Below are 71,668 nucleotides of genomic sequence, written 5' to 3'. Positions count from 1 at the left end.
TAAAGGGTACAAACAGGAATATGGGGTGGACTACACAGAAATTTTTACTCCAGTTGCAAGGGATGACAACATCAGAATGGCGATTGCATTGGAGGCGCAGAATTCTTGGCCTATCTTCCAGTTGGATGTCAAATTGGCATTCTTGCATGGATACATGGAGGAAGAGGTATTTATTAAACAACCCCCTGGTTATATTAAGATTGGAAATGAGCATTAAGTTTATTGATTGAAAAAGGCTTTTTATGGACTAAAACAAGCTCCACGAGCTTGGTATATCGAATTGAGGCTTATTTTTTGAAAGTGGGTTTTAAAAATGTCCATATGAGCATGCACTTTTTGTGAAAAATGGGCATGAAGGAAAAATGCTTATTGTGTGCTTATATGTTAACGATCTTATATTCACGGGGAATCGTAGTGTCATGTTAGCTTATTTCAAGAAGTTTATGATGACTGAATTTGAGATGTCTGATCTTGGTACGATGCATTAGTTTCTTGGTTTAAAAATGGTGCAATCTGATGATGGGATATTTGTTTCTCAAAAGAAGTATGTCCAAGAAATATTAAACAGATTTAAAATGGAGAATTGCAATCCAACCAGCATTCCAGTTGAGTTTGGCTTAAAATTAAATAAAGCTGAGAGAGGAAAGAACGTGGATAGCATGCCTTACAAGCAAATTGTGGGTAGTTTAATGTATCTAACTCCCACGAGGCCCGACATTATGTATACAATAAGTCTTGTATGTAGATATATGGTGTAACGACCCGTTTGGTCGTTATAGTCCTTCCGACATTTTTTGCCCTTTTCCGAGCATTGATTAGCTCACTTTTGACCCGAGGGGACCGTTGATACGCTTCCCGAGGTGTCTAGATCGGATTTGGGCAACGTTTTGTGAAATATGGGCTTAAAGTGAAAAATAGTTGACCTAAAGTTGACTTTTGGGTCAACGGACCTTTTTCGGAAATTCGTCGATTTCGAGAGGTGCGGATGGTAGTTTATGACTAGTGTGTATATCTGGTTTGGTTCCCAATGCACTCGGATGCATTTTGGGACTTGGGTTGGGAAAATGGAAATGAGGTATCAGGGGTTGACTCGGTCAACGAGACCTCAGTTGGGAATTTTGAGGCCACGAGTGCGTTTGTAGCGTATATTTGTGTGGGTCTGTGTATGTGGTTTGTGAGCAGATGGCCTCGGGGATTTCGATTGAGACTTAGAAAATTGGGGGATTTCTGGTACCTGGTGTCCGTATTGGCGGCACCAGTGTCATCCCAGCGGCGCTGTTGTTGCGGCAGGTTGATCGCTGGGGCTGCAGGTTAGGAATTGGCCCAGACCGCCATGGCGGTCTGTTGGGCACTGTAGCGGCACCGCCGTTGCGGCCCCGTTACCGTTGTGGCGGTAACAGGCCTATTATTTCATTAAATGTGTTTTAAATAAGCCCTTAGTCTATCATTTATTGTCATTTCGAAATTATAGCTTTGGGGACTGTTCTTGGAGATATTTGGAGAAAATTCTTAGAGGTAAATCCTTCTAATCCCTTTACTATTCCATTAATCCTTCATCACAGTTTCCCCCTTTCCTTTAATAATCCCTTAGTAATGGAAGATGAAAGTGGATTTTGGTGAACATTTCTCTAGGCTTATTAATGATGAAATTGATGGGGTTTATGCTAGATTTTGATGAATCTAAGTTTATTAATCATATATCTTCCATTATTATAGTTGAATTCTTGAAGGAAAGAGTTAGGGTTTATACCTAATTTTGGGGGTTTTGTTTGAAATCAGAAATTAGGCCTATCCTTGAGTTAAATCAGCAATTAGTGGTTAGGTTATGATCACCTAGTGCTTAATTCGATACTTTGCTTCTGAATTTCCCGTTTTGCCCTTGTGGGCCTCGTTTCCCTAATTTCTAGGGTTAGAATTGACCTAAATTGAATGATAGCGATATTAGTATCATTCTTCATGATTTCTAATCTAGATTTTGAATATGCTTAGACTACTTTGGTTCTGAGGCTCAGCGGAAAGGCAAGGCAAAAGAGTGAGTTGTTGATGTTTGCGGTTCGGCCATCCAGGTAGGTTATGGCTTACCCTTGGTGAGACTTCGTATAGCGAAGCACACATTTAGATTATGTTGTAGGAGACAGCATGTGAACCTTCGGGTATGAAGTTGGGTTGGATATTGCCTTAGGTTGGGCCCTGTTGTGTGTTGGGGCTAGCCACCCCGTTGTGTTGTGATTTGATTGTTCTATTTTGTTGGCTTGATGCCATGAGTTGTTGATAGATATTGGATTCTGTTTTATCATCTTGATTACGATGTTATTGGCGTACTCACTATTGGTACTTGTGATTCGGATATATTGTTGGCGTACCCACTATTAGTACTTGTGATATTGAGCATCATTATTGATGATGATATATGAATTGCACGCACTCTCATTCTTTATGATATACTGATGATACTTGATGAAACACTTTGATGATCTAGGTTCGATTTTACTTGAGTGACGTGAGAATTCGATATCCGATGATAGTATCGGAATCGTGGATTGAGTGAGTGCACGGACTCCGCGGCTCCCCCAAGGTGGTGCAGAACCCCCCGTGAGCAAAGAACTGGGGTCCCGTCTATCTGTTGGGCAAAGATCCGGGACGGGTGACACTTACACTTCGCGAGTCACCTTGGGTTGTGGTACCAAGATGTCGATATTTTCGTCCGTAGCACATATGTACACAACATTTGCATGGCATTGCATTGCATTGCATTGCATTATGGCTTGATTTGGAGATGATTTGATGTTGTACTTGTGATGTCAGATTCGGATTGATATATTGAGACTTGGCATACTTAGGATTAGATGTTCTACTTAGGTGACGATGTATACTTGGCTTCTATTATGTTTGACTTATACATTTTGGTTTATCTGCTTTATTATCTGAATTGTATTAGCTATGCTTAGTCGGCCGATGATGTCTACCAGTACCGTTGTATTGTACTGACCTGCACTTGCTGCTTTCCTTTATGAATGCAGAGTATCAGGTTGGTTCTGCTTCCATCTCTCGTGGCTGATCGTCTTCTTTAGCACTGTTTCGAGTCTCCAGTGTGAGCATGGCCGTTCGCTGCCTTGAAGACTTCTCTATCATTTTATGTCTTATTATTTCCATTCAGAGACATAGACATTTTATGTATTATTGCTCCAGACTTGTATTTATTCCTTTAGATGCTCTTGTATGACTTAGACTAGACCCTGGAGGTATTTTTGTTATTCCGCACTATTTTCTATTATATAATATCGTGAGACTTACGTATTTATTCGATTTCTGTTGCTCGATATAATTATTCATTTATTACTTATCATTGGGCTGAGGGTTTGCTTATCGAGGTGGGAAAGGTAAGAGCCCGCACGGCTTAGGAAAATTAGGTCGTGACATATGGAGAGCCCAACCGAGATGTGTTTGTTAGCTGTGAAAAGAATTCTTCGTTACTTACAAGGAACCAAGGATTTTGAAATTTTCTATGGGAAGGGAGAAAAGTCAGATTAATTGGCTTTACTGACAACGATTATGCAGGAGATCAGGATGATAGAAATAGCACTTCATGTTATGTCTTTCTGCTAGGCACAGGGGTTGTTTCGTGGTCATCCAAGAAGCAAATAATTGTCACATTATTAAGTACAAAAGCTGAATTTGTTGCTGCTACTAGGGGTGGTCATGGGTCGGTTTGGGTAGGTTTTTGGTTGGAACCAAAACCAAACCAATTTAGTCTTTAATAATTAAAACCAAACCAAACCAAACACAATACATATCCATCGGTTTGGTTGTTGTTAGTTCGGTTCAGTTTTTCAGAAACTTAATGGTATTTCTCTCCTCCATTTTTTTCCTACAACTAGATAAGACTTTTCCATCCCGTTTCAACTTATTATCAGTTATTACCCTTTTATTGCGTGAGCTATACTTTTCTTGGATTATGGAGAAAATGTCTTAAGATCTACAAGCTTTAATCAAGTGAATAAAGTTTATAAGAAATACAACTTTATTTAGGTAAATCTCATAGTTGTTTCTTTGAATAAATGGGTTTGAATTTATGAATTTCTTTTAAGAAATGGGTTTAAGCCTGTAAAGTTCATTAGCCTAATAGAGATAAAAAAAAATTGATGAAAAAATAAACAAAGTACTTATACTTATTTATCAAGATTAATATATTGTTATTTAATTTATGATTTTATACTCTACTACTATCGTCATATACTCTAGAAATTGCATGAACGTTTTTTACTAGACCAGGACATCTATAGTTAATTAATACAGGTATAAGATCCACCTCAATTAATTCTCTTTCGATTCTTCTTTCATTGGTCTATTTAATTTTAAATTTATTTATCTAAGATTTGGTATTTTAATAAAACAATAATATATATAGACAAAAAATCAGAAAAATGAAATATTCTAAATTATGTATCTAGTGATGACATACCATCATATATCTCACCTGAAGAAAAATCACAAAATGCTTTAAAACCAGTGTTCCTCATGTGGTCTACTATTTTTATCATCGATATCACTTACTAGTAATTGTAAAAATTGTGTATATTATTTGGTCGATTTGGTTCGATTTTTTCTTCGGTTTGTTTTTAATAAAATCAAACCAAATCAAATCAAATATTGTCGGTTTTTTAAAATTCAAATTCAAGCCAAATCAAAATCGAACAACTATTGGTTTGTTGTTTGGATCGATTTTTAACCAAACTGTGAACACCAGTAGCTGCTACAGCTTGTGCTTGTAAATTATTTAGCTTAGGAGAATCCTTGAAGAGCTGAAGTCGAAGATGACATCAAGAGCCGCTATAACATTTTGCGACAACAATTCTTCCATCAAGTTGTCAAAGAATCTTGTGAGCCATGGAAGAAGTAAGCACATTAATGTCAAGCATTATTTCTTGCGAGATCTCAACATTGAAGGAACAATAGAGCTACAGTACTACTGAAATGAAGATCAGTTGGCAGACATTTGTACCAAACATCTCAGATTTCTGCCTTTCCAAAATCTGAAGAGGTTGATGGGCATTGGCTCTATGGAAGAGTTCAAGTAGCTGAAGTTAAACTAAAGCTTAAAAGCTTTCAGTTTAAGGGAGTGTTAGGAATTAAGAGTCCTAATTTCCTGCTTTGTCGTAGTTTTTAAGAGTAGTTTATCATGAGTTTGTTATCTATCTTTTAGGAGTACTCTTTGTTAGTAGTTCCAGATATTTTGCTTGAATTGTTATGTCGTTTTGCATTTCAATCTGCAGTTGCAGAGTAGTAAAAAGTGCAGAAAAGTAGTTCCATTGAATTTCAACGCGTTGACTACATTCTCTACTTTTTCTTACTGCATATTTTCTCTGTTCTGCTTCTGTTTACATCTATATTCCTAAGATTCGATGCATAAACTTTTAATTACGAGTGAAAAAAATATAATTCTCATTCATCTCATTATACCCTTGATGGTAACGTTAAGACTGGCTACAAGTTCATGGACTTGATAAAAAATTTCTATACTCGCCTCATTACTCCATTTTTTGGTCCTATTCTGCATTACTATATTAATGATACTCCTTCTGTTTCATTTTATATGTTAGTATTTGCTTTTTACTAAGAATTTAAGAAGTAAAGAAATATTTTGACATATATCAAAAGTAACAAAGCTCATGCCCACATACTCTGACCAGGCTTCTAAAAACTTTGAGATCATCAAGTTTTGCAATTTCGAGCATGTCATACTAATTCGAAAATGTCTTATAGTTCAAAGTTGGAGAGGGATATGACTTTTAAAGCAAAATTGAAAGAATAAATGATTTTCACCCATTTACTTCTTCTAATGATGGAACATTTAAATTTTCAATGATTCGACCTCTCTATGAAATGACGTTCGAGTAATTTTTTTAATTTTCCTTGTAAATCACTTGATACTAGATATATGCGAAGTTAATCTTATTCTCCTCGACCAGTCAATTTAATCAGACTGAGCTAATAGTCATTTTCTTTCGTAAAAGAATACCTATATTTGAGTCAGTCAAGGGTAAAAGTTAACTAATCATTATTTTGAGTAATATATAAAGATCATTAAATTATGTATAACTTTAATAAATTAATTAAAGAGCATGTTGTTATGCGTAATTTTTCGTATTAACTTGCTAACTCGCCTAAAAATGCAACTTCAGAGGATAACAGTGCTCGTTAGCCGTGATTCTTTGAATGCATATTTCATTTGTCCTTGCAAACAGTATAAAATAAAACTTACTTTTGAAAATGAGGCAAAGAAAATGAGCTCCCGAGAAGAAAGTCCCATGATTGACAGGTTACATTAACACAAATCTGTATCATGTAAAATTCATTACAGGGGAAAAATGCCGCTTACTAGAAATTTCTCTATTTGCAGGCTCAAATCCGAAACTACTGATTAAACGTGAAAATATTTTATCTATTCCACCACACTTCTTAACGATTGCGTTATCTCTTCGATTTTTCTTATATTTTATTATCTTTCTTCCGATCTCTCTAATTCTTATATCCATCTTTCGTCCATCAACCAAAGCAAAGAAATATAGGCATATTAAAATCTAAAATGCTACTTAAGTTTTTGTCGTTGAGTTTATGTTTTATACACGAACAATGAAAAGAAATTTTACATGTCATGTAAAAGCTAATAACATGTACTTTGTTGGAATTAAGTTGGTGTGAATGAGAAATGGAGGAAAAAATTGAAAATTTGAGCAAAATTTTTTTGGATGAGAATTTAGTCCTTTATTGGTGGTGGAAAGGAAGATTGGTGTGCTTATATATAGAAGCACATCTTCTAACTCTTAAAGAGTTGAGAAGAGAGTCTTCCCTTGCACCATCATCGTCGCTCGGCTTCCAATTTGGTCAAATAATTTGATTGATTGACCTAATAATTTCTTCACTTGTGAATGGCTAAATATTTAATGAAAGCCAGTAAATTTGGAAAATGAATTTTTTGAATGAGTAAATCATGTGCATCTTGTTAAGTGTCCTTATTTACCAGCCTATGTAATCCTTAATTAGCAACCCTAAATCAGGAATCTCCCTAAAATAGGATTCCCTATAAATGGTTAACAGTCATTAGCTACCAATCAAGAGTTAATTAGGACTCTTTTCTTTGTATAAATTCCTTGTAAATCCTACAGTTTATCATTGAAAGTCATTACAATTCTTTAATCCTAATTGTTCTGGTCTCTGTCTCTTTATTCAACTTGGTATCAAGAGCCACGTTACTTTTTTCCGAGTCCTGTCGACTTAGGATTTTTCTTCTTCTTCTTCTTCTTCTTCTTCTTCTTCTTCTTCTTCTTCTTCTTCTTCTTCTTCTTCTTCTCTAGAAAATCTATTTGATTCATCTTTGGCTCAAATTCCTGATCCATATCTGTCACTCACCTAGTTATCTCCGAATTTATTTGTGACTCCCTTCAACGCCTTTTTTGTCCTTTTCTGAATCAGCCTCGGAATGGATTCATGAGGGTTAACAAAATTTGACGAACATAACTTTCCGATCTGGAAGTTCCATTTCAAAGCTTTCATTAGAGGCAAAGGCCTCCTTGGTATTCTGGATGGCTCAAAGGTTGTACCCACATAAGACAAAGAAAAAGAAGCTTGGGAGGCTGACAAGGAACAATCATCACATGGCTTATCAATTCCGTCTTTGTTGATATAGCTATGGAACTGACATCTTTTGAGAAAGCATTAGAAATGTGGAGTCATCTACCTACCTTCGGTAACCAACAACATTTGGCCAGGGAAGTCAAATTGGAACGACTACTAGCAAAATCGACACAAGGTAAGAAAAATGTTCGTTCTTTCTATTCTGGATTACTCACATTATGGGCAGAGCAAGATCAAGTTTTTGCTGCCTCTATTCCTGCGACTGGATTGAAAGATTTCATGGATATGATGAAGAAGACAAGGACTGTTCAATTTCTAATGAAACTCAGGTCTGAGTTTGAGCCTTTGCATGCCAGTATTCTTAACGGGGAAAAACTACCAGCTTTGGATGTGATAGTTTATGAAGTTCTTCATGAAGAAACTAGGTTGAGTTCTCAAGATTCTATGGAGAATTCCATTTTCATGGACACTGCCATGGCTGCAAATAGAAGTTCTTACTCCTCGGGCAACTCCAACAAGCCAGTTCAGTGCTATCATTGCAAGGAAACAGGGCATTCATCTCTCATTGAAAAAAATCGGAATTATTGCAAGTATTGTAAGAAGGATGGTCACATTATTCTGAAATGTCGTAAGAAATTTGGTCCAGGAAAACGATCAACTCCTCATAAAGTCTTTTAGACGATGGCAATGGATGTTGATACACAACGAACACCAGACACAAAGACGCATCAAGCACCTTCTTTGCTTGATCGCAACGATACTTATAAGATGATACAAGAATCATTGGCGACTGATCTTCCTAATGCAATCTCTACAACTCTAACTGCTACATACCATGGTAAGAATAAAACTTTGGATTCAATGGTATGGCATATTGATTCCGCTGCATCTAATGACATGGCAGGAAATCAAAAACTTTTTTCTGATTTATCTAAAACACGTTCTCCACATGAAATTGTTACATCAAATGGTCATATTTTATCTGCGTCAGGAATTGGCTCCATTAAACCATTTTCAGAAGTTCTTTGTGTACCGAAACTTACTACAAATATTTTATTTGTCAGACAGCTTGTAGAACAGAATTTTTTGGTTATTTCTTCTCCTAATGATTGTGTTATTCAGAACATATTGACAGGGGAAATGATAGCCGGGGGCATAAAGTTGGCAGGTTGTTTCTTCTTCAATCTTCGGACAACAAACTTCATCAATGTTTTCTTTCAACTTCAAATAAAGATATCAAGTTTTCAAATAAAATGTGGAACTTGTGGCATCTCCGTTTGGGTCATCCACATGCTTCTAGTTTAAAATTCATGTTGAAACCGTGTAATCTGTTAGGTAAGCGCTCACTGATTTTGCTCTCTAAATTACCTTGTGAGAGTTGTGCAAAATCAAAGAGTCATAAGCTTCCATTTCAATTAAGCAATACAACTTATTATACTCCTTTTGATTTAATTCATAGCGACTTTTTGGGGACCTTCTCCAATTATATCTCATTAGGGGTACAAGTATTTTATCTTATTCATTGATCATGCATCTCTCTATACATGGGTTTTCTTTTTGAAACAGAAATTTGAGGTACCAAACACTGTCAAAAAAATTTATAACCTTATAGAGACACAGTTTGAGAAAAAGATCAAGATTTTTTGTTCAGATTCGGGAGGGGAGTATGTCAGTACAAACCTCACTAATTTTTTCAAGAAAAAGGAATTATTCATCAGCGTTCTTGTCCCTATACACCTGAACAAAATGGTGTGGTGGAGCGTAAGAATAGACACGTTGTTGAAACTGCCTCAGCTCTCCTTGATACATCAAATGTTCCAAAAACATTTTGGGTTGAAGTAATACAAACATCTATTTATCTTATAAATAGACAATCATCTTCAGCCATGAAACAAAATTGCCCTTACTTTATTCTTTTCAAAACATTGCCCGATTATTCGTATCTTAAAGTATTTGGTTGTGTATGTTTTGTTCGTCTTCCAGATCATGAACATCATAAATTATCTTCAAAAGCTGTTAAACGTATTTTTTTGGGATACAATGATATTCAAAAGGGGTATTTGTGCTATGATTCAACACGTCGTTTATTGAGAATTTCTCAACATGTTATCTTCTTTTAGAATTCTTTTAGTAATGCTAACAAAGACTCACAATCTTCTACTTTATCCTTTTTAAAAAAGTTTTCTACTCATGATTCTACCTGCCATAGCAACGTTCCACTGGTCCATCGTCGAACTTGTCATCTGCCACAACAGGTACTACTTATGACTTTGATCCTTTTTTTTATAATGATACTACATTGGTAAACACTAATCCTTTACCTCACCAACCTAACACACAAACTATTTCATTAAGCCCTAATAATGAACCTTCTTCTCATCAAAATATCATTGACCTCGTTAGATGATCATCTCGTCATGCTCCTCCTCCAGATCGATATGGATACTCAACAGGTAAATATGGCCGATCTTTTGCCTTACTAACAACGTTGAATTCGATAGTTGTACCAAATTGTTACATGCAGACTAGTGGTCAGAAATGGTGGAAGGATGCAATGCATGAAGAATTGGTCGCCCTTGTGGAGAATGATACATGGGATATGGTGGATAGATCAACAGATGCAACAATTATTGAAAGTAGATGGGTGTACTCAATCAAAGTGAAAGCTGATGGATCCCTAGATCGATACAAGGGAAGATTAGTAGCTCAAGGATACAAGCAGGAAGTTTGCTCCAGTTGCTCCTCAAACATTTGCTCCAGTTGCTAAGATGATGACAGTACGTATATTGCTTGCTTTAGCGTCAATAAAAAGTTGAAAGTTACATCAATTGGATGTCAAGAATGCATTCTTGTATGGAGACTTGCTAGAAGTGGTCTACATGAATCCACCACCTAGTTACAAACATTCTATTCCGAATCAGGTGTGTCGTCTTAAGAAATCTCTCTATGGATTAAAGCAGGCTCCTCGCTCTTGGTTTGAAAATTTTCGAACTACAATCTTGGGTGCTGGTTTTACTCAGAGCAGCTCAGATTTTCCTCATTCCTACGTCGCTCTAGCTCAGGTATTACTATTCTCCTTCTTTAAGTAGATGACATGGTTATCACAGGAAACGATGACGTTGGAATCTCTTATTTGAAAAAACTGTTACACTCCTCATTCAAGATGATGGACTTAGGAAAGCTAAAATATTTTTTGGGTTAGGAGGTAAGTTATGAAAAAGAAGGCATGCGATTAAGTCAACAAAAATATGCCGAAAATCTGGTTCAGTTGGCCAATCTTATAGATCATAAGAAGGTTCATACTCCAATGGAAGCGGATACGAAATATAAAAAAGAGGAAGACGAGCTTTTTGGAGATCATACTTTGTATATACGTCTTGTTGGATCACTTATATATCTTACTATGAGTTGTCCTGATATCTCTTATGCAATAGAGGTGTTAAGTAAATTCGTTACCAAGCCTTACAAGATTCACTATTCAGCTTTGCTCAAGGTTATTAGATACATAAGCGGCACTGTGAATCAAAGTCTCTTATTTCCATCATCTTCATCGCTGGACATGGTGGGATACGCTGATGCGGATTGGGCAGGATTCCCTGATTAAAGAGAATCCACTACAGGCTGGTGCATGATGCTCGACTCGTGCATGATCTCTTAGAAATGCAAAAAACAAGCTCAAACATCGAAGTCATCCATAGAGGTTGAGTATAGAAGTATGTCTATTGCATGCTCTGAAATCATTTGGCTATGAAGGATATTATCAGAACTTGGCATCAAATGGAATGATCAACCACATTGTATGGAGACAACACAAGTGCAATCCGAATAGCAAGCAACCCCGTTCATCATGAAAATACCAAACACATAGATGTAGATTGTCACTACATCAGAGAACTGGTTGAAGATCGGAGCATTAACCCAAAGTATATATCTTCTAAAGATCAACTAGCTGATTTGTTTACTAAGGCCATGTCAAGAAGTCGGCACAATTATCATCTATCGAAACTCATGCTTTATGATATATTAGTTTGAGGGAGGGTGTTAAGTATCCTTATTTAACGGCCTATGTAATCCTTAATTAGCAACCCTGAATCAGGAATCTCCCTAAAATCAGGGATTCCTTATTAATGGTTAACGGTCATTAGCTAGCAATCAGGAGTTAATTAGGACTCCTTTCTTCGTATAAATTCCTTGTAAATCCTACCGTTTTATCATTGAAAGTCATTACAATTCTGTTTTACTCCTAATTGTTCTGGTCTCTATCTCTTTATTCAACTCATCTAACCAAAAATATATAAAATTGTGAGTTTACTCTCTCTCTCTATATATATATATATTCTAATGTTTCAAATTTAATATGACACAATATATATCAATGGATCAGATTTTAAGAGTAATCTCATTTCATCAGCTCCTAAAACTCTGGCCCTACAGGCTATACCAAGACCTTATTGATTGACTGCATTATTATTTTAATTTATAATACAATTATCTTGTGTGTGCTGTTTGTAACTACTAGAGTAGAACTTTGTTCTCCTCACATTGTCTTTTGATGGACAACTTTTTATTAGATGATTGTCTTTAGAAAAGAGTATTCATCACTATTTCTTTTATTATCCCCCATGTGAGGCATGACAAGGACCCAGATATTATAAAATAGGACCTAAACTTATTGTGTTTGTCTAATCATATTATGGTTTAAAATTTTTGCAACGGTGGACAAGAATGAAATGAAAGAACTGAGTTCTTTTTTCGTTAAATCAATTAAAATCAATAGGAAAATTAAAATAAGCAATGTTATGTCATGTAGGTTTGTCGTATAAGGCGCATTTCGTTCTTGAGATTTTTTAATTAGAAACTTTGTCTTTGTTGATATATTAGAGAAATCTACTTCGAACCTTTCAAAAAATCCAAACCAGAAATTATTTTAGTTAAAATAGGGGGAAAAAAAGAAACAGAACAATGACGGAGTAGAGCTTATCTGGTATTTTTGTAAGTGGCTAAGAGTTTAGAGATTCTCTTTCTATGCATTTTGGTAAAAAGTATCAAAGTAGAGTCATACAATCCGAAAAAAAAAAAAAACAATTTAAGTGAAGATTGTTTAGGCGGAATGATAAATATTTATTTACTCTTGATTAAGTTGCGTTTGAATCTTAGGAATGAAGCTCTCTTTATTAGGGACTGCACCAAGAATCCCTATAGAAAAGCTTTTTATTGTACGAATTCAAATTAATCGCATTCCTCGGGTCATTCTATCCTTGGTGCTAAAAGGGGGGAAAAATACAGAAGAGTGTGTATACATTGTTAGGTCAAGCTCGCACAATTTTCCTCAAATTTTCCATCGAAATAAGTTCTGCATGATCCTTCAACAAGCCCCACAACAATTGGCCCACCAAGTACAAGTCCCTCGAACTAAGTGGCACTTAGACCATCAGCATGATCCACAAGTCAATTTTCGAGATTCGATGTGCGTCACCCACATGACCGAGCAATTATAGACGCCAAAGCTCAGAGTTAGCTTCTTGTTGTGCGCCTGCATGATCTCCAAGCTACCTGTGGCAAGATAAAGGTAGTAAACTAAGTCCTGCAACATTACTACGTCGTCTCCATACTTGTTTCGTCGAACCATAGTCTCTGATATTAATTGTTGGTCTAAGACAGCCGAAAGATACTCTTAACATGGTTATGTGATATATAATATTGATTTTGGGCCAAACACACATGATTTTTCTCAAAAGTCTCACCCTATTAAGAGTATCGCTACACCTCATGTACAACTTCTTTTATTTTCAGCTAACAATACAGGATTTTGTTAGCATGTCCACCTTATTAATAAATTAATGAGCCAATGGCAAAGATAAATCAAACTTTCCCTTGAAGCAATATATAATTGGAAGACTCCCAAAGAAGAGTAGTTCTAATGTCCCTAGTAATAATTTGTTCTCATAAGAAGGAATTATTAATCATATGATTGCCTCCATTCTTTATCTTTATCTTTTTGTAGTGGAGCATGCGTTGGCGTTGCTAATTGAACTTTAGTATTGATGAAAGTGGTGTAGAGCTATCTACTTCTTCACATCAAACTGACTATGTGGGCTAAATGAACTTTAGTATTGATGTGTCATGACTAGTGGAAATTAATCTTTAGGAATTTTCCAAGCTAATTTTTGATTATTTATTTCAATTTATTAATATAATTTATTTTCACGAATACATCTCCAATATTTCAAAAGAAAAACACTTAGGGTAACAATTTTTTTTTTTTTAAAGTCTCAATATTCCTATGTTAAGTCGGTAAAAAAAAATGAAAATATTTTCTTTAAGAAAACAAGTTTCTTAAAAATGAAAAAAATAACTTACTTAGTGAAAGTAGGAAAACAAGTTTCACAGACGGCAGCCATCTCCACCCTTTATACCAAACACACACTTAGTTACTCTTTATTATATTGTAGATATTTAAATGTGCAAATAGGCACACTTCAATTTCGGAAAGGAAGTATTAAAGTTATTACGAACCGACATTTGTATGACTATAAATCATTTCGTTAAGGTAAAAGGGAATTTTAAAGTTAAATTATTTCTAATTATAAAAAAAATGATATTCTTTATGAAACAGACTAAAAAGAAATATGTGCCACATAAATTGGGACGAAAAGGGAATATCAAAAGGGAAAACTTTTAAGTTCAAAAAGGAAGCATTAACATTGTTCAAGAGATTCAAATTATTTTCGTATGACACCAATGGTTCCAAGTGTTCCAGATCCGATTCTGGAAAAGCCCCAACAAAACCAACACATAGCCGATGATTTCATGTCTAGTGGATCATTGACTTATACCAAGTCTAAGAGTGTTCAGGGTTGAACATTTAGGAGCTTCATGCCTAAGATCTTCGAGAATTGGAACAAGTTGAAGGGGTGGGATCAAGATTTGAAGTTTGATCCGTGAGGCCGCGGCCTCACAAGAAAAAAAGGGAAGAAATTGCATGAATTACCTTTCGAATGGGCTGGTATTTAATTTTTGTCTTTTAGCAATCGAACTTATGCCTAGTGTCAGTGTGACATAAGTTCTTTAAGGACAAAAGTCACGTGAGCCATAACTTGTAGAATATTATGATGCGAAAATATAAACTTATGTCCAGCGAAAAAGTTGTTAGTTACGAGGGGCAAAATTAAAGACCAGCACAAAATAGAGGTAAAAGTTACAAATGAAAACTTCATATTTTGGTGTCTCATAGTTGAGCCCGTTGCCTCAAGGCTTTCATTGCCCAGTAGAAATTTTAAGGCCATGGCCTCAACTTGCAGGTTATGCCCGGCTTCACAAGGCTGACGAGTATTTTAATTAACATAGGGTTGTCCTCTAGCACACTTTACAAGGAACTATAAATTAGATCGCTAGATCATTTTTGTAAGTTTTTGCATATTGAAAGATTAGAAAATTCCTTTAGAGAGATCATTGGACCTCTTGGTTAGCGTTAAAGTTTTGATTGCCTATTTTCAAGAATTTGAAGTCTTGAGGTGATATTGTTCTTGTTTCTTTATAGTTTGAGTGCAATGTTATCGTTCTTTGGAAGTAATCCATTTTGTTTGCCCATTGTTGTCAGAGACGTTCATCAAGGGTGAAAGAGATTAATTCCGTGATCATTCTCATTGATTGAGTTGGTAAATATACCATAGTTACAATGTCCTATTAGGATACAAACTATACTAACCTAAAATAGAAGATTTACAAAATATTCTTTTACTACATATTTACACTATTTATCACACCCCCGCAGTCGAAACGGGAGGTTTACGAACGCTGAGACTGTCCCGAAAATCCTCAAATAAGACCTGTGGCAGTCCTTTAGTGAAAATATCGGCGAGCTAATATCGGGACGGAACATGAAGGACACGGACGTAGCCGCGTGCCACCTTTTCACGAACAAAATGTATATCCATCTCAATGTGCTTGGTGCGCTGATGTTGGACTGGATTTCCTGACAGGTAAATGGCACTGACATTATCACAATAAACTAAAGTAGCCTTAGGGATCGGACAATGTAGTTCCAAGAGAAGATTACGTATCCAGCATGATTCAGAAACAACATTAGCGACCCCCCTATATTCTGCTTCCGCACTAGAGCGGGAAAGAGTAGGTTGGCGCTTAGATGACCAGGATATCAAATTATCTCCCAAAAACACGCAATAACCCGACGTCGAGCGTCTGGTGTCTGGACATCCCCCCCCCCCCCCCCCAATCAGCATCAGTGTATGAAACCAAATCAGTAACTGACGATGAGTAGAGATGCAAACCATGATCAAGTGTACCCTGAATATACCGAATAATTCGCTTAAGAGCAAGCATATGTGTATCTTGTGGAGCATGCATATGAAGACAAATCTGCTGGACAGCATAAGAAATATCCGGTCTGGTGAAGGTAAGATACTGAAGAGCACCTGCAAGGCTCCGGAAATGAGTGGGATCTTCACACAGATCGCCAGAAGAGGCACTGACCTTCGGTTTAGTGTCAACCGGAGTGGAAGAAGGCTTACACGAGGACATTCCTGCACGTTCAATAATGTCCGCCGCATAACTTCGTTGTGATAGAAACATACCCCTCTTGTGACGGGTCACCGCAATGCCAAGAAAATAGTTCAAAGGACCTAAGTCCTTCATCGCAAATTCTGAGCCAAGAAGGTCCATAATAGAACAGCGGAGAGCATCTGACGAAGCAGTAAGAATAATATCATCCACATATAGTAAAATGTAAGCCAAGTGGTGGCCTTTGCGATAGATGAACAATGAGTGGTCAGACCTGCTATTAGCAAAACCAATGGAAGAAACAAAGTCAGCAAATCTTTTATACCAAGCTCTCGGTGTCTGTTTAAGCCCATATAAGGACTTGCGCAACAAACACACATAATCGGGACGAGATGGGTCTCTAAAACCCATAGGCTGATGCATATAAACCGTCTCCTTGAGCTCGCCATGAAGAAATGCATTTTTGACATCCAACTGATGAATGGGCCAATGCTTAGATAGAGCTAGGCTTAAGACAATGCGGATCGTTGCTGGCTTTACGACCGGACTGAAAGTCTCACCACAATCAATGCCAACCTGCTGTGTTTTGCCATCACCTACAAGACGAGCTTTATGCCTCTCAAAATCACCATTAGACTTTTCTTTATGAGTGAAAATCCACATAGACCGAATAACATTCACATTAGGTGGACGGGGTACCAAATCCCACGTCTTATTTTTAATAAGAGCATCATATTCATCATCCATGGCCAATTTCCAATTCGGGTCACGTAGTGCATCCAACGGTTTACGAGGTATGGGGGACTTAGTAACCGTCGCATGTAGATTAAATGGGTGCTTGGGTTTGAAAATCCCGCGCTGACTACGAGTGACCATGTGAGTGCGGGTATTGGGCTGGACAGGTGTAGGAATGGTCGAATTTGGTGGGCTGGTGGCAAGCTGGTGGGGGAGAGGGGCGGACTGGTCCTGCGTGGAGGATGATGGAGCTTGCTGCCCAGGTTGGGAAGGGACGGCGTGGTGCTGTGTCGCGGGCAGCGACGGAGTGGGACAGGGCAGCGATGGAGGGCTGGCGGCTATATGATGGATCAAGTAAGGAGAGAGGCCATCATCAAAGAAGTCATAAGTGGTGGGAGCCGGAGTATGGAATTCGGAAAACGGAAATTGAGTCTCATCAAATAAAACGTGACGACAGATAATGATTTTATTTGAAGATAAATCAAAACATTTGTAGCCACGATGGTTTGGTGGATATCCCAAAAAAACACATGGAGTTGACCGAGGGTGCAACTTGTGAATAGTAGTAGACGGAAAAAGGGGATAACATAAACACCCACAGACTCGGAGATGAGAATAAGATGGTTTCCGTTGGTAAAGGACCTCTAAAGGTGATTTGTGACCCAATAGCTTACTTGGTAAAATATTAAGGAGATACGTCGCCATTTGCAATGCATGATGCCAAAAAGACGGAGGAATGGAAGCATGAGCAAGAAGAGTCCGGATGACATTATTTAGTGAACGAATTTTTCTTTCTGCTTTCCCATTTTGAGAGGATGTATGAGGACACGAAAGACGGAAAGACATCCCATTGGACGCACAAAACTTTCCGAATTGGCTATTAGTATATTCCCTCCCATTATCACATTGGACATTCTTGATAGGACGTTCAAATTGAGTAAGAATATGGGTCTTAAAATCCATGAATTTTGAGTAAACATCAGATTTTCTAGCCAAAGGGAAAGTCCACAAATAGTTGGTAAAATCATCCAAAAACAGAACATAATAACGATGGCCCATAGAACTCAAAATTGGAGAAGTCCATAAATCACTATGAATAATGTCAAATGGAAACAAATTTTCGGAAATAGAACTAGCAAATGGCAACTTAACATGTTTACCAAGAACGCAAGAATGACAAATACTAGATGAACTAGAACTATTACATTCAATGCTTTTATTACGCCTAAGAAAATCCAAAATAGAAGCTCCCGGGTGGCCCAAACGATCATGCCAACGGGTAGAAGACAAGGCAGCAAAAGTCGACGGTGAATTGGTGGAAAATTTGAAGGTGGACAATGGATAGAGAGCACCCTACTATTACATCTCATGAGAGTCATCCCCGTCTGGAAATCCTTCACAGAAAACCCATAAGGATCAAATTCAACACTCACATAGTTATCAGTAGTAAATTTACGAACCGATATCAAATTCTTTATGAGTTTTGGCGCATGAAGGACATTGTTTAACAATAAAGGAGGGTTCGGGAGAGGCAATTTAGCATGACCACAAGCTCGAATTAGAATTGAATTACCATTACCAACAACAATGCCAGTATTACGATTGCTCAAATTAAAATAAGACGAGAGAGTACCTTTTGTGGATGTCATATGGGACGTGGCGCCTGTATCCATATACCAATTCGAATCGGGTTGGTTCAACGTCATCGTGTGCATAGCCGATTCAATATCCGTCGGAGTCCATTGCGTCGGGGGGCCCGCGGCTGCATATGCCTGCTGCTGTGGTCGCGAGCCCAAAATGCCAGGCTGGGCCAGCGACCTCGGGCCAGACGAAGAAGATGGCGGCTGCCACTGCTGCTGTGGCCGAGCCCACTGCGTGGTAGGATACGGGCAAGGGGGAGCCCACTGAGGCATCCAACCCCACTGCCACGGTGAGGAGGGCTATTGCCACTGCTGCTGGTCACCTGAGGGGCGTCCTCCACGGCGTCGGCTGCCACTGCCGCCCGAACCACGGCCACCGCCGTTATTATTCCCGCCGCTAGAGCCGCGGTTTTTGTTGTTATTTTTGCCCTGATGATGGTGAGAACGACCAGAATTTTCCAGATGAGAAGAGTCATCAAAATCACGTTTGGAATTAGCCACCATAGCCGCGGGCGAGTCATCGTGCATTTCAGCTAACGCCTTTTCCTCAAGGCACAAACTTGACCGAGCTTCGGAGAATGGTGGAAGAGGCTTACTTTGCCGGATGTAGGTACCCAAATTATTGTATGCCTCTGGGAGTCCAGCCACCAGTTGGAGAACGAGACGGTTGTCGGTCACCGGAGCCCCCACACTCTTAAGTTGATCGGCCAAGGTCTTGAGACGTTGGCAATACGCCGAAGTGTTTGGAAAATCCCGCATCTTGACATGAGAGAAATCATGTTCCAAAGCAACGGCACGGGAGTTTTTGTTGTCTTGAAAAAGATTACGGAGGCGATCCCAGGCCTCCTTTGCCGATAGGTCTTCTTCGATGATTGTATGCAATAAGTCCGTGGAGATGGTTGCATATACCCATTGAAGTACCGTGGCATCCAAAGTGGACCATAACTCCTTTTCGTCGTCGGTGGTAGGAGCCTTCTCCTTTCCGGTTGGCAGAATGTGGGAAAGGACACAGTGAGACCGGGCATGAAGTTTGAATAATTCGGCCCAAGCCGAATAATGATCCGTTTCCATCTCAAGAATGATTGGGATGTGATTCTTGATGTTGGAGACAGCCAAAGCAGGATGGAACTTGGTGTCTGCCATTGATGGAAGGCAAGAAAAATGGACGGAAATCGAAGAAGAAGAAGACGAAGACGTCGGAAAAGTGGGTATAGGACGTCGGAGAATTAAGGCAGCGGAAGAGAAGGAAAAGAAACTCTAGTATCTGATGAAAGAGATTAATTCCGTGATCATTCTCATTGATTGAGTTGGTAAATATACCATAGTTACAATGTCCTATTAGGATACAAACTATACTAACCTAAAATAGAAGATTTACAAAATATTCTTTTACTACATATTTACACTATTTATCAAAGGGTTCTAATTTTTTCTTCTTGTTTGATTATTCAGACTATTCTTAATTATCTGATTATTCAGTCTATTCTCGATAATTTTACTCGAATTCTATCTTTAATTAATTTATTCTCATCTATGGTTATTTGGGGTGTGTTCGGTATTGAAGAATATGTTTTCCTGGAAAATGTGTTCTTGGAAAATAAGTGAATTTCTATTTATTTTCTCATGTTCGTTTGGGTAGCGGAAAATAAGTGAATTTCTTACTTATTTTCTCGTGTTTGTTTGGTTGGTAGAAAACATTTTCAGGAAAATACCTACTCAAGCCACCCCGCGTGGACCCATACCACACCCACCCCGCCTCCCCCAATTTTTTTTTTTTGAAGTTTTAAATTTTCTTTTCTTGTTTTTGTACAAAACCCCAACCCCCCCCCCCCCCCCCCCCCCCCCAAAAACAACTTTTTTAAAAAATTAATTCTTTTAGAGGTGGTCGTGGGGTGTCGGGAGGAGGGGTGGTCGTGGGGTGAAAAAAAACTTTTAAAACTTTTTTAAGAAAAAAGAAAAAATATTGGGGGGGTGGGGGGGTGGGTTGAGTTGGGGGGGGGGGGATGTGGTGGTGTAGAAACGAAAAAAAATATATTTAAAAAAAAAAAAAATTAGGGAGGGTGGTGTGGGATATGGGTGGGGGTAGGGTGTGGCGTGGGATGAGTGGTTGAGGGGAGAGGGGGAAGGGATGTGGTGGTGTAGAAACCCAAAAGAAAAAAATTAAAAAAAAAAAAATTGGGAGGGGGGTGGAAGGGGTCGGGGTGGGGGATGGGGTGCGGGGTGGGGGGAGTGGTGCATGGGTTGCGGGAGTGGTTGGAGGGTGGGGTGGTGCATGGTTGCGGAAGTGGTTGGGGTTTGGTAGTTAGGGGTGGGGTGCGGGTGGGTGGTGCAAAAAAACAAAAAAAAAATCAAATCTTTTTTTTCAAAACAAAATTAATTTTTTTTGGGAGGGGGGCAGGGGGTGGGGCGGGAGCAGGGGGTGGGGGTGGGGTGCTGGTCGTGGTTGGGGGTGGGTTGGGTGATTGATCGAATGCACTTGTAGACTTGTTTTCCCTACTTTTATTAACGAAGTCATTTTCCCCATTTTTGAGGAACTTATTTTCCTAAAGAAATATTTTTCAAAATTTTTTACCAAACGACCATGAGAAAATTAGAAAACATTTTTCCGAAAAATATTTCCTTCATACCGAACACACCCTTAATCTTTTGTTGCCGTTTGTATCTAGGATTTTATCTGTTTCAATTATTCCAAGACGAAAAAATGTTTCCTTCATACCGAACACACCCTTAATCTTTTGTTGCCGTTTGTATCTAGGATTTTATCTGTTTTGATTATTCCAAGAAGAAAAAATGTTTCCTTCATACCGAACACACCCTTAATCTTTTGTTGCCATTTGTATCTAGGATTTTATCTGTTTCGATTATTCCAAGACCTATCAGTTGAGATTTCCCACTTTGATAGCGAGAACAAAGCAGCTATATTTTTCAATTTGTCCAACACTTGTTGCAACTTCACTCAATTTTCATCCACTTTATGGTTGTTATCAAACACCTGCACCTTAAATTCTGATTCCAACTTTCCAATGTTATCTTCCAACACCTTGAATCTTGTTCCATCTTCAAAATAGCTAATGAGTGTGTATACCTTGGTACCAATTAGGGGTGTAAAAATAAAACCGACAAATCGCACCAAACTGAATCAAACCTGAGAAAAAATCCGATCAGTGAGTTGGTTTGGTTTGATTTGGTATTGAGAAAAAAAATCCGATCATAATAAATTTGGTTTGGTTTTATTTTTATTTTAAAAAAAAAAAAAAAAAAAACTAAACCAACCGATTATACATATACAATTTTTTAATTATTTTATACACATATTTTATGAATAGTTCAAGTTTGGATTACTTTTTAGCCTGTGTTACTTATATAGATCTCCAGCAAATTACAAAAAGTCAAATCAAAACTAAATTTACACCCCTACACTTGTTATAGTTTAGATGATTTAGAGTATTACTATATATGAATTCTAAGATGGATTCTTATTTTTGCTATATTTGTTTTATCTGAGACACTAGTTACAGTTCAAGTGTGACATTTATATTTTGATGTTGTTATACGTAGGGGTGTACAAAGTAAACCGACAAACCGCATCAAACCGATAAACCGAGTCAAACCGAGAAAAAAATCCGATTAATGGTTTGGTGTTGGAAAAAAAAAACCCGATCATAATTGGTTTGGTTTGGTTTTAACTAAAAAAAGTCAAACCGAACCAAACCAACCCGACATTACATGTATTCAATTTTTAAAACATTTTATACATAAAAATATTTATTTGTAAAGTAATTTATAAATATTTCTTAAATTTTTTCGTAATTTTTTATCTATTATCATATTATTCAAGCTTGAACTTAGAATTTTGAATGTCAATAAGTTTTATATCCTATGGATGTTAGTAACTCAAATAAAGTCCAAACCAAAACCAACTCAACACTAATCCTAACAAAAGAAATTCAATTTACCAGGCCACTAGGAATGACAATAATGTTGGATATCTATTCTTGAGCTTTGCATAATTGATTTATAGAGTAAAAATACATAACTTAAGTTTTTTTCTTTGTCATGTAAGTAATACTTATTTTAGCATGACTTAGTTTTATTAGATTATGGTCATTTTCTTTTATGGCTTGTTAATTAGCAATATTTATTTTAACCGATTATATTAGCTTTTGTTGAATATTTTAATACAATGTCATCACTCTTCTCACATTTTGTGTTATTTTCTTAAGAAACACCTTAATTATATAATTGTATCTTACTAGGACTAAAGAAATATTTGAAGTAAAAGTTATATGTTTTGTATCAAGACTATTCCAAAAAAAACCCTGAAAACCCGAGAAAACCAAACAACCCGAAAAACCCGAGAAAACCGAACAACCCAAGAAAACCCGAGATTGAAAAACCCGAATTTTATTGGTTTGATTTGGTGTATAAATTTTAAAACCCGACGCAATTGGTTTGGTTTGGTGTTTAAAAAATCCGAACCAACCCGATCCATGTACACCCCTAGTTATACGTGTGTGCATTTTGAATTTAAGGATTCTCAATTTTAAAAGAGGTAATTTACTTAATTGTGAATAAATCATTTGTATAAATTAAGTGAATTTTAACACATATAGGATCTATATCAAATTAAGCTGTTGGAACTTGAAATATGGGATCTATGTCAAATTAAGCTGATGTGGCTAATTGATGATGCTGTATTGCAATCCCTTTGTTCCAATTGCAAAATATCGAACAGAATGTAACTTAAAAAAAAGGATAGAGAGAAAAAGGGTAAGAAAAAAATATTTTTAGTCAAGCAAATGCAAAGATGCTTCGCATGAAAAGAAAAAAGAAAAAAAAAACGACAAACCCGAAAAATCCGAAAAAAGTTAAGATTGAAAAATCCGACTTTTATTAATTTGGTTTGGTTTATAGATTTTAAAACCCGACATCATTGGTTTGATTTGATATTTGTAAAATCTGAACCAATCCGGTCTATGTACACCCCTACTAGTACCAATTGTATCATGTATATCAAATGTTGAAGAAAATCGAAATAACCTGAATTCAGCCCACAACTGTTTTAACTCAACACGATCAATGAATAAATAAAGATGCTTAGATCTAATCGTGTCTCTTTCTTCATGGAACTTGAATTTTCACTCTATTTGAGCCAACTAATAGTTAGAGATCACAATGTGAAAAGAGAGAAAATTTTAGGGAAGAAGATACCGAAAATTCTGAAGCATTCCTCGCGCAAAGTGGATTTTTCAGCAATTTTAGATGCCGAAAAACGACTCTTGTCCATCGATCAAATATGACAATTTTAAATGTAAATAGCCCGATGCTTATTAATCGAATTTGAAAAACAAAGGCATCCGTCATTTTTCCTTATTCTTCTGCTCTGGACGACATCATCTTGCTTAGCCTTCTTTTTGGATTCAACTACAATGAGTGTATATTTATTCCTTCATCTTCAACAAACTACATAACCAACTTTTAAATGGAATTTATGCAGCAATTTACTCAAGAAGATCAAATTTCATTCATATGTATACTCTTGCCACCTCAAAATTCAAAATAAACAATTCGACCTTTTTCCCTATCAATAAATAAAAGCTTGTAACTACTGAATAGAAATTTTTGGGAACCACCTGATCAGGCTTACCGCTTAAATTAAAGTTGCAAACTCAGTGAAAGAGATAATTGTCCAATAGACAACAATTTGTCCTACAAAATTAATTTAAGATGCTGCAATATTATAACTGTTCCAAACCAAGATATCCCTACATATGGAATACTGCAACATATTATATTCGGCAAATTTTTTGTTATAGGTTTATCATAACTTTTATGTTTTTTTTTTCCTCTTGTGAAATAAAAATTTTGGATATAGAAAGAGCATCAATTCTTGAATTATAGCGTCAAATAATCAGACGCCAATTATAAATAAAGGAACTTAAGTTCTATGCACCGACAAAATATAAATTATTTGTACCATCAAGTTAAATTGCCTGACAATAACAAGTAATTATTCATATATCAAACTTGAGATGACAACCAGAAAAATAAATTAATAACCTATCATAGCCAATTAAATTAAGCTGATGATATGAAAATTCGTTATACTATTAATATATCTAACTAAAATCCTATAAAGGAGCTTCTCAACTCAAAAAAATCAACTAACTAGAGTCCCATTAAATATCCTGAAAGTCAATTAGAGTGGAGTGGTACATAGGATAACCAACGCCTTAACATGGCAAGACATTCCACAGGATTCCACTCGGGGGCAGTATGCCCTGCTCCCTGAATTCAAAAGGCATTAAATAGAATTATATATACTCGCACTTGATATTTATATTAAATTAGATAATTTTATTTGGCAGTTAAAAAAAGTGAAAATAGATGTAGCTTAACTATGGTTAACTGATAAACATGTGTATGAAGACGCATACATTTCATTCATTAGCTTAATATAAATATTGAATGCGAGCAAAGTATTAGCCAGGGGAAAGTAAAATGAAGTTAGTTTCTTGCCTTGACCGTCGCGAACGTCATTTGGTTGGAGTAACTTCTTGTATAGCTATGCAACAATAAAGCTTAACTAGTTAGTTCAATTTACCTAATTTGCATGATAATCCAAGGAATAATTGAAGAAATATTTAGGTTAGGAACTCACCCAGCAACTTGACCATCTATAATCCACGGCTTCCAATCATCACTAATTGAGTAGTTTAGTGATTTAATCCATGCTTGAGTTGAAATAAATGGTATAACCATGTCGTGATCACCACTACTCCAAACAAAAAGTTAATTAAAGAACAAAAAGAAAAATATTTATGCTCAATACATCTTAATGTTTTGAAAATTCACATCTAAAATATGGGGTTAATTTTATGGATGGTCACTCAACTTTTAATTTACTGCATCAAAGTCGTTTAAATATTTTTGTAACAAAGAAGTCACTCAACTTTATCTAAGTATCACAAAAGTCGCTAACCTGTTTTTATAACTAAAATGTAACTTGGCCCAAATATCACAAACAGTCATCTGGAGGAAAAAAAAATCAGACATTTTCAGTGATACTTAGGTTGTTAGGCAAAGTCGAATGACTTTTTGGTTATAAAATAATTGTTTAGTGACTTTTTATAATACTTAGATAAAATTGAGTAGCTTTTTCCAATTATAAAAGTATTTTAGTATTTAATACTTTAAAAAAGTTGAGTGACCTTTTCATTACAACATTATATAGTGACTTTATTGCTAAAGTAAAAATTGAGTTCCATTTGTGAAATTAACCCCTAAAATATGTCTACAGTATTATTACCTCAAAATAGAATAGTCTAATACCTGTAAATAAGAGACCTGAAGCCTTTACGGCTAAGATTTGCATGATATGGTATAGTATTGTTAACAATTATTGCAAAAGACAAGTTACTCCTGCATCGTTCCCATGCTCCAGTAGTTCCCTGAGTTTAATTTAATTTTGTATTTTAGTAATAACATTAACATCTAAGTTTCAATATTTTTTTAAAAATCTTTTATTCGTAAAAATTTGATACCTTTCTAACATGAAGAGCATCTCTGACATTCTTATCATTGGCCCAAATCACAGAGAGTTCGTGCCATTCTTCCTAAAAAAATTACGGAGGGAGCAAATTATTATAAGTTTGCCCTCATTTTCTTACCATAATAGAATAAAGGGGAAAAGTCTAAATTTGTTTCTGTATTCGAAACTGTTCAATTTTATCGATCGTTATGATATTGGCTTGTTCATATTTTTGCCATTAGCAAATTGTTTTGTATTTGTTCTTGCCATTAATGGAGTTTCGACGTGAAATAAGTGAATTTCATGTGTTCAAATTCTTCAGAAAAACGGTTCAAATTTACCCCTCAACATTGACGATATTTTCGAGGCATAATACATAAATAGGCCATCAAACTTGGCTTCAACTGGCAAGTATGCCCTCCAACTTTGAGTGAAATCAAGTAGACACCTCAACTTATATAAAGTTGAACACGTGAACCCAAATGCTGATGTGACACATAAATTTTGGAGCTGTCTAGATGATCATTTTGTAAGTTGGAGTGTTCAACTATCAAAGTAGAGACAAGTTGAGGTGTCTACTTGTACACACTCAAAGTTGGAGGATATACTTGTCAGCTGAGGTCAAGTTTAAGGGTCTGTTTATGTATTATGTCTGTTTTCAAATTACCAAGTTGGAGGTCCGTTAGGGTTCAAAGGGAAAAGTTTCCTAATGTTAGAGATAATACTAAACCACAAGTATGAGGACAAAGTTGTTCAATTTCAATTAGTGCAGGGGAAGATTTAATCCTTTTCGTTAGAATAATACCTTTTCAAAAGGAAAAAAATATAAACCGAAAATATAAAACTATAAAATTATAAAATAAAAATGAAATACTGATGGTAACTTACTCGACATTTTACTCCAGGGTATGCAGCAGGACTTTTGAGGTTTTGAACATTCTCACTCAATGATCTTCTTGAATCATATGATACAGGATCACAAGGGGACTCTAGGATATGATATTGATAAATATCCTTAATCAACTGCATTAATCAATGGCTCTTAATTATTAACTTGGCTGTAAAAATTTATTCCACGAAAACAATATTAAAATTACGTCGCTCAAATCCTCTCCATAAAATGTCAATGCATCTGTGTCGAATTTTTCAATAAATGCATTACTTTTAGAAAATTCAATACGCACCTAATAAAAAGTACGACTAACATAATTTCTCAAAGAAATAATTGTGAGCTTACCCAATCGAAAGTACGCATGTCCCTTGAACAAAGTGATTTGGTTGAACCATTATGTTTGTACTCTCCTCCACAGTTGGTCACTAGTGACTGTTTAAGAAATTAAGCACACTTAATTAATTATCGATGGTTTTCAATAAAGGAACGTTGTAATTTCACGGATGATCACTTAAGTTTTACAACTCCATGTTTTTGCACCAAACTAACAAAATTACTTTTTTATCAAAAAAGTCACCCACTTAGTCTAAGTAGCACAAAGGCATTAAACAACTTTTTGTAACAAAAAAGTTAGTCAGCTTTGCTTAAATATCTTTTTCGTTTCGTCTTAACGACTTTTTGTAATGCTTAGGCAAAGTTAAGTAAATTTTTAATTACAAAAATAGTTATTGACTCTCTGTGATACTCAAATAAAGTTAGATAATTCTTTGATTATAAAAAATAATTTAATATTTTTAATGCAATGAAACGAAATGAAAAGTAATCATTTGTGAAATTAACCAAAAAGAAATGTGAATGCTCGAAAGAAAAAGAAAGCTTTGTGAATAAGCCCATACCTTGTATAGTTCGTCAGGAATTAGGCCCATCCCATGAGCAAAAGGGATCTTATAATAATCTTGACCAGAAAATGTTACTGGATTGCCAAGAATGTATCCCTGCTAATACCATTTATTAGACAAATGCATAATTAACAGTAGGATTCCTTCGCTCTTAAAGTTCTTGGGTTTGAGTTTTGGGTATAGAGAAAATCTTATTATGAAGAGCTTCGCCCTTATATGGGCCTCGCGAATTCAAATTAGATGGGACCCCAATGTGAATTCCGACTACCGGGTGGGTATCCAAAACAATCATTCCATGAAAGTTGCAGCTATTTTTTTCTATGACAAGGGAACCCCTAGTCACTATCCTTCGGGTGTGCACAGGGTAAACCTCGCTCCAGTATAGCTATTGCAAGGTCACTAAATATTAAAACATTTATTAGTACAGATTGACTAGGGTTAATTTTATTTAAGGTCACACTGAACATTACTCACTATAACAGTAAAGGCCCAAAATTATTTTTTTGTCACATTATAATAACTGAAGTTTACTTACTATAACAATAAGGTCCCAAAAATATTTTTATTAACCTTGATGATTTTTTTTCCCGTTATAATGGATACATAATGTATTTTTTGACTTTACTGTCATATATATAGTATATTATAGTTTCATGACTTTACCCTAATAGTGATAAATTCCAATGACGATCCGTAAAATTAACTGTAATAACTCATTGAATATTATATTAGCAATATTCAACTCAATACGTTCACGAAAATCAAGAAAACATAAACTAAATAAATGTTTCAGTGAATCAATCATTAAATTAGCTTGGTTTAATCTCCATCAACATGTACATATTCTTCTAATTAAAGGTATAGAACATGTATGATTACCAACCTTAAGATTGATCCATGGCTTGATTCCCATATCATTACCTGGATTGCACAATTTGCGTACGGAAAAGTGGATAACTGTAGCTTTTGACAATTTTTGTATTAATTGTAATAAACTAGTTGTATTTATTACCATTTGATATCACTTGAGTAACTATAGGAACTGTAATTCCACTATACGAGTCTCCAGCAACATAGAAAGGATTATTGAGATATTCTTGATGCTCAACTAACCACTGTAAAATACTTTAATAAATTAGTAAACTCAAAAAAAAAAAAATAGATTTAGAATTCTATTATAGTGACAATCAAGCATCAAAATGAACTAGCCTGAAGGCATTAAAATAATATCATGAGTTGACTTACCTTACGAAGAAATTCATTAGCATGATCACCTGATTGTAAATCATCCGAGTGATTTGCCTTTTGTGTTGTTGCATACGAGTATCCACTCCCTACTGGCAAATCTACAAAAATCATGTTTGCCACCTATAATTTAATCATTAGCAGTTGCAGTATCACTATAAATAAAAAATAAATAAAAAATAATGACTAATAAATTTTGTAGCTAAACAACCTATTTAACGATGGATTATCAACAAAAAAAAACAAGTCTATTATCTACGAGCAATTTTTAGTAACAAATTAGCGACGTCGACCAAGTAGCTAATTTCAAATCTTTTTGTAGTGATTTTTAGTTAGCTATTATTATTATTTCATAATGGTTTCCTGTAAGTCTGTTATTATTAGGGTCATTAGCGGAAATGATCTTGTTTGAGACCAATATTTAAAATTTGTCCGGGATAGCCTAATGAGTTAACTTTTTTAATATATTACATTCAAACTTTTTTTTTGTTTCTCACCTTTGTGTATGCATACGGATTTAAAGATAACGTTGGCAAGCTCCCATTATACGCTCTAATGTCCAACTCCACAGGCCCTGCAAGGTTTAGCAAGTAATTGAAAAAATCCGTTTAAATTTATGTGATGCATTTTGACTCGGTATAGAGATCAAAGAAAGCAACTTTAGAAACTTATTGTGTGAGACGAGCCATAAATATTTGTGTAGCTATAAATTATCTCATTAAAGATAAAATGAGAAATTTAAAATCAAATTATTTTTAAATAATAAGATTATTTTTTTTGGAACGGACTAAAGAAAAAGTAAATAACATACATTATCTCACGATCCTAATTTCTTCTTTTTCTTTCACCTTTCCCGGTTCGGTAAATATTTACCCACACCGGGTGTTTATACCAAATCAATGCAATTTACAATGGTTAAGCAATTTAATGAAGTGAATATATACATTAATTCATCATGATTAAGTGATAGTTGTATATATTCCAAACTTAAGACACGCATCCATTGGTATGATATAAACAACCGGTGTAGATAAATTTTTACCTTCCCTGTTACCAATATAATAATAATACTAATAAAAAAAAATCACAACAACTTAGTAACATGGTGCATTTTTTTTTTTAAATGATATAAAGGGTAAAAGATGAATAATTTACCTAGTTCAAACAGAATGGCATTTAACGGAGAGCAACCGGGACCTCCCGTAAACCAATAAATAAGAGGATCGACTTTAGGATTAGATTGTGACTTTATAAAGTAGTAGAAGAGTTGCACCTCATCTTCACCTACTCCTATATACCTGATAATATAATTCGTAGTATTAATTTGGGAATCATCAACATAAACATAATGTATATCTCATTATCAAAGGTGACAAAAAGGAATAGGAACATAATAGAATGACAAAAAGGAATAGGAACATAATAGAATGACAAAAAGGAATAGGAACATAATCGACTCTCAATTTATTATCGGAAGAATTGGTGGTATCTCAAAAGGGAGTGTCCTCATCGATTGACACTACTGAGATTTTTCTCACCGACATTTAGTGGAAAATTTGTGCTACAAAGCATGACTTTTCCACTTCATTCCCAATGAACTAGCTCACTGGAAAATGCATGGTGGAAACAAGTTTCCATTGAAACGCTAGAACACTTTCTAATTTTTTTCGTGTGAAAACACTATTGTTTAGATTTTTCCCACTAATATTCAGTGAAAAATAGCCACTAAACATTTGTCAATAAAAAAAAAATAGATTTTCTAGTAGTATGAAGTGCTCCGTCTTTCACTTTATGAATAATTGTCTTTCTAGTGGACTAGTAAATAGGCAAAAAAGGGAAAATAGCTTTTTCAGTCCCTGTGTTATTGCATTACTCCTATTTTAGTCCCTATCATATTCGACTAAGCACATTTAACCTTCAATTAAACAATTTGTGTGTTTTTAGTCCTTTTGCTAGGGGAACCCAAACAAAATAATGGACGGTTATATATTAAGAAGGGAAATTCAGGCATTTAAATCAATACTCTGTAAGTTCTTTTCTGTATTGTATTATACAAAATGGGTTAGTAGTTACACGTATAAACAAACCGAAAAGCAACAGAAAACACTGAAGACTCCATTTTGCATGAAATCGAAGCATCTAGAGCTCATCTGACCTTATATTTGACCAATCCCACATGGTTTCAGAACAAAGATTCATGGCATATTTCATGATTGGGTGTATTTTGGTACGATTTCTTATAATTGTTAAGTTTCTCACTTTTCTCCAATTTTGATATAGGGATTTCTCTGATTTTAATATTTCTATCCCCTTTTTATCTTGTTAGCCTTTGATCCGAGCTCCAATTATATTTTTCTTGCATTTCTCTTTTGATACTACTTCCTTCATTCAATTAATAATTGTTCCTCTCTTAATTTTTCTCTAATCATTATTTTCATTTAGCAATTTTTAGTGAATGTAGATGTTGCAACTTACAGTTTCAGTGTACTCAAGATTGGAATGGAAATACTACAAATGGTTGGTTAAGGAGGCCTTGAACGAGAAAGAAGGTGTATGCAATATAATTGCGAAGTACATGGAAGACAAATACCAGGATGAGTTGCTAGTGAATGTCAGAAGAATTCTTGGTTTTTAATTGGAGAATTCTATAACAAAGGGAGAGCAATAATTTATTTGTAATGGCGGATAATCTAATAAGATGAGATAGAGTTTTCTTTTCTTTTCAATCTTCATTTTGTGGTTGCAAGTCACTTTGAAAAATACCAAATTACCCTTTGTAGAGTAGACAATCCATTATTTTGTTTGGGTTCCGTCTGCAAAAGGACTAAAAAACACACAAATTGCTTAATTGAAGCTTGCGAATCCAAACTCTACCTTGTGATTTTTTTTTTTTTCAATTTTTTACTGAGCGGAGGTTCGAACCCAAAACCTAGAGGTTCTAACTGAGGACAAAAATTAAAGACCATCCCAAAATAAGGACGTTCCTGCGAATTTTCCTTGCACATGAAATAGATGCAAGGCCTTACTCAAATCACCTTCCAAAATTTATTTTCATCTACAGTCAAACATCTTTATAATGGCAGCGTTTGTCCGAAAATTTCATGGATGCTATAGTGAGGTGCTATTATATGCGTATACTGACATTTGATGTTTAAATCTCATTTAGCCGTAATAAACAAAAGTATGCAAACAATTATTTTTCTGTACTTTTTATGTTATAAACGAAAACAAAATTCTTGTAATTTTTAAAATCCCAATTGATTTTCGTATTTCATTAATTAAAAATTAAAAAGACTAATAAATTCATAACTAGTCTTGTACCGCACCGATAAAGAATTAAAATCTAAGGAACATATGCATTTAAAATTAATTGAAAATTTATTTAAATATTTCAAGTTTGACGCAAGAATTCTACAACTGTAGGTTGCTTCATAAATTCCAGTCTTTTAGTGATATAACGGTTGAAATAATGAAGATTTTGTCCAAACTTTCATCAAAAGAGAATTCAATAACTTTCCCTTGAAGGTTGTCTAAGAGCTTGACAGTTGACTCTTCTATCTCACCCCAAGTAGCAGTAGGTTGAGGCTCTTCATTAGCACTTTTGTTGTCAATTAGTTAAATAACGTTTTCCTTTTAGATATTTGTACTTGAAATTTACTGTACGTGCATGACATTTATGATGATTACCATAAATATTTTAATATTTTTTTCTACATAGTATATTTCTTACAACATATTATTACACAATATTTGAGTATGACTATTATGGAGAAGTAATTTTACAAAGAATATACCGCTATAATGAATGCTACTGCAGTATTGCTATTATAGGTAGAATGTTGTTATAGAAAAGTAAAATACAACATGAAAAATTGGTTCCGGAGAAAATCAGGCCATTATAGTGAAATGTTGTTATAACGAATGATAATTATAGAGAGGTTTGACTGTACTTAATGTTTATTACTCCCTTTGTCTCAATTTATGTGACACCTTTCACTTTTTGAGAGTCAATTTGACTGATGTTTGAGTTAAATTGAATTAGATTAACTTAATGTTTTAAAATTAAATTTTAAATATTCAAAAATTATATGAAAAGTACTACAAGTTGCAGTTTATTGCATTTCAATATGATGAAAAATGCATTATAAAATGCCGGTCAAAGTTTACATAGTGTGAATCTCAAAAACTAAAAAAGTGTCACATAAATTAAGACAATGATAGTATTTTATTTGTCGTATCTTGAAATGATCAAAACTAGCCAATATTATTAATCTTTCAAACTATCTAATACAAGTTTATATTGAAAATACTCCATATGTTTCTAACACTAATAAAGTTTCATGATGTACTTTAGGGAAGAATATGTTGTAACGGAACCGGCAAAATTAGTGCATGTAAATAACATTTTGATACAACTTTAGGGTGTAAATTAAATGTTTTCCTATAATGAAACCAATAAATAAATGTGGAGCCCATGACTACAGAGATGGATTGAGAATTTAAATTTTGTGGGTTCAATTATTAAACAATTTAGTATTAAATCCGTTATGTTTAAGTTATTGGTTTATACCTGCTACTTATTGTAAATTTAGCAATTTTTACATAAAAATTTATATTTTGCACTGAAAATATTGAGTACGAATAAACTCAGTAACGTAATTTTGTGTCCACCCTGCCTATGAGTTGCCTAAGAGCCTGTTTGACCTAGCGGTTTTGAGGTCGAAGGTGCTTCTTTTTTTTTTTTTTTTTTTTAAGAAAAAGCACCTTTTTTGGATATTTGAGGTGTTTGGCAAATTAATAAAACTGTTTTTAAGCAGAAGCAGTTTTTCTGTGGTTGGGGAGAAGTAGAAAATTTCTGCTTCTTGGAAAAAACAGAAGCAGAAAATTATTTTTTAAGACAAAAATATTCCTACCATTAATACATATTTATCAGGTATACCCTCATTAATCCATTTATTTCTAATTAATAATTTTTTGTTTTATTCACCTATATAACGTTAGCTTTCACATTTTAAGTTTGAACTTCAGTACCCAAGTTCTTTTACTGTTTGTGTACTTTTTCAACCCAAAAAAAGGTAACAAATAATATCTACTTTTGAATAACTTTAAATGGATTGGATAATTTACTTGAGTAATCAAGTTCTCTACAGTTGGTATATAATTTTAAATGGATTATATAGTGAACTTAAGTATCCGAGTAAACGTTAATTAATGGTTGTTCTTTTTCGTAATTTAACACTCAAAAACACCTTTTTAAAAGGAATAGCCAAACACAATATGCTTATTAAAAGTAGTCAAAAGCACTTTTCAAATTAATTAACCAAACTGCTTCTCACCAAAAATGTTTTTTTTTTAAAAGTACTTTACAAAAAAAACTTCTCAAAATAAGCAGTTTTTAACCGCTAGGCCAAACCGGCTCTAATTAACATAATAGACACGTAAAGACAACATGAGAAAACTAAGTGACAGCTACTCCACTGGGGACGCAAACTTTGCAGCTAGAACGCATTATATTATTATAGACGTTTTGACTAAACTTTCAATTTTATCAAATATATATCATGTACTTATATGAAATATTTAAGATATTAAATTTAAATATCTGTTCCAATTCATGTTGCGTTTCAGTGTAAGAGAGTCAAACTTTTGCTTAAAGTTTATCAATGAAAAATATGTGATTAAAAAGAAACTCATTTGACTCTCGAATTCGAACAATACCACATAAATTGAGATTTCAGACGAAGGGAGTGATATTTTTGACATAAGCTAAAGATTTTTTTTTTCTTTCTCAAACACAATACCAATCAAACATCTTCATGTAAAATACAAAAGTTACCGAGGGAATAAACGGAACATTTTCAAAAAATATACTGTTTTTGAAAATTTATGCCACGTTGCCTAATATACAATATTATACAACATTATACCTAAGGAAAAAAACATTATAAATAAATGTATCAACCTGGTATAAAGTGTATAAAATGTGTTTATACATAAATATGGATAAATTGGGTGTTTATACAGAAAATAAGAACTACGTTAGCGTAATTTTCCCTGGGCATTTTGCCTCTTTAACTTAGAGATTAGTAAATGAGAAAGTTAATTACCCGGTTTCAAGTTGAAAAGGAAGTGGTCCTTCAAATCCAGGAAGGTACTCGACAGGCGAACCAGCAAAAGCAAACTGTGGGCAGATCTCAAATACAACAATTAAGAAGATAATCAGAGCAACCTGGATCAAACACATCTTCGAGTATTCCATTCTTTTCTTTGCTTGCAAATGGAGAATATGGAACCTGATTTTTTTCGATTCCAGCCTCTCCCTCGAATACAAAGGATAGATAAGACTGGATGAGAAATAATTCCCTCTTGCTAATAAATTTTTACCGGCTTTCGATTAACCTTAGTAAGACTTAACTGAGAAGCAGAAAGTAATTTATAAATGTATTATATAAACAAGACAAGTTACTGAGGGGGCTCTCAATTTTGATAATAGTAGATTAGCTGCATAGGGGTCATTTTTAATTGGTGTTACAGCATCGATCACGTGAGGCTACGTGGATACTCATTGGTTTCCTAATATTAATAATGTTAATCTAGAAAGCGATACATCAGAAATGGTTTGCATTAATATCTTATTTAGTTTAATGATGTGTTGTTTGGAATTCACTGGATCAACTAATTCGAATTCTCACGGTAGAAAATTCACTATGGTGGTTTTAAGCGCTCCTTAACGGATAACATTTCATTCTCAAGCTTTAAACGTAAATTTTTTTATTAGACATGGAAGAACTTTTAGAATTCCAAGGCATTCATTGATTATAAGGGCTTAAGTCATCCGTGGTCACCTAAACTTGTCCACCAATTACGCATAGACACCTCAACCCAATCTTATTCCTATTGAACACTTCTACCTTAACAGATGTGTACCTATTTAACACTTACGCTGATTCGGCACAAAAAGTATCGTGCACTTATTGTTAAGCGCATGGGTCATGCTGTAAAAAAAAATATATATATATATTTTTTAAATAACTTTTCCCTTCTTCTTCTTTTTCAGTATTTTTTTTTCAAATCTTTTTTTCAAGGGACATGGCTTGGGAAGAGAAAGAGATGGATGGATGGACAATGAGGTAGTTTCTACGAGGAAGAAAGAAGAAAAGGGCAATGGTTGGGTGGGTGGTGTTGGCGGTGGGGGTATAGAAATTAAGTTTCTATTTTCTTTTTTGGTTAATTCATTGGCCAAATATATTTAAGTAATTTTTTATTTTCTTTTTAATTCAAAATTTAGTTTTGAATAATTATTTGAGTCCATATGCCACATGTCATGATTTTATTCGTCGTCTTTCCACATAACCTGCGTGTGAGTTTCACGCACCATAATATTTGGACTGATGGTGATCTTGTGTTTAATATGTACAAATCCAGAATGGTAGAAGTGTTCAATAGGAACACGGTTGGGTTGAGGTGTCTAAGTGGAAAATCTGGACAAGTTTAGGTGGCCGCGGATGACTTAAGCCATTTATAAGGTTTGAAATTGGGTTTAAATTCTATATACTAATGGTGTAAAAGTATATAAACGATTATGCCACTTAAAAGGTCTGAAAAATGTGTTTTCTCCATTAAGTGATAGAGGCTATGATTTTCTAAAGAGAGAAATTGCATCTACGAGGATATTCAGGCTGTGAAACAGAGAATTCATCGACTTATGAGAAATCCCAACAATCAATAATTCAAGTCATGGTTTCAAGAGATTCATTTCCGCAAGGAAAAACCTACAAGTCTCTATAACTATTTCTACCTGAGTTCCTTTACTGGTATCATAGTCATATATTTGTTTCCCGGCCGTTTATATGATTAGTATGAATTATCACTTTTAGGGATTTTATATGTTAATCTTGAAATTTTATTGCGTGACTTCATGTTTAGATTTGTCTAATTTTTGCATGAAACCTTAATTTAGACATTTAAAATTTACTGGCTTTAAGTCGGGTCCCCACAAAACCTTAATTCATGGTCTTTAAGTCCAAAAGTCCGATTTCCTGGGGGCTACCATGCCCTAAACTCTACCTTGTATATGCCTATATAAAGGAGTACATATTCCCTTGAAAAAACGTCTCAAAAATCTCATAAGCTCATGGAATATTCACAAAGAAATCAAGAGTTCAAATACTATCACATTCTTTCCCAAGATCAACTAAAAGTACAGCTGAATGTTTCTTGACAATCAAATGCTCCAATAAAATTCACATAATCATTCACTCGAGAGATACGCCACTTTGTCCCTCGATTGAAGAAACAAGAAATAAGTGATCAACGAAGTTCATCATTCTACATTCGAAAAAGTCGCTGTTGTTGCCCTTGAATAATAGAGAACTTTGGAGAAAAGAATTAAAGAATAAACAAAATAATACTCACAAAGGTTCATTAATAAAAGGCAAAAGCAACAGGTGGTTACTAGGAGGATTGTGCAGGAAATTTTTCCTAGAGGAACCTAGAAGACCAGGTTTGCCAACAGACTAGCAAAGCTTAATTAGTATCCGTAGTGCCTTATATTTTGTTTGTGGTTGCAATTTATTTTCCGCACTTTAGGAATTTGTTGCAAAAACTTATAGCTCTTTTTCCCATAATTTGTTGATCGTACATTTCGATTTTTAAAGCAAAGTTGAAGCTACAATAAAAGACCGTTTCTGGTGTACTCTCTACCAGAGGCCAAAAGACAGTTTCTATCACAATAAAAGCTACAATACATAGGAGAGTGTTTAGATCTCACCCCAAGATGCTCGTTGGCTCATATACATTGTCGGTGTAAAAAAAAAAAAAAAATCCACCATGAGGTTATTTTTATGGACTGTGTGTTTACCAGGTGTCTATGGACTAGAGTAATGCAGTGGGTTCGAATGCAGCCTTATACAGCAACCCACTGGGACCAAATGCAACAATGGTTCATCCAGATGGCGAAAGGGAAATCGACAAAGGCTCAGGTTTTCAAATTACTATACGCTGAACTAGCCCACACAATATGGATAGAGAGAAACCAGCGGATCTTTGAGCACAAAAGCAGAACAACGGACAGCCTAGCCAAAGATACAGCAGTCATAGCCAATATTCGAGCCTCTGGCAGGGCCAGAACCTACCTACTGTCTTGCGTTTTTTAGTAAGTTGTAATACATGATTTGAGGCTGGTAGAAATAGTGGTAGAGTGCTAAGGACCTGAACAGGGAAGAAATCTCCTTCTAATTGGTACCTTTTGATGGTTTGCTAAAAATAGAAGCAGCACCAGCGATTGGAAGCTGTAGCTATGTATTGGAACACTTTTGGTGATGAATAAAATTTCTTAATTACCAAAAAAAAAAAATCATAAAAAGCAGTGGGGCAAGAATATAACTGCTAGTACTTTCTGATATGAATTGAAAATTGCTCTGTTCTAATATTCGAATTTGTTATTTAATCCTCGAGAGAGATATATGATGGAACTATATTAACATCAAGCTTGTATATCATAAAAAGTGTATAAATATTAGAAAAAATTCAAGCTTGGAATTTGTGTCTTACATTATGTGCAAAATACAATAAAGTGAATAAATTCATGCAAGAGAATAGTGCATCTTGTCCTCCACTCTCTGGTTTGAAGATCACTTTTTAAAACTTAGTTTTCCCCGCTCTCTCGGAGGCATTTAAATATAAGTGAACTTTAAGTTTTAAAATTGAGGGGAGGTGATTCAAGTTTTAATTATTGAGTAGAGGTGATGATTTTTTATTAGTTATTAAGGGATTTTGAGCTTGCCCAACAGTTTTATTTTTGACACTTTGACCCTCAACTTTATTTTTAACACTTTGCCCTCAAGTTTTATTTTTAACACTTTGTCCCTCGCCCCCACCCGCTCCCTGACCCACCCCCACCCCGCTCCCTGCCCTTGTCCCCCAACCCCCACCAAAAAAAAAAATCAAAAAAGATTTTGAAAAGTGTTTTTTGTTTTTTTGCACCAACCCCACCCCTGCCCCCTGCCCCCTGCCCCCCTCCCTTGCCCCCCACCCCCACCAAAAAAATGTTTTTTTAAAAAAGATTTTAAATTTATTTTTTTTTGTTTTTTTGCACCACCCCCACCCCTGCCCCAGCCCCCGACCACTCCCTCTCCTTTGCCCCACCCCACGCCCCACCAAAAAAAATATTTTTTTAAAAAGTTTTTTTTTTGCACAATCACCACCCCCTGCCCCAGCCTCCACCACGCCCCCCCCCCCCCCCTTGGCCCCCACCCCTACCCCCACCAAAAAAAAATATTTTTTTAAAAGTATTTTTTTTCACCACCCCCAGCCCCCACCACGCCCCCTCCCTAGACCCCACCCCCACCCCCACCCTCTCAAAAAAAAAAAAATTATTTTTTTAAAAAAAAGTTTTTGTTTTTTATTTTTGGCACCATCCCCCTCCCCCTCGCCCCCACTCCCTACCTCCCAAAAAAATTAATTTTATTTTTTAAAAAGAGTTTTGAAATGTTTTTGTTTTTGATTTTTTGCACCACACCCCCCCCCCCCCCCCCCCCCTCCCCGGAAAAAAAATTGAAAAGAATTTTTTTTTTCTTTGGTTTCTTACTCCACCCACCCACCCCCAAAAAAATTGTTTTAAAAAAAGTTTTGAAAAGTTTTTGTTTTTTGTTTTTTGCACCACCCCACCAAAAAAAACATCTTGAAAAGAAGTTTTGAATTAGAGAGAGAGATACCTCCTCCATATGTTTATCCTAGCAAACCCAGAAAAAGGTGGACAAAGAGGAGGCGTGGAATCGGAGAATCATTGCGAACGAGAAAAAATAAATGCTCCTTATGCAAAACAGTTGGCACAAAAAACAACATGTCCAAACCGAAATGCTCCATAGTTGTTAATTGCACTGTGTTGTAATAATAGTTATTTGTTGGAACTTTATGACATTTTAATGTTGTTCTTTTTTAGAATGATAATTTCTGTTCTTGGTGTTTGTGAACTTGGTTTATATGATATATTGATCGTGTTCAATCACAAATGTGTGTATTCTTGTTAATAAATTGCTGAACAATTTTTAACAACTAATGAATCTGTTGCAACAGATTTGTAACTTGTTGTGTTTTATCTAACAAGTAATAGGACTTATTGCAGCAACTAGTATCTTATTGGGTTTTATCCAACTGCTAAAAGATTTCAACAAGTAAGCAATCTGTTGCAACAACTGACAGGCCTTGTTGCAGCAACTAAGTTGCATTTTGGGGTTTTCTTAACAAGTGGAGTGACTTGTTGCAGAAATTGGGTAACTTGTTGTGTTTATCCAACAAGAGTAACACTACTAAAAAAACAGGTTTTACCGACCTCAGTTGAGGTCGGAAAAAAAGTCGTAATATTTATTTTTTAATTTTTTTTAAAATAAACCGACCTCATGAGGTCGGTAATATTTTACCAAAATTTGAAAAAATAATGTACCGACCTCACTAGGTCGGAAATTTATTTGATGATAAATATTATAACTTTATTTTTAATTTGAAAGAATACCGACCTCATGAGGTCGGTATTATTTTAAATAAAAAATAAAATTATTAAATATACCGACCTCATGAGGTCGGTATATTTTGTCAAAAAAATAATTATTTAAGTTGCAGACCTTGTGAGGTCGATAAATATAATAATAAAAAAAAAATCTGATCACTTAATTTATTAACCCTTTGTTCCTTTACCCCCATTTTTACTTTTCACTCAAAATTTAAAACCCCCACACCCCCTCCCCCGCCCACTCCTCTCTCTCTCCTCCTTTCACCACCACCGTATCCTCACCCACATCGTCGTACCTTCGCCGCCAGCCAGCTCCGCTGCCAGCCAACCAGATTCGGCTTCGTCGCCACCACCATCTATTCCAGGTATGTTTTTTAATTGCTTGGGTTCTAGTTTAGGGTTCTTCAAGACACATTTAGTTTTTTGCTTCTTTGGTAAGTTTCTCACTGATTTGGTTTTATGGGTTAGTGTATTTGGTTGATTATAGCTGGAAACGTTAATGTGCATTGGTTTTTTGCTCCCTTTTTTGTGGGTCTTGTTGATTATTTTTTGGGTTATAGTTAAACGAAATTAATATTAGTGACCAGTGATTACTGTTATAATTTTGGCTGTATATTTCCAGCTCCTGTATCTTGTTCAAATGAGCATTTAGTCGTAACTCTATGGCATTTAGGTAATGGAAACATCTAGTTTTTAAACTAAGCAAAAGAATATTTTCTCTTTTTCCACTGGATTTGTAGAAGTATAAGCATGTTTAGGTTAGTCTTGTGTTGAGTAGCTACAAGTTATTTTCTTACTGGTAATTCGATTTATATTACTTTATTTTTTGTTTTAACTTGGCTGCTTATTTACCCTTTTGAAAGATCTGTTTGTTTTTCTTGTTGTGGGTGTTACATATTTTCTGTCTTATCATAATTTGAGATTTTTTTTACCAGAGTGGAACTGTGGTTGTTTGTTGAGAGAGAGCTGATTTTAGCTATGGAAAATTACATTACTAAATTGAGAATTTTGAAAAAAAAAAATGTAGTCTTTACATTCTTGTTCTTTTTTTTTAAAAAAAAAAAGGTGGGGGTGTTAATGGCTCTTGATGTTTGATAACTCATTTCCATATTGCTTCTTGGTTTTGATTCTGAATAGGTGCTTTGTGTGCTCTTGGATCTTGAAATCGTAAAGGTGTCACATAAATTGGGAGAGAGGGAGCAATGTATTAGGTTTATTATCAACTGGGTATTTGTGATTTCAAGAAAAATAAAGTAATTGGGTCATGTGTGATTTTTTGTTTATGTTTTTGTGGATTATCAGGTCACTGAAGGCTACTGTGCTTGATGCCAATCTGAATATTGTGGTTGCAAAATTGATTAATTTCGATTCTGAGTTATCTCATTACAAAACTGAAGGTGGCGTTTATCGCGACCCGTTAGTAAATGGAAGAATTGTTTCACCCACATTAATGTGGGTAGAGGCATTTGAATTGATTCTTCAAAGACTCGAAAAATCATCAAAATTGGATTTTGGGAAAATTGCTGATGTTTCTGTTAGTGGACAGCAACATGGTAGTGTATATTGGAAAAAAGGCAGTGCTTCAATATTATCGTCTCTAGACTCTAAGAAATCATTGGTAGAGCAACTAAATAATGCTTTTTCGACAAAAGAATCTCCAATATGGATGGACAACAGCACGACAGAACAATGCAAGGCGATAGAAAAAGTTGTTGGAGGGGCAATGGAGTTGTCTAGACTTATCGGTTCTCGTGCATACGAGAGATTTACTGGTCCGCAGATCCGTAGATTTTTTGAGACACAACCAGAAGTTTATAATAATACTGAGAGGATCTCCCTTGTTAGCTCCTTTATGGCGTCTTTGCTTATTGGGGGCTATGCTAGCATTGATCATACTGACGGTGCAGGGATGAATTTGATGGACATTAAGCAGAGAGCGTGGTCCGAAATCATTTTAAAGGTAATAGCACTTCTTGGTGAATGTTATGTGTTTTTGAAGAAATTAGTGCTTATCTATTTTAATCATTGTTAGATTTTCAGTGAATGTTAGTTTTGTTGCTTGGTTAATTTGTGCTTTACTTGGTTCTCTAGGCCACAACTCCTGGTTTGGAGGAAAAGCTTGGAAAACTAGCTCCTACACATCCTATTGCTGGACCTATTGCTTCCTATTTTGTGGAGAGGTAGATCTTTTTCCTTGCTTTAAACTCCAATTCATCAGAAGAAATATAAAGCATTTTTTTCTCGAAATCAGTGAGGCTTCTTGTTAAGCCCCTTTGTGTCCTTACCGAGGAAGACACTAGTGATGATGAAAAATTGATAGTCTGCTCTTCCTTATGGAGATTACAAATGATTACAGATTTTCGTTATACCATTATTGTATCCCATGGTTTCTGTTCTTTATTCATACTTGATATTTGATAATGATCAGAAAATAAACGCAAATCGTGATAGTATAGTGGCTATAGACAGTGGGAGAGAGGATTTAGTAGAAACTAATCATCCATTCAATCAGGGACTGACCAAGTGTTCGTCCGAACCCAATAACTTGGCTTAGACACTAAGTTAAAAAATCCACTAAATTAGTGTACATAATAGAATATGGACCCAGTAAAACGGCCATGGGAGGATACCGAACTAGTAAATATCAAAAAAAGAGTTTGTTAATTAAATACCATATTTTGATGGTTAAGTGACGAAGGAGAAGAGAGATAGCATCCCGACTGGCTAGCGATGAGGAGAAAAGAATCCCAATGTATGTTCAAATTCTGGATCCACATCTGTGCATTCAATTCAATGTCTCTATTGGCCTCTTCTCTGTTCTTGCTGGTGAAGTGGTTAGAGAAGCACTTTGATTTAGCTAGGTTCACAATGTTATCTGCCAAAACCTCTTTGCTCTTTTTTAGGTGTTAGTATAGAACTATAGATACATTTCCTTATATTTTCTATCTGCGAGTTAAATCTTCCATTTATTTCATTTTCATTTAAAAAAAATTGGTAATTTATTTCATTTTCTTTATTAATTACTCAATTATTATTTTTGCAAGAACTCAAACAAGGGAGGATATTGCCTCAATATGAGACATTCAGAATCACTCATGTGAAGAAGAAGAAGAAAAAGAAAAAAATAAACAGTGAAGAACCCGAAGAATGGATTTGTGGATTGTGTAAGTGTTTTGTGGATGTTTGTGAGAGGTGAAGTAGTCTAATGTTGTAGACTAACTTAGTCTAATGTTGTATACTAACTTAGTGTAGATCTACTAGTTTAATGTTTTGTGGATGTTTGCAAAGGTTGTGAAGTAGTTTAATGTTGTGTAGATGTTTGCGAATGTTGAAGTAGCTTAATGTCTCTTCGGAATGTTTGAATGACGTTTTGATTCAACTTTGAAGTAGTTTCGAATTGAATTTGACGTATTATTGGCTGTAATATATGTGTTTGTTGAAGTAGCTTAATGTTTTATATTTTTCAGTACTTTGGTGAATTGTTGGCAGCTATTTGAGCCGGTTTTAGTTGAATATAAAATTGTTTCATCTTGACAGGGGGGCGGTTGGAATAGCAGCTGGATCCTACAATTTTTTTGTAGAATACCGACCTCATGAGGTCGGTTTTCTGCAAAATTTTCCAAGAAATTGCAAATTACCGACCTCATGAGGTCGGTTTTCTGTAAAATTATCTAGAAATTGTAAATTATCTAAAACAATATATCATATATTCATATAAATTACCGACCTCAGGAGGTCGATAAACTCATATCATTATATTATTAATATAATTTACCAACCTAATGAGGTTGGTATTTTATTTAATTAATACCCGGCTCAAAAAACATTACCGACCTCATGAGGTCGGTTTTTTGCGACCTCATGAGGTCGGTAATAATTCCGACCCACTATTTTCCGACCTGATTTTGAGGTCAGTTTTGAGGTCGTTTTTTGCCCAAAACCGACCTCATGAGGTCGGAAATTGCCATTTTTTTTATCGGAAAATCTTGTTTTTTAGTAGTGTAAGGACTTGTTCAACAACTGTGTCACTTGTTGCAACAGATACTACAGTTGTTGCAACAGATACTACACTTGCTGCAACAGATATTACAGTAGTTGCAACAGATACTACTTGATTCACCCATATTTAGTGATCAACAAAGGGAAATCAATGATATTTAGTGATAAACAAAGGAAATCAACGATATGTAGTGATTAATTTATAATACTTAATCAATTTGATGGTATTTTGAGTCAGGAAAGATGATCTATTAAGTCAGTATGCACTAAATCCAATGATCATTAGAGTGAATTAATATCAACTACTTGATTCACCCATATTTAGTGATAAACAAATGAAATCAATGATATTTAGTGATTAATATATAATACTTAATCAATTTGATGGTATTTTGAGTCAGGAAAGATGATCTACTAAGTCAGTATGCACTGTGAACTACTTGATTCACCCATAGTTAATGATAAACAAAGGAAATCAACAATATTTAGTGATCAGTGTATATACTTAATCAAATTGATGTATTTTGAGTCAGGAAATATGATATACTAAGTCAGTATGCACTAAATCGAGTTATCATTAGAGTGAATTGATGTGAACTACTTAATTCACACATATTTAGTGATAAATAAAGGAAATCAACGATATCTAGTGATCAATATATAATATTTAATCAATTTGATGTATTTTGAGTCAGGAAAGATGATCTACTAAGTCAGTACGCACTAAATCGAGTGATCATTAGAGTAATTTGATGCAAACTACTTAATTCACCCATATTTAGTGTTAAACAAAGGAAATAAATGGTATTTAGTGATGAATATATATATCTACTAATATCCTTAATGGGTTAGATAGTAATTTCATGGATTAGATGGGCAATTCTAAGTGTATTCTTCCTAAATCAACTGATCATTACAGTGTTTTGATGTGAAGTACTTAATTCAACCATATTTAGTGATAAACAAATGAATTCAATGTTATTCAGTATAAACAAAGGAGTTCAATGTGATCAATATCGTGAATATGTTGCAACAATAGAGGAGTTGTTGCAACATATGAGATACCTGCTGTAACATATGAGTAAGTTGTTGCAACATATGAGATATTTGCTGCAACATATAAGTAAGTTGTTGCAACATATGAGTAAGTTGTTGCAACATATGATATATCTGCTGCAACATATAAGTAAGTTGTTGCAATAATTCAAATCTGTTGCAACAACTAAGCAACTTGCTTAAACATCTGATCCATCTGTTGAAACAGATTAATAACTTGTTGCAACTTCTTCAACAAATGTATGATCTGTTGCAACAATTAACTCATATGTTGCGACAAAGTTTTTAGTTTTTGCAATAATTTAAGCCATTGTTTGATTTTTTCCAACAAGGTGAATAATTTGTTGCAACAACTAATTAACTTGTTTAAAAAGATTAGTAACTTGTTGAAACAGATTAGTAACTTGTTAAAACAAATTAGTGACTTATTGCAACTTCTTCAACAACTGCATGATCTGTTGCAATAATTAGTAAGCAAAATAAATAAGTTTATAAATAGAAATTGTTCAACAGTCACCTTGGTTGCAAATACCACAACTAATCAAAATAAATAATTTCATAAACATCATTCACAAATAACATAAAGGACAAAAAAAAAACACAAAAATTGTTCAACAACAACCTTGGCTCCAAATATCACAACTTAAGTAATAATTTGTTCAGCAACTGCTTTCTAAGGTGTAGCAGATTTCCTTGATCTACTCCGTCTCCTTTATTTCCATCATCAGTTTCTTCATCTTCTAGTTCTTCTTCACTTTCTTCATTTGTATCTACTGCTTCTTTGCTCTGTTCTTCATCTCTTTCTAAGTATTGATTGTCAGTTTGGTTGTTCAATTTGACTATATCTTTCCTCAACATTTGCTGATTCATAAATAAATTGTCTACTTGTTGCAACACGTGTAGAAATTGTTGCAACAACTATAAATCTGTTGGATATCTTCTACAAACAGAACCAAATAACTGAAGCTATGTCCAACAGATTTGTAGTTGTTGCAACAGATTGTCTACTTGTTGCAACAAGTGTAGAGCTTGTTGCAATAACTACAAATCTGTTGGATATCTTCTACCAACAGAACCAAATAACTGAAGCTATGTCCAACAGATTTGTAGTTGTTGCAACAGATTGTCTACTTGTTGCAACAAGTGTAGAGCTTGTTGCAACAACTACAAATCTGTAGGATATCTTCTACAAAAAAAACTAAATAACTGAAGCTATGTCCAACAGATTTGTAGTTGTTGCAATAGATTGTCTACTTGTTGCAACAACTACAAATCTATAGGATATCTTCTACAAAAAAAAAAAAACTAAATAACTGAAGTTATGTCCAACAGATTTGTAGTTGTTGCAACAGATTGTCTACTTGTTACAACAAGTGTAGAACTTGTTGTAACAACTACAAATCTGTTAGATATCTTTTACAAACAAAAGCAAATAACTGAAGCTATGTCCAACAGATTAGTGAGTCGTTGCAACAGATTGTCTACTTGTTGCAAAAAGTATAGAACTCGTTGCAATAACTACAAATCTGTTGGTTATCTTCTACAAATAGAATCAGATAAATACCAGGACCAGAACAAAAAAACTATATGTCGGATATATTTTCCTAAACCCTGAACCATACTAGACAACAACAGAAAAACCATCTATTCACTACAAACTTTTCCTAAACCCAAAAAAAAACTTTTCAAATTTTTTTTTGGGGGGGGTGGGGGGGTGGGGGGGGGGTGGGGGGGGGGGCTGAAAAAACAAATAAAGAAAATCAATACTTTAAAAAAAAAAAATTTGGGGGGGGGGGGGGGGGGGCGAGGGGTGGGGTGGGTGAGGGGTGGAAGGAAGAAGAGTGGGGAATGGTAAAAAAAAAATCAAAACTTTTTTTTTTAAAAATAAAATTAGGGGTGGGGAGAGAGAGGGGTGATTGCGCGGGGCGAGGGTTGGGAGGAGGAGGGGGGGGTGAAAAAACAAATAAAGAAATTAAAAAAAAATTAAAACAATTTTTTTAAAAAAAAAATTAGGCCGGGGTGGTGGGGGGTGTGGGGGTGGAGGAGGGTGGAGGAGGAGGAGGAGGAGCTGCTGGTGAAAAAGCAAATAAAAAATATCAAAAATTTTCTTTAAAAAAAAAAATTGGTGGGGGGAGGGGGGGGGGGGGGGGGGGGCGGCGAGGGTGGGGCTGCGGAGGGGTGGGAGGAGGAGAAGGGGGGCTGGTGGGTTTTTTTTGGATTAAGTTGGAATCTTTTTGTATTTTATAAAAGATTAAGAAATTTGAAAAAAATACATTTTGGACCCAATCTTTTTAATCTCAAATTTAATTGGATTTTGATTTGATGTGATCCGCAGATGTCACCTATACTAATTTCATAACTAAAAGGTCACCTTTAGTTAAATCTAAATCTTCCGCTCTCTCGGATGACCAGTTTTACCAGCTTTAAGTGTCCTTTTGTTTAATCATTCGATCGGTATTCGAAGCTTACTGATTTTGACTAATTAGAACTCGTGTCGTACAGGGAATATCTCTCTATTAGAACTTAGAAGTCTGTCCATTTCTACAACTCGAATACAAGACTCTAATAGGTGGAAAAACCTTATCCAGTCTACCACATTTGTTGATGACTCTGCCGGCATTAAGACTCTTTTGGCGTGAAGTTGAAGGTCACTTTCATTACAGTTTTGTATTCCTTGGAATCTCTTATCCTCACTTTGCTCTGCTTATATGCAGACAAAGGTCACTTTCAAGAAACATAATATGCGCATAATACTCTGCTTATAAACAATTCTTTGAGAGGGTCTAAAGTTGTACAAGAAAACTAAATCAACATATTCTCAGTGACGGAAAATGGATATCAAAGTTGAGATCATCTCTAAAGAAATAATCAAACCGTCTTCTCCAAGTCCTAAGAGCCCTATCAGCCACAAGCTCTCTCTTTTAGATCAAAAGGCTCCAAATTGTTACACTACTTTCGTTCTCTTCTACCACAAGAACTCAAGCAGTAATTTGGAAAATATTTTTGATTCTCTTAAAGTATCCCTCTCAAAAACCTTAAATCACATGAACCCACTTGCAGGAAGAGTAAAGGATGGATTTACAGTAGACTGCAACGGCCAAGGTATTGATTTTTTACGTGCCAAAGTTCATGAAGACATGTCAAATGTGCTTAAGAACGTGAAAATTCAAGTCCTGAGAAAATTACTACCAATGAATCCATTGACAAGATCAGATGACAATGTCTTGTTGGCACTACAAATAAACTGTTTTGATTGTGGTGGAATTGCAATAGGTGTCTGTATTAGTCACCTTATAGCTGATGGTTCTTCCATTGCCACCTTCCTCAACACTTGGGCAAGCGTTTGTCTTGAGAAAAATGACAGCATTAATATTTCAGACAATTTGTTCATGGATTGTACTTCCGTTTTTCCACCAAAAGAGGTCCACAATTTTTCGGTGTTTAAATTTGGGAAAAAAGATCAAATTCCACCAAAAATGGCAGCAAGAAGATTCGTGTTCGATGAGTCCAATATTTTGGCTCTGAAAACAAATGCAGATTGTTCAACTTCTCGAGTAGAGGCTGTGTTAGCATTTGTATGGGAAGCAGTTATTGCCGCTATGCAGAAAAGGAACAATAATAATGCTATCAAAAATGGCAGAAGGGTCTAGGACCCTGAACTTGTCAATTTTTACTCAGTGTACACTTAAACTTTACGTTGGCCTAATTACCCCCTTAAACTTGAAAATATGATAGGCACGACCCCCTGGACGCTGACAACTCATGGAGGTGGTCTACACGCGCTGCCACATGGATTTTTTTGTCCATATGACATTTTTTAAAGGATAAAATATATATTTTTTACTTTTTAAGTTCAACAATTATTTGAATCATCTTTTTCGGGCCAAATCTGTAAAAAAAGAACTTGAAAATATTTTGACTATAATTTTTTTGTTTGCCTAAAGATAATGATATTCTAATCAAGTTATTTTTATATAAATATTTTGACTATAATTTTTTTATTTGCCTAAAGATAATGATATTCTAATCAAGTTATTTTTATATATTTGGCCAGGAAAAGAAGAAATACACAGTAAAAACAAATAATCATTGAATCTGAAAAAGAAATCAAATAAAATATTAACCAAATATTTATGAATTTGACCCGAAAAAATAATGCACAGTTGAAATAAATAGTACTTGCATGAAAAGAAAAATACACAATATTTTTGTAAAAAATACACCGTCTAAACTTCATTACTTTTGCTAAACCTTATTTTTATTTGAATAAAATAAATAGAATTTCAAGTTGAAACTTTCAACTAAGTTATTTAGATTTGGATCCGAAAAAAGAAAAAAAAAATACATAGCTAAAATAAATAATCATCATATCGAAAAAAAAAAAACACAATTTGGATAAAATATGCAATGTATATTAAGAAAAAACAATAAGATATACAATTGGATCAAATAAAATCATTATATTGATTATGTGGCAATTAATAGTTGAAAAATACCCCATTTGAAAGCTGATTTTTCGATTTTTCACCCATCCACGCGCCTAAAAGAGAGTGTATCCACGCTCTTTGCCACATCAGCGTCTAGGGGGTTCAGGCTATCATATTTTCAAGTTGAGGGGGGTAATTAGGCCAACGTAAAATTTAGGTGTACACTGAATAAAAATCGACAAGTTCAGGGGGGTCCTAAACCCTTCTGCCATCAAAAATTATGTAATTAGAATTCCAATAGACTTGAAGAGAAGAATTCAACCTCCATTACCTCAACAAATCATGGGAAATATCATTCACATGGCAGAGGCAAATTGGGAAGTTTCTGAGGGAGCCTTGGATTATAAGTTATTAGTGAAAAAAGTTAAAGCTTCAATAAAGAATGTTACTAAAGATGGTTTTGATGCAAAGCATATGGATGATACAGTAAGTGCAATAAATAAAGAAGTGGAAATACTTAGCTCCACTAGTTTGTGTAATTTCCCTTTTCATGACATTGATTTTGGATGGGGTAAGCCAAAATGGGCATCTGTTGGAGCCATAGCTCCAAATTTGGTTGTTTTAATGGACACTAGTGATGGGAAGGGAATAGAAATATGGCTTGGGTTGGTAGAGGAAGACATGGCCATATTTGAGAAAAATAAAGAATTCTTCAAATATGTTTCACTAAGTCGATCTATTTTCTGAATGCATGTTTCCTTCATTCACATATTTTTACAAAGGAACAAATTGTTTTTACTGGTCATATAGATAGATATACAGAACATGTCAAAAACCTATTTATCTCAATTGTAACTGACTGCTCAAATCAACCCGGAGGCAACACCTATCTAAATTTATGTCTTTTTATAGAAATATATGTAAAAATGTGATATTAAAGAAAAGATCTATTTTTTTAAACCTAACAAAGTGGAGATGTAACAGTGGGCGAAGGGCAAATACAAAATGAAAATTTTACTAATAATTTACAAAATTTTCTCTACCAAAGAAACCAAAATCACCACACAATAATAGTGTTACACACTCAAAAGAACGCCCCTGCCAACCATTTTGTTGAGAATTTTCTGTCTAAGACTCCTCCTTGACACAATTCTTTTCTTTTGTGTCCAAAAGTTCAGGCCATTTAATCTTCTCCCAAAACTTACTACTAACAGCGTGAAAATCAATAACTATATCGTCGTTCCCCCACAGAATAATGGAGTCGGAAGAGCTCAAGCGTGTCTTTCATATGTTTGACAGAAATGGTGATGGCAGGATCACAAAGAAGGAGCTGAATGACTCGTTAGAGAAAATGGGGATCTTCATGTCCGATTCAGATCTGGCGCAGATGATCAACAAGATCGACGTGAATGGCGATGGCTACATTGATATTGACGAATTCGGTGCTCTATATGAGACCATAATGGAAGACCGAGACGAGGAGGAAGACATTCGAGAGGCGTTCAATGTGTTCGACCAAAATGGGGACGGATTCATTACCGTAGACGAATTGAAATCCGTCTTGGGATCGCTTGGTCTCAAGCAAGGGCGGACCATTGACGACTGCAGGAGGATGATTAAGAAAGTCGATGCTGACGGAGATGGAATGGTGAATTTTACAGAGTTTAAGCAGATGATGAGAAGCGGCGGATTTGCTGCATTGGGTTAAAGAGAAAAATCAGCAAGAAAAAAAATTGAAACAGAAAAAATCAGCAAGACCTTGAACTTGGAGGTTGGAATCTTGCTACTCTTAAAGCAAAGGTCCCGGTCAGTTCTTAGAAGAAATTTATGGTATGGAGCCTTTACCACCTTAATAGACCAATTTGACGCTAATGTTAATTAGTCAATCACGAACTTGGAATATTTGACGACTAAACCAGAAAGAACAAAGAAGTAGAGAGAAAAATACCCATTTCCCGCACAGTTATGTTTGTTTGAATAGAAGGGACACAAATAAAAAGAAGTTTTCCCGCTCTTTCCGCAGGTTGTGACTTGTAAATAGTTTGTTATATTTCTTTGAAAAAATATTTTCTTTGGCTCCTCCCTTGAAGAATCTTGATAGAAAAGCATTATTCCCTCATTTTCATTTTACTAGTATCTATGTACGCTGCCTCTTGAGATCTAAAGGTTTATATTGTATCTCTTCTCCTCTATTCTGTTTAACAGGTGATGTGAAGAGAGATTTTCATTTCTTCTTTTTTTCTTATTTGCAAGTTAATGAAAGATTTCTTCTTTCTGTTCTATTACTCTTTCCTTAACCCTGTTTTAATATCCATCTCTTGAAACCCCAAGAACACAGTTTCTCACAGAAGCTTTTTATTGCTTCTATTCCATTCTCCATTGTGATCTTTTTTACGTGTGAGTGTTAAAAAGAATTTCTCGTTATCTTCTTTTTCAATTTTTTTATTTTTGGGTTTTCCAAATTTTCTCCTTTCTTAGAAGCATGTCTCACTTCACACTAATATGATTTGGGTACAGAAGTTCATGAATGACAACCAGAATGCTCTTAGATTGAATGGAACCTTCAGTATTATATCCTCCAGTACATTCCAATGGACCCTTAGATTGAAGCCACTAGTTCATCTGAAATTTAAAGGCTTAAATCATATCTTCTTTCCTCTCCTTCCTTCGTCACCTTGTATTTTCCACCGCTACTGTTACTGACCTTTTACTATTCCTCTTTGGTTGATTAAATTATCAATCAATCTCTTTCTATATTACTTTAAAGAATACTAATATCTAACCACAGAAAGCAGTACAAAAAGACTAGTTGCCTCATTCACCACGTCTGGAAGAAAGGCATTTACTGGTAATGCTTCCAACACATATTCCTTTGTGCCGATGAAAACTAGCATAGGGTGGACAGTTGGAAAAAAGCTGTGATAAAGGATCAAGATCAATGAATTATTTCTATGAAATATAACTAAATTGGGGGCAAACAAGAGGTGTTCATTCCCCTCTTGACTTTAAGCTGCAGAGTTCCGATCGAGTGACACAAACTGGTTTATAACAAATAGCGAACAGGTGCAAACTCTTAAACAATGAGGCATAACAACAAAGGAAAGTTCAAAAAAGAAGAAATTGTTATTCTAGCTGAATGAAAACTAGATGACGTTAAACAAATTGGCCGGACCTCAAATAAATTATTCTCTTGTATACAGAATAGAGGAACCACCTGCAGCATGTCACGAATCAGTTAGGAAAGTGAGATAAAGGACTCCACAAATGCATGATTTTAAGAGTTCGGACTAAAGCATGATGCATATATACCAAACAGTCAGAAATCAAAATAGATTTTGACTGAGTGCCATATTAACTGATTTCACGAAATTTAGCTGAGCATACAGCACAAAACTAAAAACCTTCAGTTAACTTCTTGATTTTATCAGACTAACTCTTGAACCTACGTGACTAAAACTGCTGCAGCTGAAATCTAGTCAAATAGAAGTGTATGACATGTGTCCATTCTTAGGCACTCACGTTCACGAAAAATTCTCGAGAAATTTAGAGCTGAATTTAACATGTTTGCCGAATGGACGATAAAGTTAATAGGAAATGGAAGCAAACAACATCAGGATGCAGGAATCAAGAAACATAATTTATTCACCTCGTGAACTAATCAAAGCTGAATTTCAGGATTTGTACTTACAAGAATATGTATGGTGTACACCAGTACTGAGAGTTTAATATTACATAGGCGGATCTCTAACACTTAGGAATTCCATGCCACCAGTCGCTGCACAAAAAATCAAATTAAAAGATATTTATCTATATATATACAAGGGTAAGCAATATCCGATCACATTACTATGCCATATGTGGAGGTCTCTGGAGGGGCATTTAAGACAATGGGTTAAAAAAGGATATCATTTTGCAATAGGCAATGGCGATAGAATCAACATTTAAAGACAGGAGCAGTGATGGTCCTTTTTCCCGCCACCATTTTCAGCATTTTGTCTGTTATGACGGTACCTTATTTACCCAAATATTGATTTGATCAGGGATTTGATTTACGGATTTGACTAGACTTTGTAAATATACACCTACCAAATTGTACACTCGTAATTAGTATAAAAGCTTGAGGGAATAATCAAGCTTCTGAGTTGAATTGTCTCTTTTTGTAATAGTTGGACACAGGCTTTTCCCACTTAGCTACAATCTCACCCTACATCTTGGTTGTGAGTGTATCTCCCTTTTTTTAATCAGTGTGAAAGGATATCATTTTTTACATATCATATGATAAAGAATGGTGACAGCAGAAAGTAATGGTACAGTAACAGGTTGCTGAATATTCCTACCCTATTACTACTCCAACTTCCAGACAAGAATGTTAGATAATATATGGTGTCTGTTCAATATTGAATTTGAGAACCAGGTTCAATCCATTTGCTAATTCGCTTAGCCAATTAATGAGCAAACACTACAGCAACACCATTAAATGCAAACCTTAGAGACAAGCCGAATAGATCTTCTAGGAAGACTTTGTAGACGGGTTGCACTTCTCAAAATTCTCCCATCATTACATTGATGAACATTATCAGATTTACCGTCATGCGTCTTTCTCTTCTTCCCTCCATGGGATAATTGCTCCTGCTTCTTCAAAAGCTCTCTGCAAGTGGACAAGTCCAATAACAAAATTTTCATCCTTTTGTCATCAGAGTCTATTCACAGCATCTTAATTTAGGAAGAGAGATTACTCTGAAGCTTCTGATCTGTTGGCATAGCTGTCCCTTGCCTGTAAAAAGAAAGACATCATGACGTTAACTTGTTTCAGGTTTTCATTTAAAGAAACAAAACATATAAATTATAATAGGACAATCACAAAAACAAATGTCTACATGCTTAGTGATCATTTCTAATCACATGCAAAGAAAAAGAGGATAAATATAGAAAGTAGGCAAGCTGAGAAATGGAAGAGCTGTAAAATTGAAAATACGTATCTTCCACTAAGTCGAGCCAATAGTGGTCGAAAAGGACAGTCACACAAACATCAAAATAGAACTAATACAAATTTGATCAAAACCAATAAACCCACATTCATTCCCAAATCCAACTATCTAATTCCATTCCATCCAAGGCACCACCACTGCTAGAGTAGTGATGACTGTGATCCACTGTCACTGTAACAAACCATCATCACAACTGCTGCCATTATATCCGGGGCATGTTTCACCTTTGCCTTTCTCACCCCTGGAGCCTCCACCACCCAAATGGTGCCCCTTACCCCCGCTGGTTCCGCACAATTGAGATAAGATCAAGGTTCAGGCCATTCATCCTCTCTATCACGTCCCTCAGCTTTGAAGGTAACGCAGCCAAAACCCCTAGATCTACAGGTCTGGTGGTCGTCAGTGATCTTTGATTTGAGCATTTCACTAATCTGAGCAAAAGCCTTTGCAATGGTTTGATTGGAGGTAGCCCATTCGAGCCCACAGACACCTATACAGTATACACCACATTGGCAGATGACTTCTTTTTTTTCTTTCAGGGGGAGAGAGAGAGAGAGAGAGAGAGAGAGAGAGAGAGGAGGAGAAATCCAAATGGAGTAAGGAGAGCTGCTTACTTTATTATTTAATATTATTTCACAAATTATCAGACCAGTAATAAGCTTATCAAAGTAGATATAACCCTACTAATGAATGCCATGTCACAAGCTAAGAAACATGTCTTGAATAAAGCGGGTACGCTCAGATTGTCAAAACGAAAGAATATCATTTACGCAATCCTCAAAAGTTGAAGTTAAACTATTTGTAGAGCAGAAACTATATTTCAGACTGGTTGGACATCAGTTAAAAAATCTAGACAAGGAATATTGGGCTACATAAAATCATGTTCGCAAAGCAATAACCTGCAAAGATACCATAGCAAAATGCACCAGATTATGCTAAGAATATATTACCCCTCCATCAGCAGATGAAGGCATGTCATCCAGGAAAATGCTGCAGCTATCCTCACAAGAAAGGGGTAGTTGACTTCTGAGGCTCTCTGCTGCATCAACCAAATTTCTAAGGCCATCTTTTCCAGAAGAAGAATATGATGAAAGTTGACGATGACTGCCCATTTCTGAAGCTTCTATCTCTGCAAAATCAGTTTCCGAAGAGAGATGAGATAGCACAAGAAGCTTCTCTGAGACACAACTTTGCTGCCTTTCAGAATTGAGACAACCTACATCACAGAGCCTAGTATTCTGATTTTCAATTTTATTATGTTTTAGCCCTGGCACATCTGCAAGGGAACTGATAGCTAATTTCTCCAACGATGCATGAAAAGATTTACACAGACTAGTATCAAAAGCCTCTGTAGTGTTTTCTGGGTTATAAGCCTCAACACTGAAAGTTTTATTAATAGCCACTGGTTTTTCTGAAGCTTGAAAGGTATTCAGACCCACACATTTGATCTCCTCTCCCGTAAAAGTATTTACATCAGTGATATTCATGTTCTGTACACCACAAATGTTTCTAAATGACGACGGGCTTCCCTGTTTTCCTTCTGGACGTGTAAGATTTTCTACAGAACCATCACGTGACTTTGTCGTTGCTGAAAATCCCAAAGATGCATCATCTATATTTGCTGTATGACATACATCAAAAGTACCACATAAACTTGCGGAAGAAACAGTTTGTGCATGGCCACTGTTAAATCTACTATCTGAATCTGTTTTCCAGATAAATGAACTTGTCATTTGTCTGTTATTCCCTAGGTATTGAATCTCCTGACAGAAACTTTGAAATTTGTGATTCTGCGGATTGTGACATACACACACCTTCTTTTCCAATCTTTTAAAAGAGTCTGATGGGCATGAATTCAAGTCAACGTAAAGATTGATTCCATCTTCTGATGAGACAGAAAACTCAAAAGAAGGCACATGCATTGGCTTTATGTCAGAAGTAAATGCATTCTTGGAAAAACTTATTTGTGGACTGTGAAGTCTTTGATTGAAACCCTTCTCATCACACTGAGTGATGAATCTTGAAAACAATATCTCTCCAGAAGAATCTAGAACGTTGTACCCATTGCCTTCAGAAGTTTCTATATCTGCTTTCTGCATCAAGCCAAACTTGTATTTCAGTGATCAACCAGGGCATCTAAGCACGGATGTAATAACAAACAAAACCTCGTCAAGTATTTTTGAGATGATCGTGTCACAATACAAATTCATAATGAGCTCATCATCATGTATCATATGCTTAATCTCACCCTAATTTTCATATTCATTCATCACAACAGTAAGATTGTCTATCATCAACCCAAAGCCAACATTTACCTTGAAGTAATTGATCAAAGAATTCACGAGATTGGGTTTTGTCTTATAAGGAGACAAACCGTACTTCTTGCACAATTCTTGAAGCTTTTTCTTGGGTAGGCTGTAAATGGAATTTCCACTCTCCTTTGTCTTCATCTCTCTAAAGGAAAAACTCTCTGTTCCCTGCATCAAGACAAACTGATACTTCAGTGATCAATCCAGGTCGTCTAAGAAGGTCATGTGACAACCAAGAACCTTAAATCAGGCGTTTTCTAGATGATCGTAAATAATAAAATTCCCAATTTATTCAGTTTCATCCATGAGATCTCACCCAAATATTTACTTTTATTCACCCAAAAATTAATATTTTCTTCAACATCTACCTTGACGTAAGTGATCAAAGAGTTTACAAGATTAGGCTTTGTCTTATAAGGAGATAAACCGTGTTTCCTGCACAAATCTTGAAGCTCTTTCTTAGGTAGCCTGCTAATGGAATTTCCACCGTCCTTTGTCTTCATCTCTTTAAATAAAAGCTCATCTGCACCCTGCAGCACAACAAACTTGTATTTGAGTGGTCAATCCAAGTCAGCTAAGCAGGTTCCAAAACAATCAATAAACTTGAATAAGGTATTTTCAAGATGATCACGTCAAGAATACAATTTCCTAATGAATTCATTTTCATTTATCATATGTTTAATCTCACCAAAACATTCACTTTTATTCACTACCAAAATAAGATTGTTTACGACATTTACCTTGATGTAAGGTACCAAAGAATTCAAAAGATTGGGTTTTGTCTTGTAAGGAGATAACCCGTGTCTCCTGCACAAGTCCTGAAGCTTTTTCTTGGGTAGGGCCGGTAGGCTGCAAATAACATTTCCATTGTCCTTCGTCTTCATTTCTCTGAATGAAAATATATAAGCATCATGCAGTTGTCCATAATTGCATTAACGTTTCTTGAGATGAAAACTACAGATTAACAAGTAAACATAATCTAGAAAACTAGAAGCTCTTTCTGTCATAGGTTGCGAAACAAATTCTCAACTCTGTGAATCTTTTTCCCTTAACTGTTAGAGTGATTATCTCACAATAAATAAATTTCAAGAGACGTGGGAAATACAGATGAAATATCAATGTATTTAAACCAAACAAAAAAAACAGTCTTTTACTTTTCTTTGTACGTGAGTAATGTATAACATCTTTTCATCCATTGCACTTTAAGCATCCTCCTAGGAGTATGAGTATAAGTATTAGTTGAATATATCTGGTATTTGAATGTATCACAGCGTAAAGTAGAAAAATTTCATTCTATTAGTAAATTCTAACTTTAATGGTGTAAATGTCACCAGTTCTGTATATAAAGCTCAGATGCTCAACTGCAACGGAGCTTCCAAAGCAAAAGGCAGTTGGAAACTTAAAGAAGTAATAGGGGGGTTAACTCTTTCTGTACAATAGCACGTATTACAGCGATGATCTAGCATTAAATCTGCATAAGAAACTAGAAAGATAAAGAAGTTAACAGTTTCAACCAAAAAAAAAAAAAAAAAGAGAAAGGTCCCATGCACAAACTTTGTCTCAAATCTTCTCTTTCTCATGCAAATGTACCAGCATCACACCCTTGGCAGAAATTGAAATATACTTCTAAGTGAAACTTTCTCAGACCCTTAAGTTTATTATCTTATCGATTGCTCATTTAACAGTCTTACCAGGCAAAAAAGGAATCATATAACTCCGGGTGAATCTTGAAAACTCCCAGTAAATATTGTCAATGTGTATATTTCCATTAAAGGAAAATATAGGAATAGCCAACACTGAGTTTATGGTTTCCTTTTGCTAAGGCCAAGCAAACACATCTAACACAAGCTAACAAATCGCTCAGAGATCAGCACAACCTTTGTTACAGTTAGAAAATATTATGCTCCATTTAGCAGGAAATAGAAGTTTCTAATTTTTATCAATCTTCAATCCCTTCGAATTGCTGAGAGCATAATATACACTCAAAATCAAAAACCAAGTCCAGATGGCCTTTTTTAAACTAGACATACATTTTGACATTTTACTCCCCCATTTTGTACTAGAGAGTAGAGACACCAAATAAAGTGAGTATTCAACATTTTATAAATCCTTAAAGAACAAGAAGCATCAAGACATGCACAAGCATTTTGCTCGTTACATTTTCACTTTCCTAACCTTCTCTCCTGGACTCCACACCAAATGAAAACAGGTAGAGCACCCACCACATAATATAAAAGTTCATAGTTGTAAGGAAGTAATGCCTTTAGTAACATAACCAATGTGAATTGTTTCACTAAGTGGTGACATAATTCACCAATACAACCACCTCTATATGAGAAATCAAAAGGGCATACCATATACACACCCTTCTCTACAAAGTCTTGTCATATCATTACTCCTAATTAATAAATTCAATTTTTTTGTTGAAGGGAATTTCATTAAATGGCGTCAAGAAGATGCATACCAAAATTACAACACAAGGAAGTGTCTACTCCTATACAAAAAAACAAATCAATTTTTAATACCAATAACATAGCACCATGCACTACTGACTTCTAACCAGAATACATTAAACAATCAGTTAAACATTCAATTTGAAGGACTGGCTGTTTTCAATATTTTAAGTAGGTAAACACTCTCAAGGTTTAATTACCATTAGGTAAGAGAAGACTTCCGTCCTGCGAAAGTCTATGGTTACGATAAAAGGCGTTGTAATCCTTTCTAAGAAGATAGATAAGGACTGATGTAGGTGAAGAAAATCTTGAAAGAAGATTTTCTCTTTAACTGACCCTACATCGATAGAGAAAGTATCCATATTCTCCTAGCTTTCTTCCATACTTCCAACCTCCTGATATGCTCCTTTAACATGAGGAATTGGAAGCCTTCATCTTTAAGTTTCTTGTGCTCACTGTTCCCCTCTGCTGGGCTCTCTAAGTTTCCTTGTTTTTTCTGTTATATCTTTCTCCTTGGCACTTTACATGACCACATATAGATGTTACTTCTCAGAAAATGTGAGTATCAGTTGTTGACTACTAATAGCTCGAATAAATACAATAACTTTGTTTTCATTTACATGAAACATTGCTAAAACAACGGATTTATCCAATGTATAAAATCAAAATTCCAATGGCTTTGGCTACTCTAACCTTCCCCACCACGATTTTTTCTTCTTTTTTTAGGTATTTCACTGCAGAATAAGAAAGAAATAAAAAATTGTATTTTCCTAGGTGTCAAAAATCTAGTAAATAAAAGAAGTCAAAATGGTAATAGTGGTCTCCTTCGTTTCTATGGTTACTTCTTAAACGGTGAGGTCTTCTCTATACACCTGAGCCTTTACTTTATACAGTTAAGGGAAGTTTTTACTTTTTACCTTTGCTAACCATCAAGGGATAGTTTGGTAGCTTGTTTGGAGATGAGTTATGCAGGTATTAAATCCTGCATCAGTGTTTGGTGGTTGGTTAGAAGGTAAGTTATTCATGTATAAAATTAGTACGGTGTTTGAATTGTAATTTTGTATCAGGGTGTTTGACTGGGCACGAAGTTTAAGAAATAAAGGAAGACTTTTGAACTTGTGGTCTAAAACAAACCAAAAAAAAAAATTATGGCTAGAAATCATTTCAATAAGGGTAAAAAGGTAAATTTAAAGTTGAATTGTTACTAAATAAAGAAAGGTGTCATTCTTTTTGGACGTACTATGAAGGAAAGAGTGTCATATAAATTGGGTCGGAGGGAGTATAAGTTATGAGGTATTTTATGCAAGATAGAAGGTGGAATAACTAATACTCCCTCCGTTTCAATTAGTTTGTCTGGTTTTGACTTGCCAGGGATTTTAAGAAAGCAAAGAAGACTTTTGAACCTCGTGGTCTTAAACTAAACATATATTAGAATGTACCAAAATATCTTTTAATCTTGTGGTCTTAAAGATGCCAAGTGGAAAGTTGGGGATTGAAGAGTTTTCAAAAAAGGAAAAAGGCATTCTTTCGTAATGGGACTAAAAAGGAAAGTAAGACAAACAAATTGAAACAGGGTGTACATGAATAACTAAACCTACATAAAATATGCATAGATTCCCTCATAGCTAATCATTGTATTATTAATACCTACTAACTCTAACCAGCTACCAAACGACCCCTGAGTTATGGCATATAGTTTAAATAAGCAGTTGAACAAGTACCATATAACAAGAAGCCGAAAACAGTTGTCGTTGGCTTCAATCAAAAGAAGACACCATACTTTAGTTCTAATTTAGCAGATCAACACCCGAGAATAAGGTAAGTAAATTAACTATTTATAAACAAATAGAAAAAGACAAAAGCTGTCCTATTCAAAATTCAATACACGAAAGTGCCAAAACTTAAATCTGCACAAAGGATAAAACAAGGTTCTTCCAGAAACTAGGCATTTTGAGCAAAAATCTTTTTAGTATTCCATTGTTGACTAATTATAGCGCGAAGAAATACAATCTCTTTTTCATTTACATGAAACATTGCAATTACAGTTTAGATTTTGTCGTTCGCTTAAATCAAAAGAAGCCACCATGTTTTAGTTCTAATTTAGCAGATCAACAACCGAGAATAAGGCAAGTAAATTAACTATTACTGTCCCAATTTATGTGGCACATTTTCCTTTTTAGTCTGTCTCAAAAAAAATGTCACATTCCCATATTTAGAAACAATACAACTTTATGAGATTGATTTACAGCCACACAAACATCTGAAGCTTGCTTCGGACCACAAATTTCAAAAGTTATACTTTCTTTCTTATTAAACTTCGTGCCTAGTCAAATGGCACCGCATAAATTGGGACGGACGGAGTAACAAATAGGAAAAAGACAAAAAATGCTCTATTCAAAATTCAAATCGCCAAAAGCTCCAAAACTTAAATCTGCACAAGGATAAAAACAAGGAAACTCGGCATTTTGAGAAAATATATTTCTATGTACAACAGAATAAAGAGTTAATTCGCTTAAAGAGGAACAAGTGTTTCTCTTCAAATTTACTGCGAAAGCAAAACGAGGAAATAGAGAGAGTTGGATTTGTTTACCTCCTTTTATAGTATGAAAAATAGAAAGCAATAAAATCCAATTTGTGAGCTGAGGAGCTTCTATTAAATAAAACAGTTCAGATTTGGTCGTTCGCTTCAATTGATTCTAATTTAGACAATAAATTAATTAGTATTAACAAATAGAAAAAAGACAAAAGTAGTCACTATTCAAAATTCAAATCCACGAAAGCGCCAAAACTTAAATCTATACAAGGATAAAACACGGCATTTTTAGCAGATATATTTCTATGTAGGACAGAATTAAGAGTTAATTTCCTGAAAAAAGAACATAAGGCAGAAGTGTTCTTCCCTAAGTATACTGCGAAAGATAGAGTTTTGGATTTGTTTACCTGCTTTTATAGTATGAATAATGGAGAGGTTTTAAGCAATATAGTTCGATTTGTGAGCTGAGAAAGTTCTAGAAATGGAGTGGAAAATTAAGCAGATGTGGAGCTGGAGCTGGAGCTGGAGCTGAGGTATGGCGAAGACTTGGTTGGGAGTTGGGAGGGGTTTTAAATATCTACACTACTAGATTAGACCCGGATTAGGATGTTTTACCCTTTCAACTTTGAAAATGCCTCCTCCAACATTTTCAACTTACAAAAAAGTATCTCCATTCCCCATTCCCAATTTATGTGACGGTGCTTTTGGCACAAATTTACAAAAAGAAGGAAATTTTTTGAAATATGTATAGCTATAAATACGGGTGTTAATGGTTCGGTTCGGCTGATTTTTTACAAAAAATATATCATATCAGCTTTTCGGATATTCGACTATATATAATCAAAATTAAACTTTTTAAAACAATCCCAATCGTATCGGTTTTATTTTCGATATCGGTACGGTTTGGTTAATTTTCAGTTTTTTTCTGAAAATCAAGTAATACAATACAGAAAAAAATAGAAGTTAAGAATTAAAAGTGATGGAAGAAACAAACTGAAAATACACTAACATTATGGATGAACTTCAGAGATACAACAACATATACGTATAACTTATAAAGAACACATTGCGCTATAAATAAATACTAGCAAGGCAGCAAACTAACAATTGTAGCAAGACATGATAATTGGTGTTTAAAAAATATTTTTATTATAAAACATTATTGAAAACTAAAACTACGTAAATCAATTTTCATATAAGTTCCAGTGCAATGGGAAAGGGTAATTGTATTAAATTTTTAGTTTAAGAATTTGCAATATGAAGTCAGTCATATGTAGATGCTACCATTGTTAATCGGAATAAGAATTTCAAAAATTTACAAAAACCAAAAAGAAGAGGAGGAGAAACAAACCTTTCCTTCTTCTGGAGTAGTTGATGATATCATCGTGTATGTAGTGTTCGCGACTTTATGTATTTTATTTCAACAGGGTAGAGTAGGTAAAGTTTTAATTATACTCCTCTCCATTTAAATTCATCCCAAGGCAAGGTCTAAGGTTAAAATATCTAATGCTATGCATTATAAATTGATACATAAAATATATATTTTTTACATGTATATTTATTGGTTAGGTATTTTTTTGGTATTTTTTTATAAAATAAAAATCCACCCTAATTATTCGGTAAGTTTATAAATTTGTATTAAAACCTTTAAAAAGAATCTAAAAGCCGGTTCGGTCAGTTCAATTTGTTTTTGAAAAATCATTGACACTCCTAACTATAAATCATTTCATTAAGGGTAAAAGAGAAGTTTTAAATTAAGTTATCTTTAATTATAGTACAGTGACATTTTTTTTTACACAGACTAAAAAGCAAAAGGTACCACATAAATTGTGACCTAAAAATTAGTTTTGTTGTAGCCATGTGATATTAACTCAATCTTTTTAGGGGGAGAGGAAGAGAGAGGCGGTCCATCACTGCAGCTTGTTATCGAGGCTCTCATGTATTGCTTTGATCGATCCTAATTTGTTTGGAATTGAAATGTAGTTCTTGTCGTAAATTGTTGTATCACTAACAATGTTAGGTTATTCGTTTTGCTCTCAATCTCTTTGCTTGTGAGAAGCAAGATGATATCTTAAGATTATTAAACTCGCTTAAGATAGCTTCACAGCACAAGTTTGGATTTAAAATAGTTTTGTATATTTTGATTAGAAGGGAATCACAATTTTATATGCCATGGCTAATGGGATATCCATCTAAAGTTTAAGTAATTTAGGTATACCTAAGGATGTGGTCCAGTAGTTGATGAAGTGGGTTGAGAATTATAAGGTCTTAGGTTCAAATGTCGATAGGAACAAAAAATACTAAGTGATTTCTTTCTATCCATCCTAACTTTGGTGGACGATTATAAAAAGAAATTAATTTAGGTTTTATCCATCAGCTTCAATGAATGATGTGTCTAAAATTGTATCAATATGACAATTTTAATATCCCCGCGTGTATGTGAAATTTGGATATTAATATGTGTAGCAATGTTGGTCGGATTATGAACGTTGTTGACTACAATTAAATCAGTGTCAAGAACATGTTGTTTGTACAGTTGTACCTAATTAGACAATATATTCCCGAAAATGAGGAGAAACGCATAAAATTAAGATGTAATGTAAAGTAAATCCTGAATATTCTTCATCAAGAAATAGTTCAAACACAATAAAACTCACATTAACTACTTGATAATAACAATATCATCATTCGTCCTTCAATCTCTTCAATAACAGAGAAAAAACCTCAAAAGTAAACCGAAAATCACAATTTCTCTATCTCAAAACCTAAGCTTAGTAAAAAAACACCGATTTTTCCCAGACTTAGACCTTTCGTCAAGCCGACCTTTAATCTCCTTCAATTTAACTTCATTTTTTTGGCCAACTCCTTATGTTGTTCTCCTCGATATTTATTTTAACATTTCATCACAAATAAACTGAGCAAATTATTAAAACTTCTCTCTAAGAGCCTGTTTGGATGGGCTTATTTTAAGCAGCTTATAAGCTACAAACAGCTTAGGGCAATTCGCAGAATTACCCTTCTTTTGGGGTGGTCTTTAAATTTTGCCCCTCACATTTGAAATCTTTAAATTTTGCCCTTCGGCTAAACCCCATGGGTTCCAAGTTCGAACCCCCACACAGTCAAAATTTTTAAAAAAATTCGCAAGGCAGAGTTTAAATTTCGCTATGCCCCCATCGGCATACACTTGTGAAGGAATTACCAAAGTTATGCCGGACCCGGCATACTTATGCCTTATGCGCAGACTTGGCATAAGTATGCCGGGTCCGGCATAACTTTGGTAATTCCTTCATAAGTTTATGTCGGGTCCGGCATAAAAGTTTGCCCATTAAAAGTACTCCTCCACCGGCATAAACTTGTTAAGGAATTACCAAACTTATGCCGGACCCGGCATACTTATGCCTTATGGGCAGACTTGGCATAAGTATGCCGGGTCCGACATAACTTTGGTAATTCCTTCACAAGTTTATGCCAGTGGGGGCATACTTTTAATGGGCAAACTTTTATAGTATGCCACATAAGGCAGAATTTTTCCTTAAGGCATAACTAAAAGTTTGTCTTATAAGGCAAAGTTTATACCTTAAGAAAAAGTTCTGCCTTATGGGGCATACTTTTGGTTATGCCTTAATTAAAAGTCTGCCCCATAAGGCATAGTTCCTTAAGGAAAAGTTTTGCCCCATAAGGCATAACTAAACTATGCCTTGAGGAAAAGTTATGCCCCCTCCGGCATAACTTTAGTTTTCCTTAAGGACTTTATGCCGGATCCGGTATACACTCCCCCCAGCCCTGCCTTGCGAAATCATTTTTTTATTTTATGCCTGAGTGGGGGTTCGAACCCAGAACCTCAGGTATCCAAGCGAAGGGAAAAATTTAAAGACCACAAATATGAGGGGTAAAATTTAAAGACCACCCCAAAAGAAGGGCAATCCGTGCAAAAAAATGAACAGCGTATAAGCTAAAAAAAAAGTTAAGTTGGGGTAGCCCAACTTATTTTTTTAAGCTGCTTTAGATAAACTAAGTCAAACAGGCCCAATTATTTTTTTGAGCTTATTCTAAGCAGAAAATGACTTTAAGCTGGCTCAGCCAAACACTCAAAAAAGCTGAAAACAACTTATAGGCAACTTATAAGTCAATCCAAACGGGGTCCTCATGTTCAATAATATGATTAGTGGTCTTGGAACCCTTTTTACAAACACAATAGTCCTAATATCAGATGGAGAAAGGTTTTGATGTTAAATTAATTTAGAAGCCGGAATTCTTTTGACTTAGGAAAACAAAATGGTGAAAGATTTTGAATATGACATTAATCCTTAGAAGATTAGGAAAGAGGATATTAATATTAGGCACCAATAATAAGAAAGAATAAATTTAATCTCTTTAACTATTTGAGTTAAATAGAGGCTATAATATTATAAATAAAAATTTGTCTCAGTCTATACATCATATACAGTCAAACCTCTCTATAAAAGCATTGTTGGGTCCAAAAATTTTCAGCTGTTATAGAGAATTGCTATTATACACCTATAACAACATTGATATTTAAATAATATTTCGCTGTTATAGGCAAAAAAGATGCATAAAATCTACTTTTCATTTTTAATAGCCAAATTCTAAGCTTAATCACACTTTGTATAACGAAGGAAAATCGTTTAATAATGAATATATATATATATATATATATATATATATAATATTTTCTATTGTAATGGTGTATTAAATGATCAAATATTTGGTCAAAATCTCTACACTTATTATTGGTAATTATTGATATTCTATTTTTATAAAGATGGTTCATTATTATATTACCAAAAAAAAAAAAAAAGATAGCTGATATATAGGAGTTAATTTTACAAAGAGCGTACTGTTATAAAGTTGGTCGCTGCTGTTATAGGTGAAATGATGTTATAGAGAAGTGAAATATAACATAAAAAATCAGTTCCGAAAAAAATTTATGATTATAGAGAGGTGTTGTTATATGTGGATGCGGTTATAGAGAGGTCTAACTGTATATCTAATTCTGGGATGTAATCCCATAAATATAATACATTAATACATTTTTTTTTTTTTACATTAATACTTTTATTTCATGCCAATGCATCAAGATTATTAGGAGTAGGTCCTAGAATTTTGTATTCTGAAAATAGTTTAGCATAATAAATTTTACACGTTTGGTCAGTACACTTTGAATCTTCTTTTCTGCTCTCCATCTTGTAGCCAATCCACCTAGTGGATGAATTAAACTTTTGATCCTTCTTCACAATTTTTGAATGATTTTTTTTGTCCGTGATTTTTTAAGAATTGATGTAAAAGAAAACCCAGGATTTTTAGTAATAGCTTCATCTTTTTTGTCAGCTCCTTACGTAGTCTTCCTTGAGGTTTATTTTGACACTTTATCATGAATAAACTGAGCAGAAAATTAAAACTTCACTCTTACAAATATTCAATAAATCATTAGCAGTCTTGTAACCCTTTCTATATGACAAAATATCAAGCTCAACGCAGCAAGCTTGAGCTTGGAGAGAAACAATGGCGGAAACGATGAAAAGAGAGAGAGGAGAGAGAAAATACACGGACACAAGGGGTGTGTTTGGTATGATGGAAAATGTATTCGTCGAAAATGATTTCTTGAAAAACAAGTGATTTTCATATTTATTTTCTTGTGTTTGGTTGGATGTGGAAAACATTTTCTAGTGTTTGGTTAGACGGAAATACCAATTCAACCCTCTAACCACACGCACCTTAAACCCCCCAACTCACTACCTCTCACCTTCTACCTCCCCCCCCCCTTTCAACCTTCCCTACTACCCCACCCTGCATTTTGAAAAAGATGCTACTTTCACAAAATGACTATTTTTATAAGATAACCAAATATGTGCATACCTTTGCAAATGGCCTTTTTCTACGACAACAAAAAAATGACCACTTTGAACTTTGAAAGAAAACCCAAAAAAGTGACTATGTTTGTAAAATAGCCATTTTTTAAAAGTGACAAAAAATGACTCTTTTTGTAAATTGGTCATTTTCTAAAATGTAACATAAAAATGGTTACTTTTGCAAAAATATATTTCTTGCAAAATGACCGAAAATGCAAATTTGTAAAAATAATAAATTTTTTGTCATTTTCAAAAAATGGCCACTTTACAAAAGTAGCAATTTTTGTGTCACTTTTAAAAAATGACTGCTTTACAAAAGTGGCCACTATCTTAGAAATGGCACACTGCAAAAATGATTATTTTAATACTTTCACAAAGAGACTATTTTATAAAACAGCTACTTTTGCAAAGTAGTTAGTTTTTAAAAGTACCTACTTTCACAAAATGACTATTTATGAAAATTGGCTACTTTCAAAAAGTGACTATTTTTAAAAAGTATTACTTTCACAAAGTGGTTATTTTTTAAAAGTGACTACTTTTGCAAAACGACTATTTTTGAAAAGTAACTACTTTTCGCAAGTAATATTTTTAAAAAGCGGCTACTTTTGTAAAGTTAATATTTCTGAAAGTTGCTACTTTCACAAAGTGCCTAGTTTTGCGAAGTTGAGAGATAGGGTGGTGGTGGTAAGGAGGTGAGAGATAGGGGTAGGGTAGGTGAGGTGGGGGTAGTTTGGGTGGTGTATGGGGTGGGAAGTGGGGGTTCGGGAGTGGCTGGGTGTGGGAAGGTCGAGGGGTAGGGGTTGGGTGGGTGGGGAGAAGAGAATGAACTTATAATGTTACTTGTGAAACTTGTTTTCCCCACTTCCATTAAGGAAGTCATTTTTCTCATATTCAAGGAACTTGTTTTCCTAAAGAAAATGTTTTTCAAGACATTTTGACCAACCAAACATGAAAAAATTGGAAAATAAATTTGAAAAATTTCTGATTAACTAATTGCAAAATATCTAATCCCTATATTTATACAAGCTAAAAATGGGTGCACAGTTGGCACTAGCAAAGCTAACCGACTATGCAAAACTAACCAAACTAACCAAGAATAAGAAAAAGCACAATACAGCGGTTCAAATATAAAAACATGGCTACAACATAAATACACTAGTCTTGTAATCTCAATAGCCCCTCAAGGTGGAAGTGAGGGACTCACAACCAGCTTGCCAAGAAGAGTAGAGTGCTTAGCCCCAGTCAAGGACTTAGTGAAAATATCTGTCAACTGAGCATGAGTAGAAATATGGTGCAAAGTGATCAAACTATCATGGAGTTTGTCGCGGACAAAATGACAAAGAACCTCGATGTGCTTTGTATGTTCATGGAAAACTGGATTGCGAGCAATATGAAGTGCGGCTTGATTATCACAAAACACAGGAATTGGCAATGTAGTAGGCACTGTGAGTTCATCAAGGAGCATGGAAAGCCACACAAGTTCTCCGACAACCATTCTCACAGATCTGTATTCAGCTTCTGCTGAGGACAGTGACACATTGGACTGCTTTTTTGACTTCCAACTAATAGGAGTATCACCAAGCAACACAATATAACCACTAACTGATTTTCTGGACTCAAGGCAAGCAGCCCAATCTGAATCACAATAGGCCCGGATGGTATAATCCCGATGTTTGGACATAAAAATACCTAAAGAAGGAGCATCTTTAAGATATCTAAGAACATGAACGGCAGCCTTCAAGTGAATATCTCTAGGGTTCTGCATGTATTGACTGGGATGCTAAACACTATATACAATATCTAATCTAGTACCAATCAAGAAGTTCAACCTGCCAATCAAATTCCTATAATAAGTAGGGTCAGATAACAAAATACCCTCATCAGCCTTTAGCTTGATAGAAGGGTATAGGGGAGAAGTCAGTGCAGAGCAATGAGAGCAATCAAACTCAGTGATTAAATCATCAGTAAACTTCCTTTGAGTGATCAGGACACCATCATCCTTATAGAGAACTTCTAATCCTAGAAAGTAATGAAGTTTTCCCAAGTCTTTGATTTTGAAAGTCTGATGCAAGAAAGCTTTCAGAAATTGAATTTCCTTCAGTTAAATACCAGCGATGATAACATCATGAACACAAACAACAACAAAAATGATTAAGGAACCTTCTCTTTTATAAAAAGGGAATAGTCAAACATGGAATGCTGGTATCCCATAGAGCAAAGGGCATTTGTCAATTTGGAGTACCATTGCTTGCTTTATTGTTTGAGTCCATACAAGGACTTATTCAATTTGCAAGCTAGGTCGGATCTATCTACTACCAACCATGGTGAAATTTGCATGTATACTTCGTCTAACAAATCCCTATGAAGAAAAGCATTATTTACATCTAACTGGAAAATGTCCTAACCTTTCTTTACTGCAATGCAAACTTAGGTCCTAACAGTTATCATCTTGACAACTGAAGAAAAGGTCTCAGTGTAATCTACACCAGCTTGTTGAGTATAGCCTTTAACAACTAATCTTGCCTTATATCTTTCTACACTACTATCTTCCTTGTGTTTGATTTTATATACCCATCTACAACTTATAACCTCTTTATCAGAGGGTAGTGGGACCAAATCCCAAGGGTGATTTTCTTAAAGATCTTCAAATTCTAGAGTCATTGCAGCTTGCCAAGCAGGAATTGTTGCAACTTCACTATATGAGCTAGGTTCACAGTTAAGTGAAACAGTCTTTATCAAATGCTGACTATTAGGTGCTAGGGCATTCAAAGATATGAGGGAAGTAGAAGAAAGGTAGGTATGGAAAGAAAAAGAAAAAGAGCTATTTGTAGTTGTGGATTCAGTAGCAGGAATTAGATTGGAAAGAACAGGAAGTTTATAGTCATAATCTTTCAAATAAGTGGGCAAGTTAGAGGTCCTAATTGGTCTAGTATGCACTGAGGTAGGATTAGTAATGGCACGAGACATGGATGAATAAGTAGTATGAGGTGAGTTGGTTTGTGGGGAATCAACAGAGGGGTTAATGCTACTGGAGTTGATGTTATTCTGAGGACTATCTATAACACGTTGTTGATGTGAAGTGATTGAATCATTGTTGGTTGTAGGTGTAAGTGACAAATCATGATGACATACAGGAGAGGAAGAAATAAGAAAGAGACTACATAAGGGGAGCAATTAGCATCATTAAAGACTCTAAAAGAGTTGGGTACTATAGGTGAAACATGTGGTGGAAAAGCAGTAAAATCAGAAAACCATTTCTCTGGACTGGAAGATAAAATAAAAGGAAAAATTGTTTCATGAAATAAGACATCTCTTGAAACATGCAGTTTTCTAGTAGCCAAATTCAATACTTTGTAGCATTTTGTCCCATAAGGGTATCCTAGAAAAAACTTGAGGGGTGGATCTAGGCTCAAATTTGTCCTTGTGAGAT

General features: G+C 35.0%; 5 protein-coding genes and 1 long non-coding RNA gene across 11 annotated transcripts; 4 read left to right on the top strand and 2 right to left on the bottom strand.

The window, feature by feature from the left end:
* Positions 1-24,558: 24,558 nt before the first annotated feature.
* LOC132640727 (serine carboxypeptidase-like 13) lies at positions 24,559-35,594 on the bottom strand. 2 transcript variants are annotated; one of them, XM_060357471.1, is made up of 13 exons: positions 35,205-35,594; positions 30,253-30,395; positions 29,595-29,671; positions 29,098-29,220; positions 28,865-28,967; positions 28,736-28,773; positions 27,850-27,948; positions 27,299-27,385; positions 26,950-27,084; positions 26,075-26,146; positions 25,863-25,981; positions 25,192-25,305; positions 24,559-25,095 (listed from the first exon to the last, which is right to left on the bottom strand). In XM_060357471.1, exons 1-13 carry the CDS (start codon positions 35,354-35,356, stop codon positions 25,038-25,040), a joined length of 1,320 nt encoding a protein of 439 aa, XP_060213454.1. In that variant the 5' UTR covers positions 35,357-35,594; the 3' UTR covers positions 24,559-25,037. The 2 variants fall into 2 exon arrangements, with proteins under 2 accessions (XP_060213454.1, XP_060213455.1); XM_060357472.1 differs by lacking the exons at positions 28,736-28,773; positions 28,865-28,967.
* LOC132640728 (uncharacterized) lies at positions 31,142-31,812 on the top strand. Its single transcript, XR_009582352.1, has 2 exons — positions 31,142-31,324; positions 31,575-31,812. It is a non-coding gene; the product is annotated as an uncharacterized LOC132640728 (long non-coding RNA).
* Positions 35,595-36,186: 592 nt separating the features above from the next.
* LOC132639322 (xylulose kinase 2-like) lies at positions 36,187-43,458 on the top strand. The gene is made up of 6 exons (XM_060355774.1): positions 36,187-36,227; positions 37,961-38,078; positions 41,744-41,817; positions 41,909-42,611; positions 42,698-42,786; positions 43,305-43,458. The coding sequence occupies exons 1-6, from the start codon at positions 36,187-36,189 to the stop codon at positions 43,456-43,458; spliced, it is 1,179 nt and encodes a 392-aa protein (XP_060211757.1).
* Positions 43,459-47,884: 4,426 nt separating this feature from the next.
* On the top strand, positions 47,885-49,617 carry LOC132642388 (stemmadenine O-acetyltransferase-like). Its single transcript, XM_060359612.1, has one exon. The coding sequence runs from the start codon at positions 48,493-48,495 to the stop codon at positions 49,309-49,311; it is 819 nt and encodes a 272-aa protein (XP_060215595.1). The 5' UTR covers positions 47,885-48,492; the 3' UTR covers positions 49,312-49,617.
* A 1,335-nt stretch (positions 49,618-50,952) lies between these two features.
* On the top strand, positions 50,953-52,691 carry LOC132640726 (calmodulin-like protein 3). Its single transcript, XM_060357469.1, has one exon. The coding sequence runs from the start codon at positions 51,344-51,346 to the stop codon at positions 51,794-51,796; it is 453 nt and encodes a 150-aa protein (XP_060213452.1). The 5' UTR covers positions 50,953-51,343; the 3' UTR covers positions 51,797-52,691.
* A 364-nt stretch (positions 52,692-53,055) lies between these two features.
* On the bottom strand, positions 53,056-62,978 carry LOC132640724 (uncharacterized). Of its 5 annotated transcripts, none has more exons than XM_060357466.1 (9): positions 62,776-62,978; positions 58,123-58,270; positions 57,751-57,912; positions 57,389-57,550; positions 56,024-57,166; positions 54,825-54,862; positions 54,574-54,736; positions 53,777-53,863; positions 53,056-53,302 (listed from the first exon to the last, which is right to left on the bottom strand). In XM_060357466.1, the coding sequence occupies exons 2-8, from the start codon at positions 58,264-58,266 to the stop codon at positions 53,840-53,842; spliced, it is 1,836 nt and encodes a 611-aa protein (XP_060213449.1). In that variant the 5' UTR covers positions 58,267-58,270; positions 62,776-62,978; the 3' UTR covers positions 53,056-53,302; positions 53,777-53,839. The 5 variants fall into 5 exon arrangements, with proteins under 5 accessions (XP_060213449.1, XP_060213451.1, XP_060213447.1 ...); XM_060357468.1 differs by lacking the exon at positions 62,776-62,978 and adding an exon at positions 62,426-62,531; XM_060357464.1 differs by lacking the exon at positions 62,776-62,978 and adding an exon at positions 60,177-60,693.
* Between the last annotated feature and the right edge of the window lie 8,690 nt (positions 62,979-71,668).

The sequence above is a fragment of the Lycium barbarum genome, chromosome 5, assembly GCF_019175385.1.
Source record: "Lycium barbarum isolate Lr01 chromosome 5, ASM1917538v2, whole genome shotgun sequence".
In the NCBI taxonomy this organism is placed as follows: Eukaryota; Viridiplantae; Streptophyta; class Magnoliopsida; order Solanales; family Solanaceae; genus Lycium; species Lycium barbarum.
This window is presented reverse-complemented; position numbering and strand designations above follow the sequence as displayed.

What these genes read in the sequence shown, in the direction of transcription:
- LOC132640727 (XM_060357471.1), bottom strand. Translation starts at nt 35,356, where the DNA reads ATGGAATACTCGAAGATGTGTTTGATCCAGGTTGCTCTGATTATCTTC. An exon ending in TGCCATTCTGTTTGAACTAG is followed by an intron (nt 29,672 to 30,252) that starts GTAAATTATTCA and finishes TAAACCTTGCAG; the next exon opens with GGCCTGTGGAGTTGGACATT. An exon ending in TTCAGGTCTCTTATTTACAG is followed by an intron (nt 25,306 to 25,862) that starts GTATTAGACTAT and finishes TGTTTGGAGTAG; the next exon opens with TGGTGATCACGACATGGTTA.
- LOC132639322 (XM_060355774.1), top strand. Translation starts at nt 36,187, where the DNA reads ATGGCTTGGGAAGAGAAAGAGATGGATGGATGGACAATGAG. An exon ending in GAGAGGGAGCAATGTATTAG is followed by an intron (nt 41,818 to 41,908) that starts GTTTATTATCAA and finishes GTGGATTATCAG; the next exon opens with GTCACTGAAGGCTACTGTGC. An exon ending in GCTTCCTATTTTGTGGAGAG is followed by an intron (nt 42,787 to 43,304) that starts GTAGATCTTTTT and finishes TAAGTGACGAAG; the next exon opens with GAGAAGAGAGATAGCATCCC.
- LOC132642388 (XM_060359612.1), top strand. Translation starts at nt 48,493, where the DNA reads ATGGATATCAAAGTTGAGATCATCTCTAAAGAAATAATCAAACCGTCT.
- LOC132640726 (XM_060357469.1), top strand. Translation starts at nt 51,344, where the DNA reads ATGGAGTCGGAAGAGCTCAAGCGTGTCTTTCATATGTTTGACAGAAAT.
- LOC132640724 (XM_060357464.1), bottom strand. Translation starts at nt 60,250, where the DNA reads ATGTTAAAGGAGCATATCAGGAGGTTGGAAGTATGGAAGAAAGCTAGG. An exon ending in TGGATACTTTCTCTATCGAT is followed by an intron (nt 58,271 to 60,176) that starts GTAGGGTCAGTT and finishes ATTTTCATTCAG; the next exon opens with AGAAATGAAGACGAAGGACA. An exon ending in AACAGATCAGAAGCTTCAGA is followed by an intron (nt 54,737 to 54,824) that starts GTAATCTCTCTT and finishes GTCCACTTGCAG; the next exon opens with AGAGCTTTTGAAGAAGCAGG.